At 42.8% G+C, this 72,089-nt stretch overlaps 1 protein-coding gene across 2 annotated transcripts; it reads right to left on the reverse strand.

Annotated features, from left to right (window-relative positions):
• Positions 1–11,858: 11,858 nt before the first annotated feature.
• SUB1 (SUB1 regulator of transcription) lies at positions 11,859–27,832 on the reverse strand. 2 transcript variants are annotated; one of them, XM_030331763.1, is made up of 5 exons: positions 27,745–27,832; positions 25,209–25,281; positions 22,484–22,606; positions 16,808–16,916; positions 11,859–14,877 (listed from the first exon to the last, which is right to left on the reverse strand). In XM_030331763.1, exons 2-5 carry the CDS (start codon positions 25,278–25,280, stop codon positions 14,798–14,800), a joined length of 384 nt encoding a protein of 127 aa, XP_030187623.1. In that variant the 5' UTR covers position 25,281; positions 27,745–27,832; the 3' UTR covers positions 11,859–14,797. The 2 variants fall into 2 exon arrangements, with proteins under 2 accessions (XP_030187623.1, XP_030187632.1); XM_030331772.1 differs by lacking the exon at positions 27,745–27,832 and adding an exon at positions 27,543–27,687.
• Between the last annotated feature and the right edge of the window lie 44,257 nt (positions 27,833–72,089).

The following is a 72,089-nucleotide window of genomic DNA, read 5'->3' on the forward strand; positions in this document are numbered from 1 at the left end:
CTGTCAAAGTTGTCACCAGTAATGGGACAAATAACCATCGTGTACCCCCTGATAAGATGTACTAAAAAGGCTACATCCTTGTCAAAAATGCAGAGCCTGAGTGTAATCAGCAGCACACGTCAGAAAACCCAAATTGAGAGACATCCTACGAAATAACTGGCCAGTATGTTTCCAGAGTATCAAGGTCAAGAAGGATTGAGTAAGTGCTTCAAGTTAGAGGAAACAAAGAAGACATGATGAGAAAATGCAGTTTGTGATCCTGAACTGGAACCAGGACTAAAAGTAAGGACATTGGTGGGACAAGGTGAAATTCCAACGTCCGTAAGACTACGTATTGTGTTGATGTTCACTTCCCAATTGTGACAATCTTACTGTGGTTATGTAAGATAATAACAAGTAACAATGCAAGTGAGTGCTTATAGCAATCCTCTGGGCTGTTTTTGTTACTTTTTGAAGTCTGAAATTATTTCAGAAACAAGTAAGAAAACAAGTTCATTTACCACATTAAAAATTTTTGTACACAGCAAATATTGGTACATGTTTATACCAAATATTTGATATAAAACTCAAATATTGATACATAACTGTATCAAATATTTGGTACAAAATTTAAATACTATGGCATTTGTTCAAAACTGCATTTATGGGGTGCCTGGGTGGCTCAGTCAGTTAAGCATCTGACTTCAGCTCATGATCTCATGGTTCATGAGTTCGAGCCCCACAGTGGGCTCTGTGCTGACAGCTCAGAGCCTGGAGCCTGCTTCAGATTCTGTGTCTCCCTCTCTCTCTGCCCCTCCCACGCTCACACTCTTTCTCAAAAAAAAAAATAAACATTAAAAAAAATACTTTAAAAAAAACTGCGTTTAGGCATTTAACATGGGAAGATAGCTTTTTCACCCTAACATCTTGTTTAGTTTTGTTTACATTTGCAACGAACAATGTGTAGTTTTAATTTTCTACTTTTTGTTCTGATATTTATTAAAATTTTGTTCTTTGTTGAATCTAATAATTAAAAATTGTGACTTTTATTTTGTGGGTATTTTTATACAACTTTTGCGATAATTTTTTGTTGTATTTTACAAAAGTATTGGTCCACAACCAATTGGAAATGACAATCATTTGAGCAGATAATTTGGGCAGCACTCCTGTCCCCCTGACAGTCCCTAAATAGCCACTAGATGGCATCCAAGGATCTTCTCACTGCTTGTGCGACCTCCGGAATGGCAGCTCCAATTGAGAATAGGCACTTTGTATGCTACGAACTTTTCCAGTGTAGTCTGGCAGAATTGTCAGACCTTTCCCACTTGTCAAGCCCACAGAGAAGGCAATTTAGTCTCCTTTGTATGGGACATTTGTAAAAGTTGAGATTGGCTGATACAAATGAAAATATGTATTTTTGTATAAATACATTTTGTTAATTGTTGCTAATAGCTTCCTGCATGAAGTGAAGCATATCTATACACCAAAGCTGTTAGTTAGAACAACTGTCATCAAGAAGATTCCATTTGAGATTTCTTTGTCCAATAGTAACAACGGAAGCCAATTACTTCCAGGTCAAATTACGAAGGAAGTCTATAAAGCCCTTTCACTGTGCACAGCACCCAGAATCAGCAGGGCAGTGGAAGAGCGGGAGAGAATTCTAAAAAATAACTGGCTGAAGTCAGTCCATAGAACAGACTCACGAGGCCAGATGCCTTGCACATAGCTCTTGCAAATGTGAGACCCAGAGCCAACAAAAAGACAACCTCTCCACATTAATAGATGGCCCATGACACCTGCTGTTCCCTCAAGAGCCACTCACAACAGAATATTCCTATATTTAAAAGATGTGCTGGATTCTATTAAAAACACAAATGAAATATGCAAAGCTTTCCATTCACATGTATGGAAATCCAACCCTGATGAGCCCGGCCATAACCCATGACCTACGCCAAAGTTCACCAAAGCAACCCATTTCTCCAGCCACACTGGAAGGGTAATAACAACAACCTGCTTATCACCAACATTTTTTTTTTAAATGTTTATTTCTGAGACAGAGAGAGACAGAGCATGAGTGGGGGAGGGACAGAGAGAGAGAAGATAAAATCCAAAGCAGGCTCCAGGATCTGAGCTGTCAGCACAGAGCCCGATGAGGGGCTCGAACTCAGACCGTGAGATCATGACCTGAGCCGAAGTCTGTCGCTCAACCGACTGAGCCACCCAGGCGCCCCACCAACGCTTTTATAAATTGCCAAGTCCCTTAGCTTTCAATACATTCCTTCCCTGTAAAAAAACTTGAGCCAGTGGGGAAGACAGCAAGGTCACCACACTATAACTGGTAACAATGGAGGGAATTGTTACCATCCACAGCCAAACTGTGAGGGGAAAGAGCAGTTACTGGAACCCAAAAGAAGAAACTCACAGAGAAGTCACCTTGAGAGGGGTGCTTAGGGAGCTCAGTAGGTTGAGCTTCTGGCTCAGGTCATGATCTCACAGTTCATGGGTTCGAGACCCGCATTGAGATCTGTGCTGACAGCTCAGAGCCTCGAGCCTGCTTCGGATTCTGTGTCTCCCTCTCTCTGCCCCTCCCCTGCTCATGTTCTGTCTCTCTCTCTCTGTCTCTCTCTCTCAAAAATAAACAAAAAAAAAAAAAAATGTTTTTAATTTCAAAAAAAAAAGTCACCTTGAGAGGAGCAGTGATGAGAAACACAGCCAGCCTGAAGTGAACCATTCCACCTCCCTCTCCTTTTCATGATGGACTGACAACCAGAAACTAGACAGGATGACCTGTTGTGATCCACACATATAACCTCCCAGGACACAGACCAAGATACAATGGATCTGGAGGAATTGATGGAATATATATATAGTACGTGTGTGTGTGCACATGCACACACACACACAGCACCACTCAAGACTTTTCGCCTTTATCATCCTCTCTGGTCCTTCGTCTGGTGGGAAGATTAAGCCCCCATCACAGGGTAGGCATGAAGTTCTATCAACTACCATGTCATTGCAAGTTGATACTGATTTTCCTCATACTCCCAACTAAACCTAAAACTTTAGCCAATATTGGTGTTATCCCTATTAACTTCTTTCAGAGAAAAGTCTTGAAACTAATATTATACTGTATGCTAACTAACTGGAATTTAAATAAAAGCTTAAAACTAAAAAAGAAAGAAAGAGAGGCGCCTGGGTGGCTCAGTTGGTTAAGCATCCGACTTTGGCTCAGGTCATGATCTTGCCATTCATGAGTTCGAGCCCCTCGTCAGTCTCTGGGCTGACAGCCCAGAGCCTAGAGCCAGCTTCAGATTCTGTCTCCCTCTCTCTCTGACCCTCCCCAGCTTGCACTCTGTCTCTTTCTCTCACTCTCAAAAGTAAATATTTAAAAAAAAATTTTTAAACGAAAAGGGAGACAAGAAACAACTAAATTACCAATGTTTATAGCAGCAACATATCAACAATCACCACACTATGAAGACAGCCCAAATGTCCACTGACTGATGAATAAAGATGTGATGTGTATACACAATGGAATATTATTCAGCCATTAAAAAGAATGAAATCTTGCCATTTGCAACAACGTGGATGGACCTGGTATTATGCTAAACGAACTAAGTCAGAGAAAGACAAATATATGATTTCACTCATGTGGAATTAAGAAACAAAACAGATGAATATAGGAAAGGAAGGAAAATAAGATACAAATACAGAGGGAGGCGAACCATAACAGACTCTTAACTATAGAGAACAAACTGAGGGTTGCTGGAGAGGAGGTGGGAGGGGGTAGGCTACATGAGTGATGGGTACTAAGGAGGGCACTCGTTGGTATGAGCACTGGGTGTTATATGTAAGTGATGAATCACTAAATTCTACTCCTGAAACCAACACTACACTATATATTAACTAACTTGAATTTAAATTTAAAAAAAAAAAAAAAACTAAGTTACATAAAACACTGTTCAATACTGACTTCTGTTGGTCCATTGTACCTACCTCCTCCCACTGTACTCCATGTGCCCCTTAAGCCCTCCCAGCATTGTGGCTGCACCAGGGTTCAAACTCTACATTGCTATAGTGTCTGAGACATTGGCAGTATTTTCTTTATGGGTTGTTGCAGTTTGTCACTCACCAGGACAGCTGGTCAAGGGAGTATAAATGGTTACCACTAACTCTCCTGGTTTCCATAGCTCTCCACAGCCCAGTTTCCAGTGACAGTCCACTGGTTCAATCATGATACGTCCAGGATGGCCAAGGGCAGTCTCCCACCAATTCACTGGAACCATTCTTCCCTTCCACACTAAGTCCCCCAAACCTACATGGTTTTCAGGGAATTAAAAGGGTTGGGGAAGGTATCTTTAAAATAAAAGATCTGACAATTACCTTAACTAACCTAGTGAGTTGAGTGAAGCAACCCAGCCTGATGGGCCTTAGGGTGTGTTGTAATAAGTACAGAACCTCACGTAGGTAGTATTCTTGCAAAAGACATTTCGCCTGAATTAAGCCATGAGGAAGTAACAAGTCCAGAAAGTGGGACATGCTACAAGACTCTTTAAATTTTTTTTTAACGTTTATTTATTTTTGAGAAAGAGGGAAAGCACAAGCAGGGGAGGGGTAGGGACAGAAAGGGAGACACAGAATCCGAAGCAGGGTCCAGGCTCTGAGCTGTCAGCCCAGAGCCCGAAGAGGGGCTCGAACCCACGATCCACGAAATCATGACCTGAGCTGAAGTCAGACGCTTAACCGACTGAGCCATCCAGACACCCCAGGTTGGACTCTTTTTAAAAAGTCAGTGTTATGGAAAACAGAAACAGTATGTAATTATTCTAGATTAAAAGAGACCGATAACCAATTCAAGGGCACGAACCTTGACCAGACACTGTATCAGGGAAAGAAACAAAGAACGTTTTGGGGAACAATTGGAGAAAATTAAATATAAACTGAACATTAGGTAAAACCAGTGAATTTTTCTAAGTTGTGATAATAGAGAAGCTAGGTAGAAGAATGTTTTTATTCTTAGAAGAGACATATTGAAGTTCAATAGCTGTCTCAAGGAAAAGCATAAACACGACCGTTTGGATTATGAACTAAAACCCATGCTTTCGTCCATGGAGCACCATTTTCACTTGCAAGAATGACTGCCGAACAGGATTATTCAGACTTGTGGGTCTGGCAGGCATTTCTCAAATATGAAGAACCTGAGACTCTCACTTCAAGGAAAACAACTGACTGGAGTTGTTGCCAATGGTGCAACTAACCCGTAAGAAACTACCACTTACCATGTTTTGGGATGGTCATCAAAGATTATCTACAGTATCTGAGAAGCTATTAAAATACTCCTCTTTTTTCCAACTACACATTTCTGTGAGGCTAAACTTGCTTCTCATACTTCCGCCCAAACAACATATCACAAATTATCTGCAGAGGCAGGAAGGAGAATCCAGCTATCTTGTCTTAAAGAGAATGGTAACAGGTAAAATAATGGGATTCTTCTCATTTTCTGTTTTGGAAAACATGGCTGTTTTTCTTTTAAAACCATTATTTGTGTTTAGCTTGCCTTTATTCTTAAGAAATGCATACTGAAGTGCTGAAATAATATGATATATACAGTTCACTTCAGGCAGTCCACCCAAAAAGATTTGTATATTATGTATATGTTTGTATCCAAACATATTTACATATGTATCTGCAATTTACTTTCAAAGAGTTCAGCAAAAAAAGAGAGAATGTTACAAAATAATAGGTGAAGGATAAAAGGATGTTCTTTTTACTATTCCTTCAGCTTTACTATAGGTTTGAAAATTCCCAAAATAAAAATATGTTTGCGGGTGGATCAAGTCCGAGGTCACTGGGATGGAACACAAACACTCTTCTAGCAGTTACTGGATGTGAGAGGCAGAGAACCCACTCCCATCTAGGACCCCTTTGGTCTAACATGCTTAGGAGCTCCTCCCACAAATGCTAAGCCCCTTCACTAGATTAGAGAAGTCTTAAAATTCCTTCGTTGGTCTATGGGCTCTCCTCCTGGAGTAGGCCCTGCAGCTCTAACAGGGCCACAACAGGATCTTGCTCTGGTCGTGGAGCTGGGGCAGTAGGGGGTGGGGTGGCTGCTTCTGCAGTAGGTCCAGGGAAATTTGGAGGCTCAAATGCCATCTCCTTTCCCAACCAGGAAGCACCCTGAAGAGATCTAGCAAGACTGAGCATCTAATGGGTGCCACAACCGTGGAGCCCTTACAACCAATCCTGGGCTCATCCCGCAACTGCCCTGTGACCCCAGATGAGGCCCCTCCGCAGCTGCCATGGAGCCTCTGGAGCACTCGAAGCGTCTTTGTTCTACTTTTTCTTTCCCTATGTACCTTCTCGGGACTGTCGTAAGTAAGGGGTCTGCAAGATCTTTATAGTCCCACTTGCCCTAATGATGAAGTGTCACAGCCCTTTGGTCTATGGCAGTCTTGCCCTCCAACGGTATACTGCCCTCCTACTACCACACTGACTCAGCAGTTGTGGCCTCCCCATATACCACGATTTACTCATGTCTCATTGCCGCCACACTGACATTCCCTCTGTCCTCTCCAGATAGATGTGCCTCCTCAACAATTTAGAAGGTATTTCCTGGGGCCATTTCCGGTACCTATTCCTGTAGCACAGGGCCAACAGGAAGCAGGTGGCACACTCATCACATGAGGAGGATTTAAGAGAGACCATTTACAAATATGAGTCAAATATCAGAAAACCACAGGGAGAGTTAACACATTAGGCCCAAAGGAACAAGATAAGGGGTAACTACCGGAAATCAAAAGAATTAGGTAAACGTCCCCTTGAGACATCACCTTTGGTTGAGGGACACCGCCGGCCCACGGTGACCTGGGAGGGAGGAGGGAAGCCGAGGAATAGTTATCTGACCTCTGTTCTCCCTCTCTCCAGTCTCCCAGTGAGGCTCTGTGCTGGCCAAACCCAGCCAGGAGCTGGAGAGCAGGGAACGCTGTTTCTGTGTCCACCCAGGCCAGCCTGTAGGGCCGGAGTACGGAGTGGATCTCGGAGCACCAGAAGACACCCCACCTACAGTGAGCTAGAGAGCCTCCAGGTCCAATTTCTCTAGGCCCACTGAAACACTGGCTGGAGGGAAGAGTAAGGCCAAATCTCATACAATCCCCTTCTTTTCCCCAGTATTGTCGTTACTAAGTGTTTCTTATACTATCGCAAGGCCCAGGGTGCCTGGAAGCAGTAGAGACCAGGCCAAAAGGAAATTGTAGTCCGTATTACTCAAGAATAATTCAACACAGGGCCCCCGGCTGGCTCAGTTGATGGAGCGTGCAACTCTTGATCTCGGGATTGTGAGTTCAAGCCCCACGTTAGGTATAGAGAGGACTTAAAAATAAAATCTTAAGGGGCACCTGGATGGCTCAGTCAGTTGAGCATCCAACTTTGGCTCAGGTCATGATCTCAAGGTTCATGAGTTCGAGACCCTCATCAGGCCTGCAACTGTCAGCCCAGAGCCCACTTCAGATCCTCTGTCCCCCTCTCTCTATCCCTCCCCCACGCGCATGCTCTCTCTCTCTCCCTCTCAAAAATGAACATTTAAAAATAAATCTTAAAAAAAAAAGACTGGGTGGCTCAGTGGGTTAGGTGTCTGACTCTTGACTTTGTAGAATCAGGTCATGATTCTACAATTCATGAGACTGAGCCCTGTGTTGTGCTTTCCGCAAGGGGCCTGCTTGGGATTCTCTTTCCCTCCCTCTCTCTACCTCTACCCCCATCAAAATAAATAAACTGTAAAAAAAAAAAAAAAAAAAAAAAAAAAAAAAAAAAGAATTCCACTTGCTTCTATTTTAGGAGTTCTGGCCAGGGGCAAAACCTAACCAGTGCAAACCAACACAGGCTTTTTTGGGAGTTCAGCCTTGATTAAAGGGTGCAGCAAAGTCGATCTAATCCTAGCATGTGACTATGTGCTGGGGTGCAAGTGTGGACAACTGCCCTTCCTGCTGCTGCTGCTGGGAATGTGATTTTAAGAAAATGAGCAAGATTCACTGGGTCAGACACTAATCCAAGTTTATGATGCTGGTGAAAATCAGGGCGATAGTCACTGTCACAGAGTTCACTGCAAAATCAATGAACGAAGAAAAGAATTCTGCCATTGTCCATGGTCTATACCACAGGAACCTAGGTAAATTGGTCTCAGGAGTTAGCCAGATGTGGATTCAAATTCTGCTTCTGCCACTTACTGTGTCACTTTGACCAAATCAACTATTCTCTGGAAACCTCAACTTCCGCTTGTACAGTAAGGAACAAGAGTACCTTCTCATGGAACAGAGACTATTAAATGCGAAAATAAATAAAATACCCGCCACTAACCACACTTCTCCACCATGGCACTCAATGGGTGGTTGTTGTTACTAATCTTTACATTGGACAGTTTACTGTAAGGGATGTTTTACATAAACTTAGGAGGTAAACTCAGTGTTTCTTTCTTGAAATAAAATATTTCTAAATAGGAGTCTAACCCAAATTCTGTTCAATACTTCAATTCTTCCAGGAAAGAATTGTAAGTACTCCAGTTTCTTTTCTCCCCCTGGAGACTGCAAGGGTCGGAAAGGTTACAAACCCAGACTTCAATGCATTTTTTAAATCTCTTTCAGAGTCCTCAGACACCAGCCTGAGGGAGGCGGCTTTCTAACGGAAGAGGCTCACCGAGGGCACTGCTTCTGACATCTCTTCACAGTGAGTAAGTTTCCTTGCTATTTAAAAATTTAAGAACCACTGTTCCAGGACTCTAATGCATTGAAAATGTTCTCAATTGTTTCTGAAAGCTTTCTCTGCCTACTAGTTAATGACTCTAGAGTGAGCAAGAAGCATTTTCCCCCATATTCAGAAAAAAACAAGTCTTAGATCAAAAACAGATTTATGAGTGCTTGGATACCAAAAGAACTTGGTTTCCAAGCAAAGAATTTTAAGGAAAATAAAGCTTCTGAAATTACTTCCCAATTAATAATATAAAGGGTTGGTCTTCAAACCTGACCACCAGGAAGGATTTTTGACCCTGGATCCAGGCTGAAACCCTCAAATTCCTCAAAATCTTCAGATTTCTACTATAAACCTTCCCACCCTTTCACCATTTTGTAACACTCAAGCACGAAGAAATGAAAATGTACTTTCTCCTTTATTATCTTCCAAGGCCAATGGTGGTGAAGAGAGGAAAGAGAACTCATGCCTCAAAAACAGTAAATGAGGGAGGCCCGTGACAGGCCCATGCACCGAGCATGACCGCAGTGGCCGGCACGCACTGCTGGACAAGTTCATGCTCCAAACTTGAGCAGCTGAGCTGGAGGAGTGAAAAGTGAGAACCAGGGGCGCCTGGGTGGCTCAGTCGGTTAAGTATCCAACTTCGGCTCAGGTCAAGATCTCATGGTCTGAGTTCGAGCCCCATGTCGGGCTCTGTGCTGTCACTTCAGAGCCTAGAGCCTGCATTGGCTGCCTCTCTCTCTGCCCCTCCCCTACTCATGCTCTGTCTCTGTCTCTCAAAAAATAAACGTTTAAAAAAAAAAAAAGAACCAAAACAATCATATTCATAGCAAAATGGAGTAGAGTACATACATATTTTTTTCTTTAAAATTATTGAAAGGATTCATGGTTCAGGAAAGCACTTAGGAAGAAGTCACCAGAACCACAAAGGTCAACTTAAACATGCACTGAACACAGCCATACCTAGATGTCACACTGTTTCAGTCACACACAGCCTTCCCTTGCCCCACACCCTTCCACAGCCACCCTCTCATTTCTCCTTACCCTTCACAGCCAAGCTGCTGAGTCTCCACTCCCCATTCACCCAGCCTCAGTCTTCCCTGCCCTGGTCAACACCATCAACACCACCAGTGACCTACAAATTACATCTGCAGAAATGTCAAGGTTGTAAGTCAAGGAAAACCTGAAAAGCCATGTCAGAATGAAGACTAAAGACACAACTATGAAATGGGTTGGAAGCTTTCTCTATGAAGACCTTATTCCAACAATCAGCAGAATCTGAATGGGCCTCTAGGCGAAGGGCTAAATGGCACACAGAATACACAATGTATGTGCCATTCTTCCAACAACTATGTATTTGGGGAGGGCGGCGAGAGGGAGCTAGAGTAGGAGCTATTAGAAGACTCTGTCTTATTTAGAAGAGGGCCAAACTGGAACTTCACATCGCTTTCCAAGACACATGAGCGACTACATGCACAATTCTAGTGAAATTCTAGCATGGGTGGTAGGAGAAGCACTTTGCACAGTGTTTTTGTTACCCTGGTATAGATATAGCATCCAACTGAGATTCACAACAAGTGTTTTTCCTGGTAGAGTGAAAGAAAGGAAGTGGCCTAAAATTCTTTGCAAGCTAAAAAAAGTCACCCAAAAAGATAAACTATTTAAATTCAATCAAGAGCCCAAGAGTGAAATGAGAAAGAGTTGTGTATCCCTTTACTTAGAAACAATAGGCCATTGTTAATCTAGGGCTGAAATGGCTGTAAAACCAGGTCTGGGACAGTCTGAACTCTGTAAACGACTTAGGTAAAGCGAGTTGGAGAAAGGTCCTGTGTAGCAAGATCTTCTACTAAGATGGGCTGTCTTGGATGAACTGTTACACAGTAAATAATTCCATATGATTTTTTTTAAGAGAGAGCATGTGAGCTGGGGAGAGGGACAGAGGAAGAGAGAATCTCAAGCAGACTCCACACTTAGTGTGGAGCCTGAGGTGGGGCTTGATCCCAGAACCCTGGAATCACAACCTGAGCCAAAATCAAGAGTCAGACGCTCAATCAACTGAGCCATCCAGGTGCCCCTTAAACCCATTTTTTAATCCCTTAACTCCCCTTTGAGCCATGCTACAAAACTGCAGTCAGTGATTAACTGCATAAATTCCAAGTACTATTGATTCCTCCTTGACTGGATGGAGTCAGTAGGTTTTACTAAAGAGCAAATTTACAGTCAATTAGGCAGAGCAAGAAGAGTCATGAGTAGTCTTCCATGATCTTCCTATCACTGTTCAAGTTCCCCTCGACAGAAATCTACACAATGAGACCTCAATACAAAACAAAGCAAAAGCACTAATCAAGAAGGAAAAAAGAGGGGCACCGGGTTAGCTCAGTCAGTTAAGCATCTGACTTTGGCTCAGATCATGATCTTGCCATTCTTGAGTTTGTGCCCCACACTGGGCTCGCTGCTATCAGCGAGGAGCCCACTTCAGATCCTCTGTCTCCCTCTCTCTCCCTGCCCTTCCCCTGCTCTCTCAAAAATAAATATTTAAAAAAAAAGGGGGTGGGGAGATGCTTTCTAAACAAAAGTATAAGTTTAAAGTATTCAAAGGAGTCCAGTAGGCAATACAGTTAAGTATACCAAGGAATAATTAGACTGCAAAACATTCATAAAGTTACAAAAAAGGCGGGGAGGAGCACCTGGGTCCAACCCTTGATTTTGGCTCAGGTCTTGATCTCACAGTTCATGAGATCCCCACATTGGGCTCTGTGTGGACAGCCTGGAGCCTACTTGGGATTTTCTCTCTCCTCTCTCACCCTCCCCACCATTTGTGCACTTTCTCAAAATAAATAAACTTTAAAAGAGAGAGAGAGAGAGAGAAAGAGAGAGAGGGGGGGGGGGGCTGTGTACACCTCAGTATTTGCATTTTCCCATCTGGATCAGAGAGATGGGAAAAACAGGCCCACTCCACCCCAACCTGCCTGGCCCATCCCGTCCCATCCCAGAGGTCCTCAGAAGATTTAACACGCTAAGGCGAATTCACATTCCAGAAGCATTCACACAGAAAGGCATTCTATTTGTTAACAAAATCCATTCAGCAAATAACTAAGCCATTCATCTTTAGGTCTGTGAAACTGGGATGACACGTAGGGCACATTTCTTATTTTTATTTCAACATTTAAAATATTCACAGATGGAGTATTGTATTCATTGACTCTCCATGGAAGATGTACCAAACAAAGCATACAGGTTATTCCACAATTACAAAATTACATATTTGTGACTATGTGAATGTTTACCCCTAGTCTTTATCTGGAAAATACCGCTTAAAAAAAGAAAAAAAAAACTTTCAAGTTTTTCGCTGGATTAATTTCCATAAAAAGTAAATAGCAAAGAATTTCAGGAGACACCAAAATATCAGCCAGTGTTTTTTTAAATTTTCAAACTTTTATAGTGCTCTTCTGACTTTTAAGTGTCAGGAACACCTAAGTAACACCCAATTCTTTCTCTTTTCCCCTCAATAGCCAAGCCAGGATGAACATACTTTTTTTCCTAAGTCTTTTCTCCTATGTAGAAATAGGTACATCACCACAGCAACTTGACTGGCTAATGAGGTAGGAGTATTCTTCAAAAGCATTTAAGAAGCAAAAGAGAATAATCAAATTATTAAGAGTTTTTCTTTTTTAGTGGTTTTCTTTAAAACACCAAGGGCATTGGAAATTGGTCAAATGCCACTCATACTTTAAAAGACAAAGAGGGAAAACCCCATTAGAAACACCCTGCTACAACTACACTCGGATCTGGCATCAATTAAATCCATTCTGGCATCACGAAGTAAGAAACTGCTGTCTCAAAATGCCAAGCTTTCTTCCTGGAAGAAACCTTACCAGGAAGAGAAGTTTAAACAGAAAACATCAGTCCCCTATCTTCTCTTTTCAGTACAGTTAATTGCTCTCTTCTTTTAAACCCAGTTCTCATCGTTTCCTGCACCCAAAAAAAGACAAATAATGTCTGTGTATTGCATATCCAGTAGTAGATATGAATGAATTTAGCAGTCAACCTATCAAATTCTGCCAGGGAAACTCTCCTTACATGAAGGTTTTAATGACCTAATGCTATACAGCTACAAAATGCCTAGGTAGTAGATTTCAGCACCACCTCTGTATCAGCAGATTGGTTCAAAATGCACACGGCACCCTGAATTCATACATACCTAGGAAATCTACCCACTACTCCTTCAACTACACCGAAATCAAAGCTCTGTGTTCTAACTACCCTTTCTTGTATACATATCTAGGAATACTTTACAAATTCACCCAATTAAGTTAATAGAACACATTTATATTCCCAAATAAGGGGAAATTATCAATCAAGCGTGATTTGTCTAAAATACCATTTTGAAGACTTTTGGTACCTATTATTTGGATGCTAAAATACCAGAAGAGAGGATTTACTTCCCCAATTATGCACCTATTAGGGCTACTGCTAAAAACACTAAAAAATCATCTAAAAAATGTAAAAACAGACTTAGAACAGCTGCCAGAAAAAAAATTTAGTAACTGTATGTGCCCTGGCAGCTGGTTTTGAAATCAAGTCCTTGACAATTCTACTATAAAATGTTTTAGATGCAGTAATCAAAGTTGGTATAATAGTGCAACTCTCTGATATGGCAGTAAACCATTTAAGATTAGCTACCAAAAATATGTAATTTGTTAACAAGAATTTTTCATGTCTTTAAACGTTTCTTTTACCATTCCATTTAGAACTGTGTCCTATCAATGTGATCAAAATATCACGTGTTATCATTTAGTGTGAAGAGAATTCCTTCCTCTTCACTGCCACCTTCTTCAATTTCAGTTATAGCTCCTTTACATTCTTTACCTAAGGCACACCATGCCCTATTTATTGCTGCAAAGCCCCTGAAATTTGTGCCTCAATCTGGATCTGCTTCATCACTATGGTTCAGTGAAAATCACTTCAGAGTACCTGCTAAAACTTAACATTAAGTCTAGAATACTACTATCCGAGAGATAAAACTGCAAAAGAACCAAGCCTACTAAGAAAAGGCCAGTAAGAATATGCTCTATCTACTCTTTCCTCCAAAAACTGACCACATTACTACGACAGTAAAGCTCAGTGAGATCTCTGGCTATATATATACTCCATGTTACAAAATAAAATGTTAGGCCAATAAGCTTTCACAATTTTTATTAAATCCTAATCTAATATAACAGTATCTGATTTTATAGACATCATCCCATGGTGAACATGTTTAATAAGTGAAAGCAAATCAGACATCTAAGTCACTATTCTCTGCAGACTAAGCAGTAAGGTAACTACACAGAACGCTACAGGTAACGACATACACTTACTTGTTCAGTTTTCATACAAGCCATGTTTTTTTTATCAAACTATATCTCCTAATATTTAATACAGTAGAATTAGTGATTGTAGCTCTCATATAATATTTTAATTACAAGTACCTTATTGAGATAACTAACATTTTGACAGTTTCACTGACTTTCCAAATTAGAATATATTCAAGAAAAAGAGCAAAAAGTGAAATGAAAACTGAACATGACAAGTTAAGTTACTAAAGGAAAATGAAGTAAAAAAAGGGAAAGTGAAGTATCAACTGGGGTGGAAAAATACAACAAGTCTAGACATTAAGCTGGAAGAAAACAGATCAACTATGGATTTCACAAGTCAGAGTTTATAAATCCAATGCAATACAAATCCTTTTGAATGTAAAAGCCAAGTTGAAATTAACAGGTCTATAAACTGTTACTTTTGGCCTTAAACAGTACCAACTCCTTTGATCAAAAAAGGCCACAACAGTTAAGATTGTATTACTTGATTTTATTTTACACTAGGTGGCGGGCACAAAGCAATCCTCCTTAATAAAGTTGACAATTAGCTTCACTCAGAACATTTTTAATAATGCACATTAAAAAAAAACGTATTCATCTTACAAATTGTTCTGCAATCCAAATATACAATAGCTTGGAAAACAACGTTTAGAAAACAAAAGCCAATGTAAAAAGACAGATTAAAACAACTAGAACAGTACAGGTTTTATATGGCTCTGATTTTACAGTTTTCTTACTGCATCATCAATGTCAGAAATCTGTTCCTTCAGCTGGCTCCATTGCTCAGGATTTAAAGAAATACCTAAAACAAAGTTTTAAAAATTAAAAGTTGAAACTCTATTTATGCTTTCTTGATGATTTTCATACTTACAACTAAAATACTGCTTTATCAACAGCTGTCACTTTGAAAGGCACAATGGAACCATACTGAGAGTCAAATCTCTTAATTTGTTAATTACATATTCATCACAATTACCTGAACCAAGACCAGTCTTATATCTAGTTTTACTTCCAACACTGTATCCTGCACAATACTTACTATACCCCGTGAGAACAAATGATTTGAAGATGCACCTCACAAGCTAATCTGCTAGTTTGTAAACTAGCAGGCTAAGTGGCCAGGTCCAGATTTCATATGTGACACTCCATTTCTATATCCAGTTGGTTCCAACATTTGCTCAAATTTTTACAGGAACTCAAGGTGAATGACTTTGTGCTGAGTTATTCCAGAAACCTTCATTTCACTTTGGAAAAATTCCTGGGACGTGACCCATACAGAACTTCTCAGAATGTATGTACTGATTAAAAATGCATTCTGCAATCATGCTGTCAGGGTTCTATCACTGCCTCCCAATCACTAATGTCACCTTAGAAAACTGTCATTACCTCTGAGCCTTGGTCTCACCAGTAAAATGGTTATTTACACCTCAAAGGGGTGTTGAGAACCAATACATTAGTTAATCTGAATAAAAAGCTAAGTGTATCACATGACACATAAGTAAACACTTAAAATGTTAGTTAATAACATGTCTTTTCTATTTAAGATGTAAGACTATAAACAAAGTATTTTGAACTTGGAACTTCCAATGTTCTAATACTTGACCCATGTAAATAGAGAAATAAACTAGAATTGGAAGAATGAGTGTATTTTTCAGAAAACTGCTGGGAGGCCATGAAATTGTGAGGAAGGCAGAAGAACATAATGCATCAACACCTTGGAAAGACTTTAAGCTGATCAAATTATTTTAGTAAATATTTGCAGAAACAAGAAATGTGGCATTGCCCACAATGAAACAACCTGAATGAGCCAGAAACGACCTGAACAAGAAAATGTTAAAGGGTATGAAAACAAACGTTAGGTTTAGTAAACCCAAAACCCACATGAAGCAAACAAGCAGTACCTTCAAAATCACAAACAGGCAGAGTAGAAGATAAAGAGGCCTTTTATTATTAGCTAAGGATCAACCTAAAGCAGCTAACTACCCAAATATAGGAATTTATGCTAATCCATAAATGTTCTCTAGCTATAAATCTGGTGAAAAAATCCAGTATGCTTCTATGATGCTGATATGCTTGGGATGGGATGCAGCATAAATGGAAAGAGGACAAAGACCCAGTAAAAGGATCCCACCCACCCCCCCCCTGCCCCGTTAAAGAATATCCTTTAGATGAACCAAGAGGAAACACTATAAACCAGAATTTTTCATTCCAATTTTTACAACTTCTCAGATAGTGCCTACTACTTAAGAATTCAGATAAACTTTTTTTTTTTTTTTTTTAAAGTTACACCCAAGCAGGGGCACATGGGCGGCTCAGTTGGTTAAGCATCCAACTTCACAGGTCATGATCTTGCAGTTTGAGAGTTCGAGCCCCGCATCAGGCTCTCTGCTGTCAGCACGGATCCCATTTTGGATCCTCTGTCTCCCTCTCTCTCTGCCCCTCCTCCACTCAAAAATAAACAAACATTAAAAAAAAAAAAATAGCCAAACAAATTAGCAGCCAAATGAAATGATATTAGGGGTATTCTTTCTTCTGGGTTTTATTCCAACAATTATTTAAGACAGGTGACTGAAGGAAGCGTCATGTCCAAAAAGACTACAGAACACTCAACTGAATGAAGATCCTCCCAATGCACTGCCAAACATTATTTCAATTTCAAGTAAGATACGTTACTTAGATAATTTTTAGTTCAGTCCTAATATCAGGACCAAATTCAGGAAATTAAATCTCACCTTTTCTTCCTGGTTTCATTTCACCTTCCGGATCCATCCAATATTCTCTAATATCAATTAGGACTTTGCCTTTAAAGTCTCGAACACTGACATACCTCATTTTCCCAATCTGCCAAAGAAAAAAAAACATAGAAAGGTATTCAAGAGTGATGTCCATATTTATATTTACTACTATTCTGAATATCGAAACTACAACCAAAGGAAATGTCACTCAAAAAATCTTTCTTAAAAAGACGGAATTAAATGAAGCACATCTGACCCTTCCAATCATTTTCACATTAAAGGAATCATTAGTAAAACAGAGGAACACTATGGAAAATGGTATGGAGATGCCTCAAAAAAATTAAAAACAGAACTAATACATGATCTAGCAATGATCTAGGAGCCACACTTCTGGGTATGTACCTAAAAGAAATAAAAGCAAGGTCTTGAGAAGATATTTATTTGTACCCCCATGTTTGCAGCAGCATTACTCACAGCACCCCAAAGATGGAAGCAACCTAAATGTTGACATAAACAAAATGTGTTATATACATACAATGGAGTATTAGCCTTAAAAAAAGGAAATCCTAGGGGCACCTGGGTGGCTCAGTCAGTTAAGTGTCTGACTCTTGATTTCGACTCAGGTCATGATCTCGTGGTTCGTGGGATCAAGCCCTACATCAAGCTCCACGCTGACAGCACGGAGCCTGCTTGGGATTCTCTCTCCCTCTCTCTCTCTCTCTCAAAATAAACAGACAAACATTAAAAAAAAAAAAATTTTCTCTCCCTCTGCCCCTCCCTGCTCACACTCTCATAAATAAATAAGTAAATAAATAAACAGGAAATCACATGCTACAACACGGATGAACCTTGCTGACATACGCTAAGTGAAAGAAACCACTCATAGAAAGATACATACTATATGATTCCACTTTTAAGAAATGCCTAGACTAGTCAGATTCAGAGAGACAAAAAGTAGAATGGTGGTTATCAGGGCCTGGGGAGGGGGTAAAGGGGAGTTGTTATTTAAGTTTTGCAAAATGAAAAGTTCTGGAGATCTGTTTCACAATAATATAAACATACTTAACACTACTGTATGCTTAAAAATGGTTAAAATGGCAAATTCTATGTAAAGTGTTTTTTTATTTTTACCACAATAAAAATCATTAGAAAGCAAAGTTTTGCAGTACAAACTACAACCAGTAGGAATCCATAGACTCCAACAGCAATACACCATTCTAAAAATCCAGAGATCCGGTCAATAGTAACATGAGAAAGCTTTTCCTTTTAGACATTCATTTCAAATAACATCTTTAATACACTTCACCCATAGTCTCAAAGTAAGAACTTAAAACTACCCACAGAAAACTATTTTTCAAAAACCTTACACTGTGCTTAACAAACTACAAAGGAAAACAATTTACTCAACAAAGTGTCTGTAAGCACTTTCCAGGATGTCTTACACTGCTGTAATATACTATCTAGCACTTAAACTAAGAAGTCACACTTTCTGATCAAAACTTTTAACACCTGCCCATCTCTTACTCATTCTGAAACTACTCTTCAGGCTTACTGACTAAAAACCAGCTATGATTTTTGTGCTTACATCAACATCTAAAGATCTGGGGTTCGGTTATGCTCCTTTCCCTTCGAACCAGGGCCCCTTGATTATTAGATAATCCTTTTCACGGGGATACAAGTTATTACTGTAGTAGAATCACAGCTGTGCTGAGCCAGTACATATTAATGGCTTCCATCTTGCCTGTGTCCTTTTAGACTGCTTTTTCTGGTCTCAGCTAGGTCTTGTGCATTTTCCTTTAGTTTTCCATTTTCAAGTTAAGTTTCTTGTCCTGCTGGTATACCCCTAATTCCAGGGTATGCCCCATTCTTTATGGAGAAATGAAGTTCACTGGGTACGGGTTAAGTGCCTTCAAATCTTTCTTCTCTGTACTCACATCATTATCAGTTAACTTTCTTTACTTTTTCTATCCCGTTTCTTTCATACACGTTCTTTCCCATTTCACTGGCTTCATACCTACCATTTCTTAACATGCTCATTCCCCTCTTCTAGAAAACATTTTCCCTAACCTGCATTTTGTAAACTTTCTCCGTGTTTCCCTCTTCCATTTATTGCTAAATTTTGAAAGGAGAGGAATACTGTTTCTACTAATTTTTTTAAAAAAAAATTTTTTTTTCAACGTTTATTTATTTTTTGGGGGACAGAGAGAGACAGAGCATGAACGGGGGAGGGGCAGAGAGAGAGGGAGACACAGAATCGGAAACAGGCTCCAGGCACTAAGCCATCAGCCCAGAGCCTGACGCGGGGCTCGAACTCACGGACCGCGAGATCGTGACCTGGCTGAAGTCGGACGCTCAACCGACTGCACCACCCAGGTGCCCCTGTTTCTACTAATTAAATTCCCACTGCCTACACTAAATTAGTCACCAGTGATCTTATGGTCACTTTTAATGGCTTATTTTTTAATCAGTCTTCTTGAAACCCCCTAGTGCCTATCATACCGGGTTCTTAGTAAACTGTTTTAATGGATAAATTAGATAAGGCCAGAATAATTCTCATAGTGGAACTGTTCATTGGGACTTACAATACTGATTTAATAACTCTAAGAATATCTCCATGGGGGGGAGAAATTAGTTCAACCTCTATCTCACACCATACACAGAAAAACTAAACTAACTCTACATGGATCATAGACCTAAACCTGAAGGTTAAAACTATAAAAATTCTAGGAAAAAAAAAAATTTCAAATAAAATATTAATAAAATTGTCAAACCATTATTATAAGTAAAAATGAAGTTCTCATTTTATATTTATATAACCAATGTACTCTACTGTGTTCTTAAGCCAATTAAAATTCAGTATTATCACCAAAATATTTTTCTATGGCCAAATTACCATTTCAAAGAAAAACCTATAACAGCAACAAAATTAAAGATTATCTTGTAGAATGCCTGTCACTACTAAGGTCTGTGAAAAGTCACTTTGAAAATAAAATATATAGTTCCTCCTAGAGAAACCAAGAGGCGCTTTCAAAAGAGTGAGGAATCTTACAGCTTTATGAGGCTCAGGAAGCTTTCCAAATGAGGTTTTAAAAACTGAACCCAGGGGCGCCTGGGTGGCGCAGTCGGTTAAGCGTCCGACTTCAGCCAGGTCACGATCTCGCGGTCCGTGAGTTCGAGCCCCGCGTCGGGCTCTGGGCTGATGGCTCGGAGCCTGGAGCCTGTTTCCGATTCTGTGTCTCCCTCTCTCTCTGCCCCTCCCCCGTTCATGCTCTGTCTCTCTCTGTCCCAAAAAAAAAAAAACAAAACTGAACCCATTTTTTTTGATGAGATAACCACCCCCTAAAAATAGATGTGGTTTTCCCCAAACTGCTCTAACATAATAAAATCTCTAAATGTGGATCCTGTTTCTTCAATAGACAAGATAAAATCCATTAAAATGCTACAGATGTTTTCATTACACAGACAAAGGCAGGCAAACGGTAAACGAGAACTAATCAGAGAAAGTCCAAGATAGATAGTTGCCCAAATCCTCGAAAGTTTTTACCTCTATTGCAAACATTAAGTTAAAATATTCCAGGGGCGCCTGGGTGGCGCAGTCGGTTAAGCGTCCGACTTCAGCCAGGTCACGATCTCGCGGTCCGGGAGTTCGAGCCCCGCGTCAGGCTCTGGGCTGATGGCTCAGAGCCTGGAGCCTGTTTCCGATTCTGTGTCTCCCTCTCTCTCTGCCCCTCCCCCGTTCATGCTCTGTCTCTCTCTGTCCCAAAAATAAATAAACGTTGAAAAAAAAAAAAATTTTAAAATATTCCAATGCAGCACTTCATTCTCCACAAGAAGAAAGTCCATTCTCTACAAGAAGGTCTATGAAAGGACGAGATGCTTCTCTTGCAGATTCCACATTTCATTCTGACCCTTAAGGAAACTTCCCACAGCACTTAGAATAAAACTCAGAGTGCAAGACCTGGTCCCTCACCCTCGTTACCAACCAGATCATCTACATTCTCAACCAGGTTTCCTAGGCTCCAGCCACAAAATATTTGCACAAGCCTCTCTACTTTAGAAAGGATTCCCTCTCTCGTATATTTCATGACTGGCTCCTCCTTTATGTCTTAAGCTTCAAATGTCACTTCTTTAGAGAGAGATTCCCAGAGCACCTTCTCTCTCATAATAACCTACCCTTTTATTTCTCAGCCCTTAACATAACTTATATATACACATATACATATATATGTATGTTTATTAGTATAATATTTATCCCTATAAATTCCACAAAACCAGAGACCATGTCTACTGGGACCATTACTGCTTACCCAGAACTTAGCAAGGCCTGATGTACAGGAGGCATTCAAAAAAACAAACAAACAAAAAACAGCATTCAAACTTAAAGAAATGAGGGCCCTTTCATAATTCTTCCTTGCATATACTGACTTATGTTCTCTATCAAAGTAGTCTGCTCCCCTAAGCTATAAGCAAGTCAGAAGACTAAAACTTATAACTAATCCATCTGCATTTTGTCTAAATTTTTAATATTTTTTAACAAAAAATGTGTACATTTAAGGTGTACCACATGAAGATGTGATCTATTCATAGTGAAATGATTACTAGTCAAGATAATTAACATATCATTTCAGTTACCATTTTCTGTGTGATCAGTGCACCTGAAATCTCTTTTAGCATATTCCATATTCAATACAGTAGTAAGTATAACCATCATGTGTCTATTTTCATCCACACACATAACTAGGCAAAAAGTGAGTAAAAATATCCAACTTCTATTTTCCTATTCTAACCTTAATCCTGGCACTGTCTTTCAAGGCCATCAGTAGATTCAAAATATATACCTATTTTACCTGTAAAGAACTTATCAAAGTCAACACCCAAACAATAAATAATCCAGTGAAGCAATGGGCAGAAGACATGAATAGACATTTCTCCAAAGAAGATCCAGATGGCTAACAGACACATGCAAAGATGCTCCACATCACTCATCATCAGGGAAATACAAATCAAAACCACAATGAGATACCACCTCACACCGGTCAGAATGGCTAAAATGAACAACTCAAGGATGCCTGGGTGGCTCAGTTGGTTAAGTGTTCGGTTTCAGCTTGGGTCATGACCTCACAGGTTCATGAGATCAAGCCCTGCATTCAAACTGCTTCCTAAATGTGCAGTTCTCAATCTGTTTCTGAACACCTACAACTTTAAAATCTTTTTTTTTTTCAATGTTTATTTTGGGGGGGGGGGGAGACAGAGAGAGAGAGAGAGAGAGAGAGAGAGAGAGAGAGAGAGAGAGAGAGAGAGAGAGAATGAATCTGAAGCAGGCTCCAGGCTCTGAACTGTCAGCACAGATGCGGGGCTCAAACTCATGAACTGTGAGATCATGACCTGAGCTGAAGTCAGACGCTTAACCAACTGAGCCACCCAGGAGCCCCTGGATGTCCATAATTTTAAATTCATTGTTTTACACTTAGCCAAACCACAAGTTTCTAGACTTAAACAATAATCTAGCAGCATATAAATTACTTTCATTTCTACAAACTTGCTCTTACATTTCAACGAATAGAAGATGATTATAAGAAACATTAAAAATTATTATGCAGGATCAGATTATAGTACTTTCAACATTCATCAGATCAAGCCAGATAATAATTCCTCTGGATCTAAGGAAATTACCTGAAACATGTTATCATCTCTGCTGCTGCTACTCTGCTTAGAGGATGACAGGGCTCTTGAAGTCTCACCGGTCTTTTGCTTCTTTACAGGTTTTTCTGGAGTAACCTGCTTTTTCCGCTTTAACTTGAAAGAAAAACAAGAATAATGGTTAAAATCTGCATACATAAGAATAAAACACATTTCAGGTTCAAACACTTCCTGACTCCTTAGGACTTAAAGGATCAGAGGAATCCTAAAAACACACACAGGCAAGTTTCACTTGACAAGAGAACTATGGAATTAACCTAATATCTAACACAGTGTCTTCAAAATGTGTTCCCAAGAGCCCAAAAGTCACTTCAGGCATCAAAGGGGTAATAACCAGAGACACAACTCTTTAATAGACCAGATATGCACATCAGATTTCTCTGGGAAGAAAAAAAATGGGGGGGGCCTGCTGCTTTTGAATAAACTTTTAGAAACCACAAGTCTATTAAAGTTAGTCAGCTACTAATTTTTTTTTACAAAGGAAATATATTAATTCGTAAGAATACAACAAACTTATTCCAATCTAGGATATGTTATTCATGCGCTGCCTATTCCAAAAGGGACTTAAATTGACTTTGAAAATTATGAGTACATGTAGCACCTGGGTAGCTCAGTCAGTTAAAGCATCTGACTCTTGATTTCAGCTCAGGCCATGATCTCACATTTCATGGGATCGAGCCCCGAGACGGGTTCCACGCAGAGCATGGAGCCTGCTCGGGATTCTCTCTCTCCCTCTCTCTGCCCCTCCCCTGCTCATGCACATATGTGCACACTCTCTCTCTCAAAATAAACAAATAAATAAACTTTTAAAAAAAGAAAGAAAAATTTATGAGTACACAAACCTAAGAAAGCTATTTCGTACTGAGCATTAGAAGTCAACAATTCAAGAACTTCCTCATCAGAAAAAAAAAAAAATCACCAAAGGTGGACAGCAATGTGCTTAGACTACTATTCAAAATCAAAACAACGTTTTAAATTAAACAGCATTATTGTAAAAACTTTTTATATAGCCTGGTTCTTAAAATGAGCTAACGCCTATGAAAACTAGTGGAGTTCCCAACCTAAACAGGAGAGGGCAGTCGTGTTCCTTTTGGTGGAAAGTACAAACTGACGTGTTGTCTTACTAAATTAGATGAAACTAGATAAAATATAATGTACGTATGCATATAACTGAAAAAGTGAATGCATTTAATTTTTTTTAAGTTTATTTCTAAGAGAGCATGAGCGGGAAGGAGCAGAGAGAGATGGAGACACAGAATCTGAAGCAGGCTCCAGGCTCTGAGCGGTCAGCACAGAGCACGACCAACGGCTCGAACCCTGCGAGATAACAACCTGAGCTGAAGTCGGACACTCAACCAAGCCACCCAGGTGCCCCAAAAGTGAATGTATTTAATTTAAGTGCTTACAGGATTAAGAATACTATTTGGGACAAATGGCAAAAATCAATTCAGCTCAATAAGCAGAAAGTGATTATTCTTTGTATCAGGGTCTGGATACTCCCCAGGGATTGGCACATGCCCGGCACATAAACGCTCAATAAAAATTTGCTAAATGAACATAATCAAATGCCATACCAAATGCAAATAAGAATTTAAGACATATTTCCTTCTGCAGTACAGCTATGTATGCTCTTTGAGGCTTCATTTCAAGCTTTACATGATATATTCTTTATTTCCCTAAAGATCCATCTTCTCCAAGATTCTCCCATAAGCTCTTTTAACTAACACTGTCAACTAAACTCAGAGACATAATTATGTAAGCTTCTAGGAAATAAAAAGTTCTGCATGGAAGGAAGCTCGGACTACAATGTGAGCTGCTCAGGTAAGCAGAATGCACAGCTTCCAGCACAGGTGTCAACTAATGTAGAAAAAGCCTGTTGTCGGGGCGCCTGGGTGGCGTAGTCGGTTAAGCATCCGACTTCAGCCAGGTCACGATCTTGCGGTCCGTGAGTTCGAGCCCCGCGTCAGGCTCTGGGCTGATGGCTCAGAGCCTGGAGCCTGCTTCTGATTCTGTGTCTCCCTCTCTCTCTGCCCCTCCCCCGTTCATGCTCTGTCTCTCTCTGTCCCAAAAATAAATAAACGTTGAAAAAAAAAAAAAATTTAAAAAAAAAAAAAAAAAGAAAAAGCCTGTTGTCAAAATGGGTTATTTCACGTTAGCTTTGCTGGGTGTTGATTTCACTAAAAGGAGGAGACCAGAATAAATAACATTCTAACTTAACATGTACCAAGCCTACATTTGAAGTAATCCTAGTGGGCTGGATAAACATCAGTGGCCAAGGACACTGCCAAAATTGACACCTGCATTCAGAGTTCAGGTAATTTAGTTCAACTACAACACACAATACCTACAGATTAGGCAGATTTCCAAATAAAGCAAATAGCGGCTTTGGCCTATTTCTAATGCTATTCCCCCTAGGGAATAAGGTGGTAGTTCTGCAGAGTTAGTGTTCCTAGAAGTCCTCAGTGGGAGACTTGTTCAGGTCCAAAGACTTGCTCAAGTCTGATTTAGGGGCCGGGAGTGTGCATGAACAAGTACCCTAGGCACTTTGGTCAAGTGGTCCCAGAACCATTTGCACTTTCAGAAACACCCGTCCAAGCTCTCTTTTTACCATTCTGATATGCTTTGCTGTCCTTTAGAACTGGATGTGGGCAATACTGCTGAATTAAGTATCACAGAAATGACTTGCATTAATAGTCACCTTTTTGTCAACCTCACTGTCAGAATCACTGCCGGAAGAGCTTGAAGAAACAAGTTCCTTTGACTTAGGCATTCTGCAAGACAAATACATTATATAATTAACAAATTATTCGATTACCTCCAGCTTAATCTCTCCCAAGCAAAAATTTAAGAAGTTCCATGGTTCTATCATTTTGTGGTACTGGAATTATGACACGAAGCACAATGCTAGAAGTTATACTCTTAATCTATGCTCTTCTGAGTTGAAAATAACACCCAGAACCCAGCAAGGAGAAAGAAGTAAAATGTCACACACCTCTCATACTCCTACACCTCTTTCTCAAAGCCATTGGGTCTTTTTATACTGCATTTTAGAGAGGTTAGAAGTTTATGGGTAGGAAAAATTGCAAGAAGGCAGGTGACAGCAATCTGCTAAAACCAGGAAGTAGGAATATCCTCAATACTGCTTTGTATTTCTCACTCATGAGATCTAACGGAATTATCCACCCAACATGGAGAAGAGCTGCACTATACAGATGTCAATAGCTAATTCACTCTCCAGTATAATCCTATTTTTTCACATTTTGTGCATGTCCTTCATGCTCTTTGGCTTTTTGACCATGCCATCAAAATAACAAGCACCTATTCAGAGTTCACAAAGTTATACGTAATTTTTACAATTCATTACATTTTACACTGATTTTTTTCTCTGGAATATAACTAAATTCTGAAGAATCTGCTTATGGGAGGGGCAACACCTTTTCTCAAATTCCTACTATGGCCCTAGTTCCCCAGAGGTACATACATAGACCAATCCCTTGCTTTCAAGTGGAGGTTTACTGAGCACAGCCAGACAGAGGGCCTTGTTTCTCTACTTTTGCAGTGATTAAAAAAAAGAAAGAAAAGAAAAAAAAGCTAAAGCCCAAATTTCAAGGAATTCCAAGGCATGCTGTACTTCTTTTCAAGGCACTTTATAAAACCAAGTGGTAAACCACTTATTAAAAAATCTTTTGCTTTCTGTCCAAAAAGGATGGGTCCTATTAATTTTTGTATAACCTAAAGGCCCCAATATATACAACAAAGTCTGTTAAATGTTGAATAAAGGAAAAAAGACCTCATTTTCTCCTCAAAATATCATAATCTAGCTCTCTAGACTAAACCTGTCTCTACACTGACATTGAATGTATTCCACAATAGGAGGTCAAGGTAAAAGAAGTGGGCCATCCATTCCAATTCTAGCCACTAATTTCAAAAAGCTCAAACATACCCAACCAGCCATGTTGATTTTAACTGGTAATTTCCTGATGAGAAGAGTAAACTCAGGTGGAACCAACAATGTTCTGAACCATGTTTTATGTACTAATCCTGTTACTGCCTCCATTTTACATCCTAAACTCCAAAATCAATTTAAGTTTTTTTAATGCTAGCAGCTAATAATGCCAAGAAACATTTTTTTAAAGGTAATTAAATTGAACATAACCTATTTTTTCACTTTGAAATAATCAAGCATAACTATACGGTCTACTAATAAAAGCTGCGGTGGGGGGAGGGGGAGGGCTAAGATCATTTCAAAGAATGACCTCGTAATTAATCCAAATTAGAAGCCCATTCAACAAAAAAACAAGATAATGGTAACTAAGGCCACTTTGAACTTTTGACAAAATTCATTTTTACTTAAAAAAAAGGCAGGCTAGTAATTCAGGCAGGTGGTATTAAAATGCTAGTGTAGAATATATACAAAACGCAACTGAAAAAACGAATCTTCATTCTCTGATGATGGCGTGGAGGACTAGAAAAGACGAGGTGAAAATAAACGTAGACTAAAAGGCACACGAATTCGGTACTACACGAGGGTGATGAGCACCAACATGGGGAAAGGGGGTTGCGCGACACCAGGAAACTGCTGGAACCCTGGGGCTGGCAACGGCTGGGGCGGGGGGGAGACAGGTTGGTCGGAGGGGGCGTGGGAGGCGGCGAAGTGCGGAGGAGACCGTATGGGAAGAGGAGGGACTTGCACCAAGCGCCATTTTCTTCTCTCGAAGCATTACCTACCCCCAACATACCAGTCGTCCTTCCCCCGCAGCCCTCCTCCGACGGGGTCCGCTCTCTCCCTCCCCTAGACAGCCCCCCCACCCTGGGAGTCACGGTGAGAGCCCCAGCAAAGCCTTGAGGAAAAGCAGGCTCCGCACGCGCCCCCGCTGTGGCCCGGGCCGCCGCTGCATTGTCCCGGGGGCGCCTCGGCCCCCTCCCCAAAGCTCCCCGCCCCCCGCCCGGCCGCACCCCGCCGCCCGAGGCCGCAGCTCTCGCCGCGCCCGAGCCATTCCCGGGAGCCAGCTTCTGGCGCGGAATGGCCTACAGCGCATGGGGCGCAGGGTCGGCGAAGGAGGAGGTCCAGGGAGGCCAAGGCGGGGAAAGGGGAGGTCTGGCAGCGCCGCCATTTCCCGCGGCCGTCGCCGGCGAGCGGTGTAGAGGCCGCAAACGGCTCGCGGCCCCGCCGGGAGGGTGGGGATCGGCCGGGCAGGGGCTCGAAGGGTGGGGGCGGGGCCCCCAACACTCACGCTCCGCTCTTCCAGCCGAACAGCTCTCTGCTCGCTCGCTTGCAACTGACAGAGAACCGGAAGTGACGAAAGCGAGGAGCTGCCGGCCCCGCCCCTCTGGGACTGCGCACACGTGATGGGGCGTGGCTTCCTCGCTGAAACCAACAGCGAGACCCTTTCCAGGGCCTTAAAGGGACCGTCCTCGTGCTGAGCCAGTGCCTTGAAAGTGAAATGCAGGGGAGATTGAGCCTGACCTGTGAGTGTGAATGAGGGCACGAATAAAACACGAATGACAACCATCGAACTTTGCCCTTAATTCCATAAGTGTTTCTTGTACTAAAGTGAAGTGTCCATACTGAATAAGCCCATTTTCCCAGAAATGATCATTACCCCACCCCCCCTACCTTCCGCAGTTTTTGGCTGGTAAAATCCAAAGGAAGGAAACCAAAGTGTCACACATTTAATTCTGGAAAGTGCAAGAAATCTTTACAGAAGTCCTTGGCCACCCTTATCCTTAAACTGAAGTCTTGGAGGTAGTTCACGGAAGACAGGAGAAATCCATACTACAAGCAGGAACATGGCCAATAGATTTACAGTTAATAAATGCCTGCTATAGCCAAGAATATATATAGGGGTGCCTGGGTGGCTCAGTTGGTTAAGAGCCTGACTCATGATTCCAGATCAGGTCATGATCTCACAGTTGATGAGTTCCAGCCCCCGTTGGGCTCAGCGCTGACAGTGTGGAGCCTGCTTGGGATTCTGTGTCTCCTCTCTCTCTGCTCCTCCCTTGCTCAAGTGCGCTCTCTCTCTCTCTCTCTCTCTCTATCAAAAGTAAACTTAAAAAAAAAGAATATATATATATAAAGTTTTATTTATCCAACACACATTTATCAAGCACCCACTATGTGTCAGCCACTGCATGAGGCACTTTGCATATATTACTCATCTCAACTTTCCAAAGTAGGAATTATTATTCTCTCAATTTTATAATGAAGAAACCCAGGGTCAACAAGGTTGAATAAGCTGCTAGAGGTTATATAGGGAGTGAGTCATGATTCAAACCCTGCACTGTCTGACTCACATTGCTGCCGACTGAGAGAGTGCAAGAGTTCTTACCCTCTCCTAATCATGCAGTGTCAGGCTAGATGACCACTTTTTAAAAAATGAAACACTTACTGTACAATTCCTTTTACATGATGTTCCAAAAAAGGCAAAAATAATCTATGGGGATCTAGGTCAGTGACCCTTGGGGAATATCACTTGGGAGAAAGTATAAAGGAATCTGCTAGGATGATGAATATATCTTGGTCTGGGTGGTAGTTACACAGGTGTACATAGATGTAAAATTTCACAGTATATAAGATACACTTCAATGAGAAAGTTGAAAAAGTAAGAAATATTTAAATTAATTTGTAAAAAAATGAAAGGTACTCAATAACTACTGTTCCAGCATGGTCTCTTGCTAGCCTAGAGTTTGCACACCTAGAGGAAGTTTGGGGAGCTCCCCCACCAGCACTATGGCCAGCTGGCCAAAGTTTCCCTGTGGCCAACAGTGCCCTAGAGCATTGTCAGGGTATCTGGTTGTACTGAGCTCATATACTGGGGTAACTAGAGGATCACTGGGCTGCCCAGGCCCTGAAAGCCATGGATGTGGCTCTCCCTGGAACTCTGGTGTCAGCTGAGGATGGATAGAGTTCAGGGCACTGTTTGTAGTCATCTGACTCACAACCTCCCCTCCTCCTCCTCCAAGATAAAAAGAGTTACAACTCTCTTTACTCAAAGAGAATTCGCCAGGAATTCGCCAGGAATTCAGGAATAAATAGGATTGATAGGGCCTGTGTAAATACATGAAGCAGACAATAAACAAGCAAAAAATGAAATACAGATGATAATTTTAGATAAGTACTATGAAAACTAGAAGAAAAACAGGATGATGCCATAGAGGATATTGGGTGAGATTAATTTAGATATGATAAGGATGAAATGGGACTATTTGGACAGGAACCTGAAAGAAAAGGGGCAGCTGGGCTAAAATGTTGGTGCTGGGAGTTTCAAACAGAGCAGAGGCTCTAAGGTGAGTCTGAATATTAAAAAGTTCTCAGGTGCCTGGGTGGCTCAGTAGGTTATGCGGGTAGGCATTAGCTCAGGTCATGATTTCACCATCTGCCCGTCATTGGGCTCTGCTGACAGCTTGGAACCTGGAGTCTCTGCCTCTCCCCGCTTGCTCTCTCTCTCTCAAAAATAAATAAACATTTAAAAAAAATTTTTTTAAAGATCAAAAAGTTCTCTCGATGTAGAAACCCATCAGAGAGTAGGGACTACCACATGTGTGGCCCACACAGCAGCTCCCCAGGGGCAGTGCCAGGGCTGCTCGAGTCCTAGAAAGTGCTGGCTCTGCAGAGCTGCAGGGGCCCAGTTCTGGCCTTTCTCCAAGATCCAAGACAGCACCTCTGCCTTCTCCTCCTCACCCACCATTATGGATCAGCACCAAGGAATCCCACAGCTTCCTCCAGCGGTGTCCAGGCCCAGAGAAATGGATCCACATTAGCCAGGGGTTTGTTTTTTGGGGTATCGAGCTACATGAAATAGTGCAAGGCCCTGGGTAATTGTGAAATGGCAGCTACCGCCACAAATACTAGAAAATTCCACAGATAGCTGGACCTCTGGATTAGAATAAACTGGGGATGCTTTGAAGAGAATGACAGCCTCAGACTTGACCTGGGGGGATGAGAGAGACCATGTGGAGGGGGAAGAAAGGAACACTCTGAGCACATTGAGAAGCTATGAGTGTCAATCCTATCGCAGTAGAGTTGGCACAGAGGAAGAGTAGGCAATTCTTCCAGAAAAGTAGGATGAAGCCAGATGGCAAAGGGCCCTAAATGAAGTTGAAGGAGTTTGGATCACCCCATGTGAAAATGAAGACAATGAAATGTGGAAGATTTTTGAGCCATGGCAGTTAAAATGTTTTCAGAACGTCCAGGGTAAAATGAAGATGGGGCTGAAGATAAAAGGAAGAGCTAGAGTCTGGAAAACACTGTAGAGGAGGCTTTTTTGATTGCTAACACAAGAAGTGATAAATTTCCCCAGGGCACCTGGGTGGCTCAGTAGGGTAAGCATCCAACTTCAGCTTAAGTCATGATCTCAGAATTCATGGGTTCAAACCCCACATCAGGCTCCATGTTGACGGTGCAGAGCCTGCTTAGGATTCTCTGTCTCTCCCTCTCTCTCTGCCCCTTCCCCACCTCTCAAGATAAATAAACTTAAAAAAAAAAAGGGACAAATTTCTAGAACATCAAAATCACTATCATATGGACTTGGCCCCAGCTGAGCTCTCTGTGCACACATCTGCATCCAATAGAGAGACCACTAGGAGTAACAAGGAGAAGAAAGATCTTTTCTAAACTTAAACCCACTGGGTCCAAGCAACTCTGCTTTCAGACCATTTGCCTGCATTAAATGCAAAGGGAAGAGAGCTGACCTTCCTTCTTTGCCACTGATTATGGCACCACTGTGGAATTGTGTGGGCTCACGGTGACCACCAAAAATAAATTCCTAGGCCTCAATGTGCAATAAGAGAGGACACAGTATCCAGGAAAGAGAGGAGACTGCGACCCAGCAGAGCAACACCTGTTTAAAAAAAAAAAAAAAAAGACAGTACTCAGCAGAGACCATCAGGCTCTGAGTCAATTCACTTCCTTATAAGTAGGAGAACAGAGACGTGCATTCTCATGGCCGCCATAGCGGAGAACATATGTGGTGCAGATTCCCAAAATATGAGGAACAGTGGGTGGGTAGAAGAATGGTAAGGGAGTTGGCAAAATAAATGCAGAATCCTATAGAAGCTCAGAATTACAGGTCTGAGATGCCACAGAAGGATGAGGGGTACAGGAAATGGGAGTGAGGAAATCAGGGAATGGTTGGGACTGTATGTGGAATGATGAGATCAGTGGTTCCCATCCACCCCATCTCACAGGAGAAGGGAGTTCTGTCTTTTCTGGAGAAATGGGAGGGAGGATGGCATGTGTGAAGGGCTTGAGGAACAAGCAGAATTCAGAAGACTGCTTCTAAGTCTATTCATGTGAAACATCCTTCCCCTGACCCTTTCCCTTCTAGGACTATTTGACTTTTAAAAGATTAAATGCAGGGGCACCTGGGTGGCTCAGTAGGTTAAGCCTCCTCAGACCTTTGACTTCAGCTCAGGTCATGATCTCATGGTTAGGTTCCTGAGTTCCAGCCCCACATGGGGGTGGGGGGAGCCTACTTGGTATTCTCTGTCTCCTCTCTTTCTGCCTCTCCCCCACTCATTCGTTTCTTCTCTCTCTGTCTCTCTGTCTCTCTCTCTCTCTCTCTCTCTCAAAAATAAATAAACTTAAAAAAAAAAAAAAAGACTGGTAAAGACCAGACCAAACCATTCTGAAAATAAACAAATAAATAATTAAATGCAGAAAACAAATACATGTTAATTCCTTAAAAATACATATTTCGTGGAACTCTAAATCATGATGAAATAAAAGTAGCCATGCAGATAAACACAGACACAGCCCACTGGTTCGGGCCCCCTGCTCACTTGTTCCCTGTCACACATACCTACCTAATGAAACTGAAGCAGAGGCAAGAATTTACCTTCCCCCTCTTAGGGTCTTCCCTGAGGCTGAGCATTAAGTTGACATAAGACAGATAAAGAGGATGAAAGCATACAGATTTATTTAACGTAAGTTTTGTGTGGCACAGCAGCCCTCATAAGGAAATGAAGATTCCCAGAAATTGCAAAACCTACACGCCTTTATATTAGGTTGAACTAGAGGGGTTACAGATAAGTAACTCAGTTATGTGGGGAGTCTAAAGAAAGATAGGAATTATTTGAACGTGGTCTATGTGTATAGAATTCCCTCAGTCTCAACTTTCGGTCTTCACGATAAGAAACATTACTTTCCTTCTGGTTTGGGAAAGACGTCTTCCATATGGGGGTTCCATCTGGGGGTTTTATCTCCTGTTTTTATGAAGAAAAGGGGGATATTCAGAGTGTCTTTCTTGCACCCACTGTGTTTTTAAGTGTCCTTAGTTCAAAATAATTTCGACGTCAATTTCGAGGCACCTCTTGGGATGACATATTTTGGTCTCCTTCAAAATCTTGTTTACTATTCTAGGTAAACCAAGCACCAATAAGTAAACACAGCGTCCTCTCATCTCCATCCTTTCCCCCTTTAACAAAAGTTTTCATTCAGTTTCTGTGTTGCAGAGGGAACTGGGCGGTCTGCCTGCAATGGGTTTGGGTTTCCATTCTCTGAGCTTTGAGAGGAGAACTGTTAAGGAAGTATGAATTTTTAGAAGCAGGGAAAGGTGAAGCTTTGCATACAAATGTTGTTGGCTCGTTTTCTTGGGTTTGTGATACTTGGTGAAACTGTTAGCAAATCCTTGAAAATAAGTGATCTCCACTTTTTTTTTTAAGTAAATATAATTCAAAAAATTAACAAAAATAAATGACTACATTTAAGTGAAAGAGGACGTTGTGGTTTGTTTTTGTTTTTGTTTTTTTTAATTTACAGCAAAATAGGAATGCTGTTGCTTTCAAATAATAGGAGGTGGGCGAATTCACATACCTTTGTACAGGATGGGGTCAGGGATTACTCCTTTCATAGGGAAATCTAGGGAAATCCCTAGAAGGAATCTTTGGACACGAATGGACCCCATCCCCTACTCCAGGCCTTGCTCCAGAAGAAGATGATAAAAAAATGAGCTGAATTTGGAGTATCTATAGGTAGACCAGAAAGAGAGGTGGTCTGGGGAGCAGAGATGAAAAGAGAAAGCGTGCGGGAAACAGTTCAGTTGCTCGGGAAGACCAGAGCTTGAGGAAGAGATAGTTAGGGAGAAATTCCTAGTACCCTTGAGGGGTGGGGGTGCGGAGGATTCTTCAAGGGTTCCCTGCCGCGTACTGCACTGTGAATACCTCCATTACTCATTTCTTCCAAAACTTGAGAAAAAGTTGTTCAGGCCACAGAGTATCATTTTAAAATGTTACCCAGGGCAGCTCCGGTTCCCAGCACTTCCCACTCTCTGCCGCTTATCCTTTCCCCGACTTCCCACTTTCCAGGCCACAGCCTTCCAAAGGAGAAGGATGTCAGAGCAGAGCACAGGGCTCCGATTCTTGGCTTTTGACTTAAAATCTTAGGATTCCGAAGGGGCCTGGATGGCTCAGATGGTTAAGCGCCCGACTCTGGGTTTCTGCCAGGTCATGATCCGAACCACATAGAGCTCTGCACTGACAGCATGGAGATTACTTGGGATCCACTGTCTCTCCTCTCTCTCTGCTCCTCCACTGCTCGCTCGCTCTCGCTCTCTCTAAATAAATAAACTTTAAAAAAAAAAGATAAAATAAAATCTTAGGATTCCAGGCATAAATTATAGATTTAAAACAATATGTAATTAATTAAATCCTGTTATTTCTGTCCCTACCCAAAGGCCCTGGAGATGTTGTCCAGACTACGGAAAGGGAGAGTAAGAAAGAAATGAGATAAAAGTTCTCTTCAGTGTCTTTGAGAAGGTAGCTCGGTCCCCTGTCCCCAAGACCAGCCCTGGGGGATGATCCCCAGAGAGTTTGAGAAGCAAAGCAAACCTAGTGACTTGTTAGCCAGTTGGGCTCCTGGAGGTCCTCTGCACCCCACAAGGTATAGGCAGAGACGTCTGCATGCCGAGGATGGCAGGCTTAGGGCAGCCTCACTGCACTCCAGGCCTCTCCAAGTTGCTACAGCACATAGCAGAATGTCTTCCTCTCTTGTCCAGAGTAGCACAGATGTGGTGCTGACAACCCACAGATCTGAGGGGCCTTGCAGTCAGGGCAAGGAGATCTCACCAGCCATGATCTGAACAGAGTGGACAGAACAAAGGACATCTCAACAAATGCCTGGGTGACAAAGCACCAAAGACAAGAATCAGACAAGATCAGCTCTTAACTGAAGATCTGCGTGAGTAGGTAGAGGGAAACAGGCTGGACTCTGCCACCACCCTTGAGGCTCTGACACCATAGAAGCCCACCCCACCCTTGCCCACAATTGAGAAGGGAAGAAATCATGAGTTTAACCTGAAATTGGCTAAGATAAAGTGTTTGCCACTAGATGGAATGAATGGTGATCAGTAAATGCAATCATAGAAAAATCCAGAAAGTCACATTTCTCCTGAGCCTGAGTTTGTAGCACAAGAGCTGTACCTGTAACATACAAAGAAGAGGGAACAAGAAATAAAGGAAGAGGAGCTGTGCTATGTGCCAGGGATGGGGTGGGCACAGAGGGAGGTCAGAAGCCTCTGGTCAAGAGCATTGAGGCTAAAACAGGGAAGCAGACCACACCACAGAATGATTAGAACACAGTTCCCTCCAGAAGATTTTTGGACACTTAGGGAGCCTACTGGAGATCCTGCAGCAAATGCAATGGTAGCAACAAACATTCCATTTGACTATTAAAGTACTGGTAGCTTTGGACGTCTCGAGGTCTTGGGAACACCTAGGATGGGGCCATCTGGATCATATGTGCAGGTGAGAAAACAAGTGAAAGCAAGCCCTGGGCACCCTTCAGTGCAGTGATGCTGGAGAGGTGGGAAGGGTGAGGGTGTAATGTGAGCCGGTGGCACACCCTCTCCGTGAGAGGAGACATAGGAAGTGTGTCTGTCTTCACAGGGTGAGAGCTACATCCCTCAGATGCAGTGAAATGAGAGAATGCTAAGGCAAAGGAGTCATGCTTCAAAAGCTTTGAGGAAGATGGCAAAATGAGTTTCCTTTCTCCCTTTCCTACCCCACTGAGAGTCTGGAAAGTTAAGTCTGGAGACAGAGAAGGAAGGAACCAGCAAGAATATTCACCTAGCGTTATATGGGCCTGGCTTCAGTGACGCATAAACCAGATAAAATAGCCAACGGCAATCAAAAGCAAGAGCAAAATTCCTCTGTGGACAGCTGGAGGCCAAAGTGGACAAACTGACTTGCATGCGGGGAGAAAGGAAGGACTATGTTTGCTCCTGAAAGCACAGGGTTAAAATTTTCTAGCAAACAAGCTGCTACAAGCTTTTTTTCCTATTTATCTGCTGAAATTAACTTTCATAGTAGAACATTAAAAAGTTAATAATTTATAGTTCCTAAAGTTTAATACTTCTTCTCACTCAAGTAATTATAAATAAATATGAATTATATGTAAGGTCATATGCAATGAGTAACAGGAATATATATAAGGAGGCTATTTAAATACAAACTGCTAAGCATTTTTCCCCTAGGGTGACTTTTCTGAACTTGGTAGCAGAGCTATTCTTAGGTCAAACTTTCATTAGAAATGCCATGTCACCTTTTATAAAAGAATGCATTTTGTAATACCAAAGAATACAAACCATCTTTACTAGGTGAATGGCATAACTCCTCTTATTCTCTATACCTGACTTATTTAATGTTCTATAAAATAGTGTAATTAGTTCCTAGTAAATATGCCATAACTTACAACCAAATGAATGTTTTCCCCTTCAGAAGTAGTCTTCTAAGGAGCTATATAATTACCACAATGACTCTGACATTGGTCAAAGTTAACTTTCAGAACTCCGTTTTGAGAGTAGCTGTCTGGTCTTTTGTATGTCCCTGGTAACAGGAAATATTTAGCTTTTGAGATCAATATCTGTTTGGAAAGAGCAAAAAAATTATCAGAGCCATGTTTATATGAGTCACAAATACATTCATAAAATGATATATGGATCACTAAATGGCTCTGGTGACAATTCAAAACAAAGAAGGATGTCGACTGTAAATGTGGTAGCACTGTTTGAACAAGTACATAGCCCCCCAAACAGACCATGGAGGATACTCCATTTAGGTATTGTATTGCTTAACTTTTGTTGTTAAACTTTTGTATTGTTAAACTTTTTTGGAGTGCTCCATATTAAACAAGCATCCTATGTTGCTGTGCCTGTGATAGTCAATGAAACCAATATGAAAATCCAATCCAAGCCTTCTCCTCTTTATCTGAGGCCCAATGCTAAGGGTTACCTGGCTGATTGACCATCACACCCCTGGGGAGACTGTCCATAAACACAGCATGAGCTATATCAGCCAACAGGTTAGGCATAGTGATTGAGCAGACAATCAAATACTGGGATGGTCTCTGCTGAGATGGGAACTCCCGTCTGCCAACCTTACAAAGCCACTTAACCAGAGACCACAGGGCTGAGTGACACCTACATTGAGAAACTCAATAATCCAATGTGGTAATATCTCAGAATACTGGCGTTCAGGGTAGCTACGTAGGATGTTTGACTCTGGACTATCCCAGAAACCCACAGACCAGGGTCAACATGACAATGCCACTTTATCTCATTCAGAACTGTGGTCTTTTCACATCACTGTATCTTTAATAAATGCGTGTTGTTTAAAAGCGATCAGCTTCTTACTTTGAGCTTCAAAAATTTAACTACATTTAAGGAACAAAGACAGGTGTATAGATTCTGGTATCTCTGTTTTTTAAAACATCTACTTTTTAGTAACACCTTATGTGGACATCCTTGTCCCTCAATGACTTCTGCTAGGTTGTCAGACCTAGACTACAAGCATTAAATAGTTTTGTCCTTTCACAGTAGCACCTAGGATATTGTTGTCTTCATATCCCTTAATATGACAATGCTGAATTTGGAAATCCATGTAGAAGAACATATAACTATATCAGATTGGGACATAGAACCAAGTAAAGAAAACAGGGACCTATACACAGAAGGACATAGCAAGGTAAAGAAATCAGCACCATCATCCTTAATTATTTTTAATGAAAAACATGAATGAATAATTGAAATGATTTAAAATTCAAATGATTAAAAGTCATTGGTAAGTGATTTCTCCCCAAATATTTTTTATAATGTTTCTTTATTTTTGAGAGAGGGAGTGGGGGGTGGGGGTGGGGAAGGGGCAGAGAGGGAGGGAGACACAGAATCTGAAGCCTGATGACAGTCTCTGAGCTGTCATCACAGAGACAGATAGGGGTCCTGAACTCACGAATCACAAGATCATGACCTGAGCCAAAGTAGAATGTTTAACCAACTGAGCCAACCAGGTGCCTTTATTTTATTTTAATTTTTGAGAGAGACAGAGAGACAGAGTGTGGGCAGGGGAGGGGCAGAGGGAGAGGGAGACAGAATCTGAAGCAGGGTCCAGGTTCTGAGCTGTCAGCACAGAGCTGGATGCAGTGTTCAAACCCATGAACTGCGAGATCATGACCTGAACCAAAGTCAGACACTCAACTGGCTGAGCCACCCAGGCACCCCCCAAAATTTACCTTTAAAGAAATTTCTGGAGGGGCACCAAGTGGTTTAGTCGGTTAAGCATCGGACTTCAGCTCAGGTCATGATCTTATGGTTCGTGGGTTCAAGCCACACGTTGGGCTCTGTGCTGACAGCTCAGAGCCTGGAGCCTGCTTTTGATTCTGCGTCTCCCTCTCTCTCTGCCCTTTCCCTACTCACACTGTGTCTCTCAAAAATAAATAAACATTGAAAAAAAATTTTTTTAAGAAATTTCTGGAGACCCCTTACCACATTAGATTCTGCTAAAGTATATTCTCAGATTACTAATGTCTCTGCTCTGAAAATCCAGATCTTTTTTAAAAATAAGATATGTCTTCTATGAATTTGAACCGTTCTTCTCCAGGACAGTTTTTAATAAAACTTGTCTGTTTCAAACACTCTACATGAATTTACATTTAGGTCATTTATGCAATTTTTGTTAATTCTCTATAATTCTGACCCAAGGCTGGTTTACTGGCTTATTCCCAGTACCTTTGAGTGTGCCCTCATTGGGAAATAGGGTCTTTGCACATGTAATCAAATTAAGATGCAATCATGTCTGGGCGGCTCAGTTGGTTAAGTGTCCAACTCTTGATTTTGGCTCAAGTCATGATCTCACAGTTGTGAGATGGAGCCCCGAGTGGTGTGGTCGGGCTCCACGCTGAGCATGGAGATTGCTTGGGATTCTTTCTCTTTCTCTCTCTCTGCCCCTCCCCCACTCACACTCTCTCTCTTTCAAAAAAAAAAAAAAAGATGAGATCATGCTAAATTAGCAAAGGCTGTACATTCAATAACTGCTGGGTTTTTTTTTTTTATGTTTTTTATTTATTTTTGAGAGAAAGCAGGAAGGGGTGGAGAGAGAGGGAGACACAGAATCTGAAGCAAGCTCCAGGCTCCATGCTGTCAGTACAGAGCCCTACATGGGGCTTGAACCTTAAGATCATGACCTGAGCCGAAGTTGGACGCTTAACTGACCGAGCCATGCAGGCAACCCAATAACTGCTGTCTTTATAAGAGAAAAGAGAAAGAGATTTGGATACAGCGATATGGAGAAGAAAGCCTTGTGATGACCTTGGCAGAGACTAGAATGAAAAGTCTACAAGCCAACAGACACCAGTGATTGCTGGAAGTCACAGAAGCTAGGAAAAGTCAAGGAGATATCGTTCCCCGAAACCAACAGAAGTAGCAAGTTTCCACTGACACCTTCATTTTGGACTTCTAGCCTCCAGAACTGTGAGAGAATAAATTTCTGTTGTTTTAAGCCAGCCAGTTTTAGTTATTTGTTAAGACAATCTTAGGACACAAAAGCACCAACATCATGCAGCTGGTGAGTAAAGGGGCTGGATTTGACCTCAATTGCCTGCATCCCAGATATCAAGCATAACCCATACTCCATGCTATCAAGGGTGGTTTTTGTTGCCACCTGATATCCTAAACCTACTCAGGAATGCTCCAGACTCCATAAGCTAATTAGAAGTGTTGATCTGGCTGAATTCACGGTGAGAGTTACAGATGCCCAAACTCCCTGTTTTTGTCAATCAGAGAATTGATACTTGGAGGGTTGTATAGAGCAACAGAAAGAATGCTAAGGAGCCAGGTCCAGAGACCAGTAGTGATATCGACCAGAATAGGGCTAGAGCAAGTCATGTCACCTCTCTGGCTCTCAGGGTCCTGCTCTGTCAGCAGTCAAACTAAATATTCCATGTGATTCCAGACAACTATGGAACAAGCTGGCTGGGCCCACCAGGGGCTGTTTTTATTTTCACTTTTGTTGCTTTGTTTGGTCTACAAGTTTTATTTGAATCATTCAATTTTTAAATGTTTTGCCACTGGATTGGTCACATTTCACATTTAAAGGTTTCTTTCTCACATCTATCTGTTCACTCCCAGGCATCAGAAATTAAAATAATGGGCCTATTTTGATTGCAGTGCAGTGGCACAGTACTTCTTGCTCCTTCTGAGTTGAAGCACCTTCTACTTTTAAGGAAGGACCCAAGCCGGAACAATGCCCTTGTAGCCACAGCAGGTGCAAAGGAGAACTGGCCTGTTTCGAAACAAGAGCAACGAACCGTCTCCAAAATAAATATAGTCCAGTGATTAACCATTGAAACCATCAACCATGCAGAGTAACATAAATACTAAAGTGGGTCGTTTTCCAGGATGACCTTTCTTCAAGAATGTAAAGCAGGCAAAACTGCATCTGCCTCTACAGCTGCAACTCTGAACAGAATCAGGCAAACTGCCCCAGTGACGCATCCTGTCCAATCTGACAGGTGTGGAAAGTGGGCATTCTTAGCTGCGAAGAAGAACTAGGCTATTTTCACTTTGACTTGCCCTTCCTTGTGTGTGCCCCAAATGGTGCTATTTATAGAATGCTCTGAAACAAAAGATTAAATACAATTGAGCTTTCAAGGCACCCTCCTAAACACTGATTCCATTTCTTCCCTTGAGGCTCCAGGAGCTGCAGTGACTGCCACAAGTAAGAAGGTCATTGCGAGTGAGAAAAATGTGGAGACTCACTCTTCCTTCCAGTCTCCTTCATGAATTCTCTCCCAGACGTGGAGGTAGAGATTCTCACAGCCCCACGACAGCTTCTTATGTCTTTCTAAACATACAGCCAGGACTGTTACCAACGTTATTATTGTTGTTGTTTTTGTCTTTTTTTGTTATTCTGGTGTGGGATACTCTGATTTACACTAAGCGCCAGTGTAGGATGTCTGTGATTATATACACTTAACACACACATGCACGTGCACATTAAATTAGGTTACCAGTTGTTAAATAAACAAGAAATGTTTCTTTAACTCTACAGACCATGCCAATAAAATAAACAAATACAGAGTGAGTCCTATAAGCAAGTGCTATCAGCAAGGTATTCTCAACAAAGATTATTCTTTCAAAAGATAATTGATTCCAGGGGCTCCTCACTAGCTCAGTCAGTGGAGCATGTGACTCTTGATCTTGGGGTTGTGGGTTCAAGTCCCATGCTGGATGTAGAGATTACTTAAAATTTTTTTTAAATATATTTAAAGAAAAAGGATAAAAAAATAAAATTAAATTAAAAAAATAAAGAAAAAGGATAATTGATTCCAGTTATAAAATGAATGGAGTCACGGGGATAAAAGTCACAGCATAGGGAATATAGTCGATGGTATTGTAATAGCATTGTATGGTGACAGATGGTAGCTACACTTGTGATGAGCAGAGCAGAACGTGAAGACATGTGGAGTCACGGTTGTACACCTGAAACTAACGTAGCATTGTGTGTCCACAATATTTCCATTAAAATAAATAAGTAAGTGAATACATACATAAATAAATAAATAAATAAATAAATAGGGGGTCCTGGGTGGCTCAGTCGGTTAAGCGTCTGACTTTTACTCAGGTCATGATCTCGAGGTTCACTAGTCTGAGCCCCACGTCGGGCTCTGTCCTGACAGCTCAGAGCGTGGAGCCTGCCTCGGATTCTGTGTCTCCCTCTCTCTCTGCCCCTCCTCTGTTTGCACTCTGTCTCTGTCTCTCTCTGTCTCTCAAAAATTAATAAACATTTTTTAAAAATTTAAGTAAATAAATCAATAAATAATAAAATAATATTAAAGAGAAAAGATCATTGATTCCAGGGCTACAGTGGTAGTTAAAAGATAATTAAAGTGACTGCTAATTGGTTATGAGGGTTCTTTTTGGGGTGGTGAAAATAAAAACACCGAACTGTACACTTTAAAGGGGTGAATTCTCTGGTATGTGAATTGTATCTCAAAATTTTTTTCAGATAATTCAAGAGTGGTTAGTATGTTCCAGAGATCCTTAGGTAACCACTACATAAAAAAGTAGCTATCCCTTTGAGCCACCTACAGTGTGTCGGACCCTTTACTAAGTTATCTGCTTTCACCCTCTTATTTAATCTTTATAACCTCCCTAGAGGGAAAAAGTGTTGGTACCGCATTTTACAGCTGAGGAAATGGATTTAGAGAGTCCCTTGCTTAAAATCATACATGTAAAATTAGGCAAAATCATATGAAACTGCCATTTTGTAGGCTATTTTTTGTTCAAATGTTGTCAGTTTCTTCCAGCTCAATCTAATGAGTAGCTATATCTGTCCAAGTGCTTAACTGTGCACGTAGGAAAACCACTCCAGGGAGATAGGCAGTAGAGAACTATGAGATGGTAAGAGCCTAGTTCACTGAACGACAATGCGCACCAGAAAGGGCTTCATGTGAACAAGAGATAAGCTCCTATTGCATGAAACCACAAAGAATTTGAGTTTTGTCTGTTTTACCAGGGGCACCACTTATTCTAACAAATATACCAGGTCTATGGAACTCCAGAGCCCGTGTTCCTACCCGCTTGTCATTTGCTTTCTTTAGGAAGTTTAGAGCCTGGTTATAGATGCATGTACAATGGACTAGAATACTAGAATCAAAGAAAGAAATGGCTAAGTTGCACAGAGTGGAATAAATAACAAATCATAGGGTTAATGTAACAGAGGGCATAAAAAAAACCAGTGGCTTATAGGGAGCCTGGGTGACTCAGTCGGTTAAGTGTCTACTTCTTGATTTCAGCTCGGGTCGTGATCTCACAGTTCATGAGTTTGAGCCCTGCATTGGGCTCTGTGCAGACAATGCTGAGCCTGCTTGGGGTTCTCTCCCTCTCTTTGTGTTCCTCTCCCACTTGTGCACTCTCTCACTCTCTCTCTCTCTTAAAATCAATACATAAACTTAAAAAAAAAAAAAGGAAAAGAAAATAAAAACAAGTGGCTTGGCCTTTCAGCCAGATCCGCCATCTTCCAGTAACGCACCAAGATGACCAACAAGAAGGAAAGAGGGAGGACTCCGGCTATGTGTTCTCTAGGCCTTTTGGAAAACATAGATTTGTTCCTTTGGCCATATATATGCAAGTCTACGAGAAAGGTGATATTGGGGACATCAAGGGAATGGGCGCTGTTCAGAAAGAAACGCCCCACAAATCGTGGCAAAACTGGAAGGCTACAGTGGTACCCAGCATGCAGTTGGCACTGTTATAAGCAAACAAAGGCAGGATTTTTGCCAAGAGAATTCATGTACGTAGTGAGTATATTAAGCACTCTGTGAGCAGAGATAGCTTGTTGAAGCGTGTGAAGGAAAATGACCAGGAAAAGAAGGAAGCCAAAGAGAAAGATACTGGGGTTCAACCGAAGCGCCAGCCTGCCCCACCCAAGAAGCACACTTTGTGAGAACTAACAGAAGGCAGCTGCTGGAACCCAGTCCCTGTGAATTCATGGCATGATAAGTGTGAAAAAAGGACCTCTAGACTGTAACCATGTTTCTCTTAAATGAGAAGTGTGGCGCCCCCTCCCCCAAAGAAGTATTTAAAACAAAAGCAAACAAACAAAACACAGTGGCTTACCCAAATAAAGGGCTTATTCTTCCCGCAAAGTTAGAAGCCTGGAAGTGTGCAGACCAGACCGGGGCTGGAACGCTGTCTCCGTGACTCCATTAAAACCCCAGATATTCATACCTTTCCACTCCACCATCCTCAACGTGTGGCCTTCTGGGAAAAAAGGGTAAGTCCAAGGATGAAGGTACATGCCAGTCAAAATCACTCCCCTTTTAAAGAGCTTCCTCTGAAGCCCCTCCAGGAAATGATCACTTGGCAAGAACTGTCAGTGGCTACTCTCGCTTCAAAGGAGACTGTGAAATGTGATTACTTTTAAGATGGTCACATTTACCCCCCTATATAAAATCAGAGCTCTGTTAGTAATGGCAAGTGGAAAATGAACATTAGGTCACATCGTCTGCCTCATGCAGCAAGGATGTTCAAAAGCCTGAGTGGGCAAAACATTGGCAGATGCCCACTACAAGGGTCAGCCAGAATTTGAACCCAGGTTTGATTGCCCCAGAGTCATTACTCTTAATCCCAAACCATGCTGACTCCTTCATGGATATATAGTCTAGGAAAGTATGTGTGCTATTTACCAGAACACAAGGACAGCTTACTCATTTCCTACTGCTGCTATAACAAATAACAACAGATTAGGCAACTTAACATCACAGTTGTTCTCTTACACTTCTGGAGGCCACAAGTCTGAAATCACTCTCTGAGCTTAAGTCCAAGGTGTTGGCAGGGCTCTTTCCTTTTGGAGGTTCTGAAGGAGAGTATGTTTCCTGACCATCCTTGCCTCCAGCTTCGAAAGGCCACCCATAGTCTTTAGCCGGTGGCCCTCTCCTCGAGTCCCTGAGATATCACATCTCCTGCGATAGTCAAATCTCCCTCTGCCTCTGTCTTGTAAGGACCCCTGCGATCACATTTGCAGCCCATCCAGATAATCGGAAATCCTTCTCATCGCAAGATCCCTAACCCAATCATAATACCAAGTGCTTCTTGCCTTGTGATGTACATTCACAGGTTCTGGGAATTAGGTCATGGATATCTTTAGTGGCCATTATTCAGCCTGCCACAAATAGTAAGTTATAAATTAATAAGTGCAAGGGAAAAAAAGGATGACAGCATTTGCAAATGCCTTAAATAAAGAGCAAAATTAGGGGCACCTAGGTGTCTCACTCGGTCAAGTGTCCGACTCTAGGTTTCAGCCAGTTTATGATCTCACGGTTTCATGAGTTCGAGTCCACATGGGGCTCTACACTGACAGTGCTGAGTCTGCTTGGGATTGTATGTCTCCCTCGCTCTCTGCCCCTCCCCCACTTGTGCTGTCTTTGTCTCTCTCAAAATAAATAAATAAGCTTGAAAAAAGCAAAATTAATATGTGGACTCTAGAAAAAAAAAACAAATGCAAAAACAAAAAAGCAAACAGACTCTTCAATATAGAGAACAAAGTAATGTTGCCGCAGGAAGGGTGGGTAGGTAAAATAAAGGGGATTAAGAGGTACAAGCTTCTAGTAATAAAATAAATAAGTCATGGAGATGAAAATGCATCATAGGGAATATTGTCAATAATATTGTGATAACGTATGGTGACAGAGGGTGATGGCACATAATCATGGTGAACACAATTAATGGAGAGAATTGTTGAATCACCACATTATACACCCAAAACTAATATAACATTATACGTCAACTATACTTCAACAACAATTATTTTTTAGCTTAAAAAAAAATTTAAGAGAGCACACTGAGAGGGGTGCCTGGGTCACTCAGTCAGTTGGGTGTCCAACTCTTGATTTCGGCTCAGATTATGATCCCAGTGTTGTGGGATCGAGCCCCACATCAGGCTCCATGCTGAGCGTGGAGCCTGCTTGAGATTCTCTCTCTCTTTCTCCCTCTGCCCCCCTCCCCTCTGCTCATGCTTCCTCTCTCTCTAAAATAAAATAAAAAGAGAGCACACTGAGAAAGTCAACAGAGAGATACTGCTTGGACAGTCAGAAAGAGGAGCATAAGTGATTTGGAAATGAGAAGACAACACAGACATTTTAGGGAACCAAGTAAAATAATCTGGACCAAGAATAGACTGGGTCAGAGCTGGAAGGGAGAGTTTGAGACCAAGACACCTTGTTAGGGCTTATCTCCAAGGCCGGACAAAAGAAGATTCAAGATCACTCAGGCCCCTGAGGATGTCTGTTCACAAGCACTTTGGATCCTGCCGCACCCTTTCCACTGGCATGGGCAGCTCTGGCCCCTCTGAAGGTGGGGGGATCTCAGGCCAGGACGAGGGTGAGGTAAGAGCAGGAGCCGGGCCCCACTCAGGCTGGTGCTGTGCTGCCCCCGCACTCACAGGACCCCAAAAGGGAGCGCCTCTGTGGAGTCTGTGCCCTCTGCACCTCGCTTCCTCCCACCCTAATCCCGGGCCTGGGGAGCTTCTAGATAAGCAAGGCTTGCTTAGGCCTTGAGGGGTGCACCCGAACAATGTCAAGAAAGACATTTTAAGCTGTATACTTCATGAACCTTCCCCCTGTCATGGCCCCTTGCAGACATCTAATTTCTGAGTCTAGACAATTGTGCTGAAGCAAGGCATTCCTTCACCCAGGGGAGCCCTCAAACAAAAGCTGAGTGTCTCCTGACATTTGCTTTAGGTTAACTTTCCTCAAAGTTCAAGTCCCTTAAAAATGTAAAAGGATGGGGCACCTGGGTGGCTCAGTCAAGCATCTGACTTTGGTTCAGGTCACTTTGGCCATGAGGGCATAATCTCATGGTTTGTGAGTTCGGGCCCTGCATCGGGCTCTCAGCTGTCAGTGCAGAGCCTGCTTCGGATGCTCTGTCCCCCTCTCTTTCTGCCCCTCCCCCACCCATCCCCACTCATGCACATTCTCTCTCTCTCTCTCTCTCAAAAATAAAATAAACATTTTTTTAAATGTAAAAGGAGGCCACAGCTTGCTGGATCCCTTCCTGCCCTGGGCCTGCCGGCCTCGAGCAAGTCTGCCTAGAGACCAAGGGAGGTATGCAGTGGGCCAGGCTCTAACACCACTGTGTGGCAGTTCTCTTGCTGACTGCCCCTGCACACCTCATGTGTTGGGTTGGTGGTACAACAAAGAAAGCTGAAGAAGAAATAAGGGTTGAAGGTATCCAAGTCTAAATGGGAGTATTTCCTCTCATTGCTTTAAAAAAAAACATGTAGCTTCTCCTGAGGAGGCTGTCCCACATCAAGGAGAAAGGGGTCCAGAAAGACAGAAGCCAGGGATGTTGATAATGACACTTTGGTTTCCTGTTGCCCACAAAGATTGGGAAGGGGGCCAATCGGAAGGATTGCTGACTTGTTCTTGGGCAGAGACTCAACTCTGACACTATCGCACATGGGGTTGAATAATTCTTCCTTGCAGGGCTCTACGGTGCGTTGTAAAATGGTTAGCAGCATCCCTGGCCTCTACTAGATGCCAATGGCGCCCCTCCCAGTCATGACAACCAAAAAACATCTCCAAACATTGCCAAATATCCCCCAGGGGGCAAAGTGGTCCCCATTTGAGAATTGTGGCTTATGAGAACTGTCGGTGTCTCAGTTGACTTCATCAAAGTGACTTTCCCATCTAGGACATTCCTGTGAATTCTGAGTAAGAGGAAAGATGATGTGTTACAGAACAGTCACTCATAATTCTAGTCGTCCCAAAATGATAACCCAAAGTTGGGGTGCCTGGGTGGCTCAGTCGGTTAAGCGTCTGACTTCGGCTCAGGTCATGATCTCACCCCTGGTGAGTTTGAGCCTTGCATCAGGCTCTGTGCTGACAGCTCAGAGCCTGGAGCCTGCTTCGGATTCTGCATCTCTGGCTCTCTCTCTCTCTGTCATGCTCTCTCTCTCTCTCTCTCTCAAAAATAAATAAATAAACATTAAAAAAACTTTTAATGATGCCCAAAAGTATATTACAACTATATAATTTACATATTATACAGGAACCCTGACTTAGTGTAGGAGGAGGAAGTAAGGGGCCCTGCACTACCCCTCACAGAGACTTCTAAACACCACACACATGTCCGTCCACAAAAACTCACCTGCAAACATTCCCTCATCCTATCCTTTTTGTCTGAAAATGATGCCAACAGCTACAACTCATAACCTTTTTAAATTTATAATGCAGGGCATTTATATATATAATTGTATCTATAGATAAGCAAATAGACAATATATGTCTTATTCCATTTGGCATAGCAACTCGGCTACAGGAGTTATCTTTCTCTTAGTACCACAGGTAGGAGTAAAATGGGTGGTGTGGGTATAGCTTCAACTCTTGGGACACAGTAAAGTGATGGGTGTCATTTCTTGTATGTCTGGCATCCATGATGGTCACGGGAATAAGAGGTCCTTAGCTACCTCTGTCACCGGAGAGGATGTGCAGGGCGCCTGGAGAGAAATTGCCAGTGGGGACCATCCCCTCCCTGCAGCTCCTGCGCTCTGTCTCGTGGCTCTCAAGGTAAGGATATTGCTGAAAGGAGGCCAGGCTTGCCAGGCTCTCCTTCTCTTCCCCTTCAGGCCCATCCCCTCCCCTCCCGTTCTGCCTGCGGCTGCCTCTGTAGCTCTCTCCTCCCAGAACTTCCATTTCAATCACTTCAAGCCGGCCTCTGAACATCTGTAATGTGCCTCCCTTGCTGTCTCCTGTACAGCTGGCTGGGCGATGAGCTCTGCTATAGGACAGAGATGGACCATTTCTGCCTTGGCTGTCCCCCACCACGAATAAGCCTGGGGACGAGGGCCGCTATCTTGTAGATTCCCCACAAGAGTGGGAAAACAAACAGCATCAGAAAGATGATTAGACAAAAAGCTATAATGGGGGGGAAAAGAACAAGATTTTTTAAAAAGATTATTTCAAAGCAAGCTGCTGTAAGGATTCTGTATACTGTAAGGCTACTGCATAAACTGTGCTGTCAGTATGCATTGTATTTCCTTCCATGCCTCCTGTTGGCTTTTCCCGTAGCCTTGTCCCCAGTGAGACGGGGCCTGAGAGCTGAGCCACCCCCACCAGCTGCAAATTCCACCCTAACACCAAATTATATGGAGCACAAAGGCCATATATCTTTGGACATTAGGTTAGCTGTATTAGTCAGGGTTCTCCAAAGGAAACACAACAAATAGGATGTGTGTGTGTGTGTGTGTGTGTGTGTGTGTGTGTGTAGAGAAAGACAGAGATTTTAAGCAACTGGCTCACATGATTGTGGGGGCTGGAAAGTCTGAAATCTGCCAGGTGGGCTGGACACCCAGGTAAGAGCTGATGTTGCAGTCTCAAATGCAAAGGCAGATGGCAGGCAGAACTCCCTCTGCCCTGGGGAACTTCTGGCTTTGCTCTTAAGGCTTTCAACTGATTGCAGGAGCCCCACCCACATTATGGAGGGTAATCTGCTTTACTCAAAGTCTATTTATTTAAATATTAATCACATCTGAAAATGCCTTCACAGCAACATCTAGACTGGTGTTTAACATAGCCATAGCCTAGCCAGGTTAACACATAAAACTGACCATCACTGTAGTCCTAAAACCCTACCTAGTGGAAAAGAACTGGATTCAGTAGGACTTGAATCAGAGCTGAGGTACAGGAACTGCCTCTAGGGAGCCCCCTGCAACGGTCCAGATTGAAGAACCCACGGATAAATGGTATGTGCTGCCTTCCACGTGCCTTCCCCACTCTCATCTTTTTCAAGCCTGCTCTAAAGCTATAACTGCTGGTGGAGCTCCCAATTTCCTTTGCCTCTATGAGGGCTTGCTGGCCTTTGTCACTAGCTCGAAGTTGGGAGGGTTCGCTAGACTCTTCAGGCAGGTCTAGACCAAAAATTCCTTCAGTGGCCATGTGGAGAACCTGGAGTGAGAGAGAGAGAGAAAGAGAGAGAGAGAGAGAGATTCAGTGGAGATATAGATGGCTATCCATTTATATAGATAGAGATAAAGATATAGAGATAGAGATACATAGGTAAAGATATAGATATTCAGTGAAGACATTAAACAACAATATGATCCCAGAATGAACAAGAATCAGACTTGTCACTAGGTCAGCATTCAGGTCCTGGTCTCCCACCCCTCCCTGCATCTATCTATATGACATTGGTTAAGGTAGAGACCTGGCGGCCCTTTTCCTTTCTCTGTAAAAATAGCAATGGAGAGGATAGAGGGCATCTCTAGGTGGATTCTCTATCCCTTCCATTTACAAACAAATTACGTTCTAGTTCTAGACAATGGGGTAAAAGTGTATTACAGCAGATGACTAACATTTCCAATGTGAGCCTAGCACCACCTGTCCTTACCTCTGTAGGCCATACCAGTTTCTCCAGCCCTGCAAGACTGGGCTAACAAGATCAGGTTAAGCTCATTCTCTGGTTTGTACAGAGAGCACAGGCTTCAGAGTGGCAGGTGGCTCATCTAGCCTTTCAACTCTGACCTGGAGACAAATGGCAAATCACTGGGACATGCCAAGTTCACACCCTCCAAGATGGCGGCAGTCCTACCTTCCTCACAGGGCTGCTGAAAGGACTGAATTAGAGAAACACTAAGCACAGTGTCTGGAACATAGTAATTGCTTTGAAAATGCTGACTTTAAAATTATGATCTCACCTCCCTAAATGAATTTTAAGACTGAAACAAGGGTTATGTCTGTGATCTTGCTTATATTTTTCCCTCTTCCCACCCACCTAGCATGAAGAATGAATGAATGCTACCTCACACCCCTGCAGATGGCTACTGTCAAAAAAATAATAATAACAGAAAATAACAAGTGTTGGAGACATGTAGGAGAAATTAGAACCTTTGTAGACTGTTGGCAGGAATGTAAAATAGTGCAGCCGCTATAGAAAACAGTATGGTGATTCCTCAGTAAATTAAAAATAGAACTACCATATGATCTAGCAATTCCATTTCTGAGTATTTACCCCAAAGAATTGAAAGCAGGGATCCATGTTCATAACAACATTACCCACAATAGCCAAAAAGATGGAAGCAACCCAAGTGTCCATCAACTCAGAAGAATTATAAACAAAATGTGATTGATTGGTATATTACACACATACACACACTCACACACAGAAATACTATTCAGTCTTTAAAGAGAAGGAAATCCAGGGTGCCTAGGTGGGTCAGTCAGTTAAGCATCGGACTTTTGATTTTGGCTCAGGTCATGATCTCACAGTTTGTGAGTTCGAGCCTCACATTGGGCTATGTGCTGACAGTGTGGAGACTGCTTGGGATTCTCTCTCTCCCTCTTTCTGTCCCTCCTTGCCTCTCTCTCTCTTTCTCAAAATAAATAAATAAACTTTAAAAAATAATTTAAATAAAAGGAAGGAAATTCTAGGGATGTCTGGGTGGCTCAGTCAGTTGAGCGTCCGACTCTTGATTTTGGCTCAGGTCATGATCCCAGGGTCATGGGTTCAAGTCTTGCATCAGGCTCCATGCTGAGTGTGCAGCCTGCTTGAAATTCTCTCCCTGCCCCCCACCCACCCCTGCTTTCTCTCTAAAATTCAAAAAAAAATTAGGGGCACCTGGGTGGCTCAGTCAGTTAAGCATCTGTCTCTTGGTTTGGGCTCAGGTCATGATCTCACAGTTCGTGAGATTGAGCCTGAAATCAGGTTCTGCACTGAGAGCATGGAGCCTACTTGGGATTCTCCCTCCCTCTCTCTCTCTCTCTCTCTCTCCCTCCCCTGCTCATCATACTCTCTCTGTGTCTCTCGAATTAATAAACATTAAAAAAAACCTCTTCCTATGTCAAACTGAAATATAGTTCCTTCAACCTGAATTCACTAGTCCTGCTTCTTGAAACAAAAGTGACTTTTATGATATGTAAGTTATATCTCAATAAAGCTGTTGTTTAAAAAAATGCACGAACAAATGAGATTCTAATTATATCCAGATCATTGGGATTATTTTAATTCAGTGTCAATTCCAGGAGAAGGGAGGTTTGTCATTAATAATTTGGGTCAGAAATACAGGTAGTAAGAGGTTCAGATGGGTCTTATTGGCAAACCTCAGTCCTTTGATATTTTTTGGCTAATGGCCTGAGGGTTGCTAGAAGCCCTAAGTTTTGGCAATTGACCACAGGGCCCTCATCTCTCTGAAGCCACTGGTTAGTCTAACTACGGAGTCTCTTTAGAGCACTGGGACTAGAAAGAGTACATCTATTCTTCCAGAAACGCCCTACTGAGAATTCCATTTATACTTGCCATTATAATGATGTAATTGCATGCTACTCATTGATAATGTGCAAAACAGTCACTAGAGAACATAAACCAACAGCTGGTGAGCAACCTCCTTGCAAAATGCTAAAGGCAAACTTCAAAAGATTTTTTTTGTCAATTGGTTTTGCGAACCTGACACAGTAATCCCAGATGTGCAGAAGAGCGTATGTAGCGGCTCGGAAGCAACAGTGACACATTCTGTAAAATGGCACATTGTCAGAACCAGTCAAGGAAGAAAACCCAAAGGCAGTGATGCGCCAGAAAGTGGAATTACGATTCACTGGCAGGCCTTCACTCCCATCAATGATCCAAACTTTTCATGCTTAAAAACACCTTCTGTCCCCCTAAGGCATTTCCATAGAGCATGTAAATTCCAAACTGTTTCTCCTGAAAATACTTTCCTCAACCACCCAACAGGAGCCTTTGAGACTTGATCAAGGAGATTTACTCGACCAAGGCCCGTGTACCTGTTGTCTAAGGGCTTACATGAAGAGTTACACCAAGACCTGTCACTGAATTTCTGACAATCCGAATGGGCTTCTGGAACTGGGTCTTTGAAAAATAGCAAACTGAAGTAAGTATTTGAAAATTGACAAATTGGGGTGCCTGGGTGGTTTAGTTACTTAAGTGTCTGACTGTTGATTTCAGTTCAGGTCATGATCTCATGGTTTGTGAGATTGAGCCCCGTGTGGGGCTCAATGCTGACAGTGCAGAGCCTGCTTGGGATTCTCTCTCTCCCTCTCTCTCTGTCCCTCCCCCCATGCACTCCCTCCCTCCCTCTCTCTCCCAAAATAAATAAACATTAAAAAAAGAAAATTAATAAACCATTCCTATGACTTGAGTATAAATGTGTATAAAAAAAATCAACGTAGGACTAGAAAAGATAATTATTATAATAGGCATAGTTTTGTTAATCACCAGTCCCTCTTGTCTGAGATACTGATAAACTTATCAAACCCAGCAAAGAAAGGCAATCTTGGGCCTGACCAGGTTTGTCATCTGAACCCTGGGTCCCCTTCTGCAGCGTCTTATGGGTTCCAGCTAAGGCACAATAGGGTCTGGGCATTTTCTTAGTTCTTAGACACACAACACAGGGCTGGCTTTATCATCTGTGGTTGCTTCTTTCTTAAAAAAATTTTTAGATTGCGGGGCACCTGGGTGGCTCAGTTGGTTAAGCATCCGACTTCAGCTCAGGTCATAATCTCACGGTTCATGAGTTTGAGCCCCACGTCAGGCTCTGTGCGACAGCTCAGAGGCTGGAGCCTGCTTCAGAATCTGTGTCTCCCTCTCTCTCTGCCCCTCCCCCACTCATGCTCTGTCTCTCTCTGTCTCTCAAAAATAAATGAACATTGAAAAAATTTTAAAAAATGTTTAGATTGAGATATAATTTACATATCATAAAATTCACCTTTTTAAAGTATGCAACTCAGTGGGTTTCAGTATATTCACAAGATTGTGTAGCCACTGCCACTATCTGGTTTCAGAACATTGTTATCACCCCAAAAGAAACCCCTTGCCAATCAGCAATCACCCCTACTCCCTCCACCAGTCCCTGGCCATCACTAATCTAGTTTCTGTTTCTATCAATTTTCTTATTCTAAACATGTAAATGGAACCCTACAATATGTGGTCTTCTGCGACCTTTCACTCTCTATTGATTTCAAGCTTATCATGCTGTTGCACATTAGCAGTGTTTCATTACTTTGTGTGTGTGTGTGTGTGTGTGTGTGTGTGTGTGTTTCATTCCTTTTTATGGCTGAATAATATTCCACTGTATGGATATATCCAATTTTGTTTATCCATTCATCACTTGATAGACATTTGGGTTGTTTCCACTTTTTGGCTGTCATGGATAATGCTACGGTGAACCGTGGTTACATGTCTTTGGGTGGACATGTGTCTTCTTCTCTTGTGGATATACAACTAGGAGGGGACCTGATGGGTCATAGGGTGATACTCGGTTTAACTTGTTTGAGGCACTCCCAGACTGTTGCCCAGAGCAGCTGTACCATTCTTCGTCTGTGGCTGCTCCTTGTTACAGTCGGGGTGGGGCCTTTCCTCGGCCTCTGCACTTTGTGCTCCTTATAACCTGCCTGATCCACAGGTCCCTCTGGCAGCACACTTCCAGATGTTTCCTCCTCCTCTTGCTCAGGTTGCCTGCCCCTTGAGCAAAGAGAAGAGAAAGAGAAAGAAAATGCAGCCAGGGCCAGCTGCACACCAAGCACCATACACCATGCTTTGTGTTTGGAACTTTTGTAACTCACAGTAAAACTGTAATGTGTCCCCACCTAACGGATCTGGAAACTGAACGCCGGTTCTAGTTTTATTGCTCCAAACTGTTTCCCAGGCTTCCAAGGCAGAGGTTCTCAAACTATATATCACAGCATCTGATGGTGCTTCAGGGCTTCAGCAAAAACCAGTACTTTCTGCCAAACAATGAATATTTAAAATTCCTGAAAAATCCACTCCTCATTTTTATCTGTTCCATATTTTGAAGCGCTATAAATATATCACCAGTCTCATTCACCTCTGCTTGCCCAGGGCTTAGAATAATAAATGACATATAACAGTTGTTCAATAAGTATCTAATGAATGAATATTTCTGCTAAAAAGTTGGCAAATCATGTACTAAGGTATTGGTTTCTAAACCTGGCTGTATGTATAAAATTGCCTAAAGAGTGTTTTTAAAAATATAGTTGGAGGCCTTGCTGAATCAGCCTCTCTGGGGTTAGCATTGAAATCATTGTTATTAAATTTCCCTAAGTGGCATGATGGAGTTTTCCACAGACCCTTGCCTGGGTGCCGCTGCCATGAGAAATTGTCTTTGGCCACAGGGCCAATGACTTCCATGGTTACCCTCCCAGGCCTAGGGGATCTCACTCTGGGCCAGAGCATATTGTCAGGAGTCTCTTTCTGGATCCATTGGCATTACAATCCACTGACCATTGCTGGCTTCACTCCAACCTTAGACCTTTCCATGTGATCAACAATTCTCCATGCCTGGAGAGCATCACAGGTCAGTCTTTCCCTGTAGCTCTACCTTAGGCCAACTCTCTTATTAAGTAACAGAGATTAAAGCCGTGCTAGTTTGAACATCAAAAGTTCTCCATGGCTGCAGAAAAGAATCTCACCACTTCTTATATTCTATAACTCTTCCCTCCACTCCCCACGACTTGAGGGATAGCACATGCCATGCAAGAGAGTTTAGGGTTCCTCTTTATCCTCAGCCCATCAGAAAGGGCAGCAGTTCCCACAGACTCAGAATCAGTTCTTCTTTCAAAGTCAAGGCTAGTGTCAGCAGTTATAATGTCTTTCCCACTGAGGAGGGACTTAAGGAGAAAAGAGAACTCCTTACTCACCTTTATTTGCCTGCTCAAATTTTACTTCCCCTTTTCTCACAGAAAGGGCTTTGTTGGGGCACCTGGGTGGCTCAGTGGGTTGAGCATTCGACTCTTGATTTAAGCTCAGGTCATGATCCCAAAGTTGTGAGATCAAACCCCAAGTTGGGCTCCTCACTGATGGTGGAGCTTGCTTAAGATTGCCTCTCTTTGGAGGGCACCTTTTGGGATGAGCACTGGGTGTTGTATGGAAACCAATTTGACAATAAATTTCATATATTGAAAAAAAATAATAAAATTCTTTAGCATAAAAAAAAAGATTGTCTCTCTTTTTCTCTCTCTCTGCTCCTCTCCCTCACTCACTCTCTCTCTCTCTCAAATGAAATAAAAATAAAAATAAAAAATAAATTAAATTTAAAAAAAAGAAAGGGCTTTGTCATATTAGCAAACTTAAAGATTCTCTAGAGATGTTCAGTTACTTACCTACAGTCAGAGGAGGCCCACAGAGTGAGGAAGACCGGCCGGAAGGGCAGGTGGGTGTGGGGGGGGTGTGGGCCGGGGGTGGGAAGGGGAGGGTGGAGTGGGGAAGGGTAGAGTCAGTAAGGGGAGGGAAGAGGGGAACAATGAGGCAGAGTGAGTCTAGATGACCGCTAGTCACAAACTCACAGGCCTGCAACGGATGACAACATAGACTCTCCAGACGCTGCCCCTCAAAATATTGTCCTCCAACCAGCAACAGCCTCTGTTAGAAACATAGAATCTCAGGGGCACCTGGGTGACTCAGTGGGTTAAACGCCCGACTTCAGTAAAGGTCATGACCTTTCAGTTTGTGGGTTTGAGCCCCGTGTCCGGCTCTGTGTTGACAGCTCAGAGCTTGGAGTCTGCCTCAGATTCTGTGTCTCCCTCTCTCTCTGCCCCTCCCTTGCTCGCACTCTGTCTCTCTCTCTCTCTCAAAAATAAATAAACATTAAAATAAAATTTAATTTAATTTAATTTTTTTTTTAATTTTTTTTTTCAACGTTTATTTATTTTTGGGACAGAGAGAGACAGAGCATGAACGGGGGAGGGGCAGAGAGAGAGGGAGACACAGAATCGGAAACAGGCTCCAGGCTCTGAGCCATCAGCCCAGAGCCCGACGCGGGGCTCGAACTCACGGACCGCGAGATCGTGACCTGGCTGAAGTCGGACGCTTAACCGACTGCGCCACCCAGGCGCCCCTAATTTAATTTTTAAAAAAGGAAATGTAGAATCTCAGGTCCCACCAGGCAACTTAACAAGATCCCTACATGATTTGAACACACACACAGGAAAGTATTCAGAACTGGCTTGGAAACAGGTACAACTCAATGTTGAACTCCATAGATGATTGGATTGAGGCTGGGACTAGGTCACTCTCAAGCCTTAGTGCACACAAGAATTGCCTGGAAGGCTTCCGATCAGCAGACTTTGCATGGGGCACAGGATTCTATAGTTTTAGCGAGCACACAGGTGGTTCTGGTTCCAGATGTACACACTGGTTTAGTTCCAGGCGGATGATATGAGGTTCCAAACTATGTGTGTACAGAATAATATTTTGAAGCCTTAACTAATCTTTTCCATATATTTTTCTCTTTTGCTCATTTCCAGCAGATAGCCTATTTCATGCCCATTGCCATTTGGAAGGACAAAAGCAAAAGAGAATGAGAAAGACAGGCAGACAGACTTCTTCTTGACTGTGTCTTCCAGAAGTCTAAAGCTTACAGTGATACTGAGAGAAGTCAAGCAGAGCGAGATGTTTGGAAGTGAGATTGGAGGGGGGTACTTTTCCGCTCCAGAAAATTTGCTTTGTGCTGGGTGAAGAGGGATGGACAGATGGACAGATGTCACTTAATTGCTGCAGAGAAGTTCATGTCTCAGAGGGACTCTGTTGCCCTCAAGACTAAGTGTGGAAGGAGCGTCTAGGTGGGTCAGTCAGCTAAGCACCGAACTTTGACCCAGGTCATGACCTCGTGGTTCTTGGGTTCGAGACCTACATTGGGATCTGTGCTGAAGGCTCAGAGCCTGGAGCATGTTTCAGATTCTGTGTTTCCCTCTCTCTCTCTCTCTCTCACCCTCCCCCACTTGCACTCTATCTCTCTCAAAAATAAACATTAAAAACAACAACAAAGACTAAGCGTGGAATAGCATAGAAAAGTCCCTGGTACTTGAAGGAACCAAGTGGGTTCCTTCAAGGAGTAGCGTAGGTGCAAACCGCATGAATTGGGGAGTTGGAGGGGCAGAATCGGCAGACACCTATGTGCACAGATGACCGGAAGATCAAATGGCCTCCACCGCCCCCATCGCCACACTCTGGCGTCCGTAAGCCCTGCAGATGCAGGTTTAAACAAATGCTCCACAACAACAAAGAAGCAGCCTTCTCCTTTGGACCCACTTTCCCTAGGGCAGGGAGCAGCCAACTTTTCAAAACGTTGCTTCACCTTCTCTCCTGGGGGAAGGGAGCATGAACCCAGTGAATGCCTGTTCAGGTGAGGCCAGCCTCAGGCCTAGGGCGGCCTGGGGCCCTCCTGAAGCCGCAGACAGCCGGGCACTGTTTCCCTATGTAAACAAAATGAGCCTTCTCATCTACTACCCGAATATTCTTACTGACGTTTTTAATTTGAAGTCAAGATGAAAAATATGTTAGCTTTTGGGGAAAATGCCACCTTAATCACAGCTAAGATAGGGGCCCCATCCCCACCCCCTCCCTTCCCCAGTGATGAAGTTCAGCTTTCCTAAAGATTCAGGGTCTCTGCGACCTGAAGTGTCTACCCCGGAAAGACTAATTCATACTTCGAGCATTTGCCCTGTAATTGTTTATGGAAGTGGAACACTGTTGAAGGGGTTCCAGGACTAACGGTGGCCTGCCAGGGGCAATAGCACCCCAACTTCCCCTTCCTGAAGTGAGACCAGGATGGAGGTAGAAACACACTGAGCACAAGAAGAAAATCCCACACACATCCTTCAGCTTTGTTATTTCTGGGCAGGAACTTTTCCTACTTAATCCAAAACACAACAGGGTCTGGCCCTGTGCCAGCCCCACATCTCCGCACCTGCGGTGAGCCTCTGCATGGCAGACTGCTTCAGCCCTCCCTGGGGAGAGCAGTGGGCGGCTCCCCCCTCCTCCAAACCCAGCAAGATTTTTATTCACTCTTTTCCAGGCTCAAAGAAGTGGAACAAGCTGTCTAAAAGTGGTACAGACAGCTAACATAAGTGACTCAAATTACAAACACCTCCTCTCCCTGCTCCCCCTTTCCTCACTCTTTTTGTCATCTTCCATCTCCGAGAGGTACCTATGGAGGCCTCCTGCACTCACAACCTTCCTACGTGGCTGTAGCATCCGTGTAAGGTGTGACCACAGTGACAGCCAACTGCGGAGGAGTCCATCGGTTGTAGGGTGTTCAACTCCAGTCATGAGAGCAGAGAGGAGAAAGAGAGACGGTGTGGAGGGAAGAAATTGTGAAATGGGAAAGTGAGAGGCCATCAGCCAGTTCTGGCTCCTGCTAGTTCATTTCTTGCTCCCATAAAACTTGACAGCCACTGAGTTTCAGAAAGCGTCACCGTGTTTCACCGCAGCATCGCATGACTCCCTCAGAGCAACACTGTGTCCTCAGTAGATCATCTCTTCCATGATTATCTGGGATCTCTTTGACGCCAGAGACCCTCTTTATTCATATTCGTAACTTCAGCCCTTGATGGAGAAGTTTGGCCCAGAAAAGGTGATTCAGATATCAGTTAAACGAATGAAAGACAGCTTCATTATCACACATTATCCTTAAAGAGCGTATGTTTCATGACCGTAGTTGTTAAACATTATGTTTGATGCTTTACACACACACACACACACACACACACCTTAAACATCGTTGCTTCCATCAGTGGGTTGACAGTTTATCTGTCATGATTATCTTCTCGTCACGTGTGCCTTTAAGGCTGCCTGGTGCTCATATCTGTGGAATCAACAGCAAGACTTTCGAGAGTGAGGTGCTGCCTCTCTAGCAGCTGTTCTCCCCCTTGGCAGCAGTACCCACGCCATGCTGCAGAGACCAGCACATTCCCAGCCTTGTTTGCTGCTGGAGCACAGGCAGGCGACCCAGTCCTGACTCCTGGGACTTGCCGTGGCTTCTTTGGGAAAGCAGGTCCTCCTTGATAACCAAAGAGGCATGCTGGGAACACTCCTCCCTTCTTGCCATAGACAAGGCCTCATGAGGATGTGATGCTTGGAGCCCCAAAGGGATTTTATCTTTTTATCTTATTATTATTATTATTTTTAAGTAAGTTCCACACCCAGCGTGGAGCTCAACACAGGGCTTAAACTCACAACTCTGAGATCAAGACCTAAGCTGATATGAAGAGTCAGCCGCTCAACCGACTGAGCCACCCAGGCACTCCACAATGTGATTTTGAAACCACGAAGGGAGAGTTGAATCACTGTATTGTACACCTGAAACTAATATAACATTGTATGTCAATTATACTGGAATTTTATAATGGATTAATTAATTTATTGATGATTAATTAAAATTCCTGAAGGGAGATGTCACCAAAAACATTGAGAACAGCAGGGCAGGGAAACAGAAAGAGCCTCTGTGCTTAACAACTGTGGTAGGCCAAATAACAACCTTGAAGATATCTATGTTCTAATCGCTGGAACCTGCCGATCTTACTTTATATAACAAAAGGGACTTTGCGGGTGTGATTAAGTGAAGGATCCTCAAATCTCAGATTATCCTGAGTTCTCTGGGTGGGCCCTGTCACCACAAGGGGGTGGCAGGGGGAGGCAGAGGGAGGTTTGGCTGCAGGAGATGTGATGTTGTAGCATCTCAAGGAAGGGCCATGGGCCAAGCAATGTGGGCGGCCTTCAGAAGCTAAGGAAGGCAAGGAAATAGATTCTTCCCTAGAGCTTCCAGAAAATATCAGCTCTGCCAACTGACACTAGTCCAGTGAAACTGATTTCAGACTCCTGGCCTCCAGAACTGTAAGGGAATAAGTCTGTGTTGTTTTGTTTTTGGCCGTCAATTTTGTGATAATTTGTCATAGCAGCAATTTGTCATCGACAACAACCTAATGATGAACCAGCCCTGGGATCTCCTTACCTCTGGATTTCTTCTCAAGTGACGTCGTTTTTTAATGCCTATGTTTTAAAGCTGTTATGAGTAAAGCTTGTTGTTAACTTGTACCCCAAAGTGTCCTAAATAACAATTTTAGCATGACCAATGGCAGTTTTGGTGGGGGTATTACAGAATGTTGATTTAGCTGTTAATACAGAAAGCATTCTTGTTTCGTTTTAATGTTTATTTATTTTTGAGAAAGATAGCCCAGCAGGGCAGGGGCAGAGAGAGAGAGGGGGAGACAGAGGATCCAAAGAGAGCTCTGCACTGACAGCAGAGAGCCCAACGTGGGTCTCAAACTCACAAACTGTGAGATCATGACCTGAACCCAAGTGGGATGCTTCACCAACTGAACCACCCACACAAGAATTCTTTTAAAATAATAGGGGGTTGGTAAGGCAGTTCAGGTTCAAGAGCTTCATTCAGAACCAGGTTTCAGGTATCTAGCAGCTTGAACACTTCCTACCTTATTTGTTTTCGGTACTTATAAAATAAGTAGCAATATTCTTGAATTATCAAAAAAGTGTACCTTACTGCTGTACCATTCCTGTGTGCCATCATCTTCCAGCCCGCAGGGTTTGTCACACTACAACCAGCCGAAGGGAAAACGAGAAGGCCCAAGGAGAGGGCACAATCAGGGAAGCCACACTTGTACTCAGTGGCATCAGCAGTGTCACAGTCCCGTGCCTCCGTGTCAGGGAAGCCGCAAGTCTATATTCCAAGGTACCCAGTTGGAAACCTAGGAAAAGGAGGGGAAAGCACATATTAAGGGAAAACAGATGGTCTGTTTGAGTTCTGTGTTGCCTGTTACATGAGCATTCAAGTTAAAATCAAGGAAGCCTCATCATGTCAGTATGATGGCCTAAAAAACAATTCTACTAATGACACTTAACTCAGTCCAGATCTCTCCCGGTCTACTGCCATGGCTTACTGTCATCGTTGTCGTCATCATCGTTGTTGTTTTGGTAGCAGCAGAACCTGATATATATATGAAAGATAGCCTTGGTGGTGCCCCTCCCCCTGACCTTCCGCTTACCACCCAAGGTACTTCATTGGAACATCAGTGTTCAGGGAAAACACTTTGAAACAATGCATTACTCTACGAGGAAGTAAAACCATACTGCTAGACATAGTAATTCTCGGGGATTCCCAAGTCTGTGGAGTTTATTTCTCTTGTTGGAACACACACCACTCCCCAACTGAACCCAACCTTTGGTAAAGAAGCTAAACTAGTCAGTGCTTAGGATATTTTAGAGTCACTCACTACAGGGGAAACAGAGGCTGGAACACTCTTGCTCAGCAAGTGAGAAGCCATTTTTTATTATACTCGGAAGCTTGCGGTGCTATCTGGGGCCAAAGTGAATACTGGTTGCCATGGCACTGCTTTGAATTATGTCTGTGCTGACACTGTCACATGCTGCTCCCATACGCTGGGGCCACATCTCTCTTCCTACTGTTTGTTGATTGATGCCTGCGCTCTGCACCAGGAATAGAGATACATCAGCAGGAAAGCAAACCCATGTGTTTGCCACACCTTCTGTCTAGCTAATATATAAGCTACCAAGGATTAGAAATACTTGAACTAAGAAACAAGAGAGCCAGGGTTAGCTCACAGTTCTCCACTGTGTGGCTCTGGCAAACCCTTTAATTTTTCTGTGCCATGGAATCTTCACCTGCACAAGGAAAGAGATTGAGTCGAATGTCTCCAGGGTCTCCTGATCTCCTGATGTAACCATCTCTGATTCCTGCGTGCTGTTTTGAAGCCGCAGAGAAGAGCAGTGGTCTGCAGAGGATGAACATCAGAGTGTGAGTGAGGCAATTCCTGTAAACTGTTGCACCTTCCTCCCGGTGCTGACTGTTTCTGAAACCCCCCTCCAACACCTCTGGGCTGCCACAGATTTGTTTTGAGTCAATTCCCTGGCAAGATGCCACTTGCCTAAAGGTCCCTTCTGATGTACAAAGGGGACTGTTTTCAGCTTGGGTTGAGTCATTATTGGCCTTGAAATGATTTCTTTTTGGAATAGTCCCTGGTTTGATGCTCAGGACTTTGGTCCCAGAGATTGTTCTCCCCACACCACCCCAAATAAGGTAAATTCTAAAACTAGAGAAAGATACCTGTGCAAGGCTGGCCTCCAGACTTGATGCGGAAGAGCATCTCATGGGATGGAGAGAACAATGAAGAAGCATCTTTGATACTTGTCTGACCAGTAGGCCCCTGACTTCACCAGCCAGAATACAAATGAGGTCCTCCTTAATATTTCTGCTTATTTTGTCCTGACCCCTTGGCCTCACTTGCTGACTGCAGGGATGGGGTTCTCACCCTCAAAGTCTCCTCCCTACACTGCTTCAATTATTTCTGGGGATTGCCAGGAGACATCTCATGTATACCCACAAAACAAAAACATGGCCTGGGAAGCAAGGGATACAGCAGGAATAGGGCATCTTGGCATAAGCCAGGGCTTTGCAGGAAACAAATCTAGGGTCTTGAAAACAATCACTGTCTCAATAACAAGGATGAATACTTCAGTTTGCCTGACCAGGGGTGAGAGAAAATGCTAGGAAGACTTCATAGAGAAGGCAAGACACTGACTGACTCCTGAAGAAGATGTGAAATCAAATGCTGATGACTTTTGTGGAAGACGTGATAAAGCAGATAGCTGCTGTCTAGCTCCCTAACATATGGAGCCCTACCCCTTTCAACTGGAAAGTTTCAGTTTGTTCGTTCATTCTGGGTTGTTTTTTTTTAATTGTCCAATACTTAGAATTAAGGCAAAAAGATAATTACATGTCCTTTTGATGTCATGCTGGAGCTTTGCTCAGCAGACCTACCCAAGCATTATTCCTCTAAAGAATGTAAATTTGTTTGACTTATTAATTATTACCATTAGGGTCCAGATTCTGTGAAGTTACCTGTTCATTTGTAGGGTTGTCCATTAGAAATGCAAATGATTCATCATCAAGAAAATACAAATCAAAGCCACAATGAGATACCACCTCACACCTGTCAGAATGGCTAACATTAACAACTCAGGCAACAACAGATATTGGCAAGGATGCAGAGAAAGAGGATCTCTTCTGCACTGCTGGTGGGAATGCAAGCTTGTGAGCCACTCTGGAAAATAGGGTGGAGTTTCCTCAAAATATTAAAAATAGAACTACTCTACGACCCAGCAATTGCACTACTAAGCATTTATCCAAAGGATACAAGTATGCTGTTTCAAAAGGACACGTGCACCCCAATGTTTATAGCAGCACTATCTACAATAGCCAAAGTATGGAAAGAGCCCAAACGTTCACTGACAGATGAATGGATAGATGTGGCATTTTTATACAGTGAAGTATTACTCAGCAATCAAAAAGAATGAAGTCTTGCTATTTGCAACTACATGGATGGAACTAGAAGGTATTATGCTAAGCAAAATTAGTTAGTCAGAGAAAGACAAATATCCTATGACTTCACTCATATGAGGACTTTAAGATACAAAACATATGAACATAAGGGAAGGGAAGCAAAAATAATATAAAAACAGGGAGGGGGACAAAACATAAGAGACTCTTAAATATAGAGAACAGAGGGTTGCTGGAGGGGTTGTGGGAGGGGGGAATGGGCTAACTGTGTAAGGGGCATCAAGGGATCTACTCCTGAAATCATTGTTGCACTATAAGCTAACTAACTTGGATGCAAATTAAAAAATAAATAACTTTAAAAAAAGAAATGCAAATGATTCAGGAGAAAAGACAACCCCAAAGATTACAGTTTATTGCCCTTTAGGACATTAACCAGATGTGCCTCTAACCAAACTAACTTATCTCAACATGCCTCCTGACTCTGTTCCCAGAATTCTCCCTAGACCAGCTTTATTATCTTGCTGGTTCTGTCATTAAATGGGTGAAGTAAATACTTGACACATGCCCACTATATGTTTGGTGAATATCATATTTTCAACCCTTGGAAAATTATCCTTTGGCATCCACTTAACAAATACTTGTTGAACAACTATTGCAGGCGAAGCACTGTGTTTAGGGCAGGCAATAGAACAGAGAACAAGATAGACACGGTCTCTGCTTTCATGGAGCAAACATTCTGGAGGTGCAAAACTCTGTAAATAAATCAATACTTTACAGATTGTGATGATGGCAATGAAGAAAAATACAAAAGGTGGTCTGACAGATTGATGGGAGAGGTGGTCAAGAAAGGTCTCTCCTTGACCTTGAAGGACATTAAGCTGAAACATGACATTAGGCTTGAGATTTGAAGGAGAGAAGCCAGCTTTGCAAAGAAGCAGGGGAAAGAACTGAGAAATACAATAAATCACAAGCACAAGGACCCTGCAATGGAGGCTGGTGTCCCCGGAACTAGAAGGTCCAGGCCAGAGTGAAATGGATCAAAGGAAAGGTGGCATGAGATAAGATCAGAGAAGTAGTGTAGAACTTAGAATTTTATGTCAGGATTCGTCATTTACTAAGAACTAACGAAGGAAGAAGGAGTGTTCTCCAATCAAAAGCTGAGTGACCCCCACACCTTAGTTATTTTCATGTGTCAAATTACATATAGGTATTCTTTCAGCTTTCTTAATGTTAACATCTTACATACCATGGCACTTCCTCAAAAAAATAAGAAATTAACATTGGTGCAGTGTAATTGATTGCAGTTTATTTGGATTTCTCCAGTTTTACCACTCAATTATTTTTTCTGTCCCAGGACCTAATCCAAGATCCAATATCCATCACTTGTCATGTCTCCTTAGTCTCCTCCAGTCTGTGACAGTTCCTTGGTCTTCCCTTATTTCTCTTGACCTTGACACTCCTGAAGAGTGCCGGGTATTTTGTAGAATGTTTCTGAGTCTGGGTTTGTCTGATGTTTTCTCAGTATTAGACTGAAGTTTTAGATTTGGGGAAAGAAAACAACAGAAATGGTGTGACAGGTTTCTTTTAACATGGGTACACTGAAGAACCTGGCTGAGAAATGTCCTGTGACACTCAGGGGAGGAGAGATTTCATGACATTCAGGGAAAGAAGGGGAAGGTTCATGAAACTGGTGGAGAAGGATGTCATGCTATTCCACAGAGGAGGGGAAAATATGATTGTAAGTTAGGAAATTCAAAAGCTGGCTACAGTAAAAGATGATGGAAAGCATTACCTATCTGATGGAACACAGTGTCTGTTAAAAACTTAAAGATCGGGACTTTCATAAGGTTTCAACTTTCCTCCAGTTGGCAGTTTAGGTAACATGAAGCTTCCTTATGGGGTTGGTTTTTCTTCATCAATAGGCAAGGATGTGGTCATGCATAATCATGTTTGAATTTTATTCCAAGACTAAATGGAAGTTGACCAAGGGTTTTAGGCTGGAGACCAGTATTCCAAGCTGAGAGAAGACTGGTAAAAGCATGAGGGGTGAGGGAGCACTTGGCACATTCAAGTAAGTGGATTGCCTCAAGGGGAAGGTAAACAGAGGGGAATGGTGAGAAATAAGGTTGAAAAGTAACCAGTGGTCACAGCAGGAAGGGCCTCTTACCCCATGTTAAGGCATTTTGGATCTGATAAATCATCCAGAAGTCAAACAGTTGACTTCATTGTGGACTTTCGTCCAAAACCCAACTCTATCCAATTATCTTGTAGGGTCAAGTCACTAATTTTAAGGAATCACCAGGCAAATGAGCAGGTAGAATTCTGCAAGTTCATCCACTGCTCAAATATCACATCTTATCACTGGGTCAAGAGTGTTAGCTGATGTACTGTGAAGAATAACACATCACTAGGCCAGCCATCACCAAAATTCAATTTGTTTGCACTATTGAAAGGAGTGGTTTTATGGCTCAGACATCCTCTCTCATCTCCCTATGTTAGGGGTATGGTTACCATGTTCTCTTTTCCTTTATTTTTTTTCTTCAAGGATTTTATTTTTAAGTAATCTCTCACTCAATGTGGAGCTTGAACCCACAACGCCAAGATCAAGAGTCACATTTTCTACCAACTGAGCCAGTCAGGTGCCCCTCTCTCCCTTTAGCACTTTCTACCTGCTCCTTTGCAGTTGGCTTTGTTACCTTCTGCTAACCATAAATGTTGGTTCTTTCTCAAGCCTTTTCTCCCCCATGCTCTTCTTCTCTGCAGGATTTTATCTAGCTTTGTGTCCCCTGCTCGCCATGTCCTGAAAACTCCAAAATCCATACCATCTGAATTGTCACCTGAGCTCCAGACTGTATTTCCAACTGTTTCCTGGGCCTTCCTGGGGCACATATACCTCACATATACCTGGGGCACATATACCTCAAACTCAATCCAAAACAAAACTCTTTGATCTTCCTCTCCCCCATCAAATTCTGCTCCTCCTTTTGTGTTCCTCATTCAGGTGTTGGGACTGTCATCCACCTAATCCCTTAAATTAGAAAGCTTAGAGTCCCTGGGGTATCTAGGTGGCTCAGTTAGTTAAGCGTCTGACTTCAGCTCAGGTCATGGTCTCATGGTTACTGAGTTCAGGCCCCGTGTCAGGTTCTGTGCTAACAGCTCAGAGCCTGGAGCCTGTTTCAGATTCTGTGTCTGCCTCTCTCTCTCTGCCCTTCCCCTGCTCATGCGCTCGCTCTCTCTCTCTCTCTCTCTCTCTGTGTCTCTCAAAAATAAATAAACAATAAAAAATAAAAATTTAAAAAAAAGAAAGCAATTTTCTCCATTTGGCTGAAATACCTTATTTCTTATCTTCATCGTCTCTCACCTGAACTATTATTATCCCTTTATAACACTTATTATTCCTTGAAGTTATTTATTAGGGTAACTTCTATGTTGAACAACAGGAACCATATAGCTTATGAGGCTGATTCTTGCTAATTGTTTGTCCAGGATGAAACCCAGGCAAACCCCATTTTTTATCACTTACTGTGAAAAAAGAAAAACATTTTCTGATTGCTTTTGGCTACAAGAAATATCTAATTTTAGAAATGAATGTCTTGTTGGATGTAATAATCAGAACCCCTAGCTTTATGTAAACTTGAAGCATCTTTCTTCCCTCAGCTTAAAGAAAGAGTGTCCTGATGCGTCCTTGTCTTTTCCCTCTGCCAGCCCCTCCCCACCCTCCACCCTCCACCCCCCACTCCGGCTTTCTGTGACTTCTGACCACTCCAGGCTGGCAGTTTCTCTGAACATATTAAGTGTTCCAGATGATGCTTCTCTCCCGGTTACTTCTAGTGGACTGCTCTGGAAGTTCTCTGACTGCCCTTCCTCACTATCCTACCCACCACCCCCTCCTACCCCCCACCCCACCCGCCTTAGATATTAGGGAGTAGATTCTTTCCGCTGGGTCCCATCATACCCTCAGGCAGCCCTCTCAGTCAGAAGGGATGTTCCCATAATCTTGTGAATATGCTGAAACCACTGAATTGTACATTTGAAAAAGGTGAATTTTATATGTGCATTATATCTCAATAAAGCTGTTATTTAAGGATCAAAAGGAATTAGCCACCCTCCCCAGGCAGTGAGTCTAAGGTGCAGATTTCCCGGGACCAGGGGTGAAACCTGATTTACAGATGCCTGACCTTTCTGAATTGTTTTAAGGAGTATTACTTTACATCATTTCAAAAGCGATTTTCATTGTTAAGAAGGAGAAAAGGCAAACTCTCCTGCCCACCCTGGCATGTGACCGCACCCCTATTCAGCCCAAACTAAAACTGTATCCCATCATCCTTGTTTAAGCGGCTTCAAATCCATTCTCAGATACATCATCAGGACTTTTTAAAGTAAATAAGCAATGGGTTACAGATGTGTGTAACCTATCTGGGTTACTGGTCCCCTCCTTGTGGCAGTTGGCTGGGGCCAGGTGAATGGAGCCCCTGAGCTGGTCACACCAGCTGTAAGCAATCTCATGTGTTTAACCCAGCATGCCATACAAATGATCATTTTCTATGATTTCCTGTCTCATTTCACACCCTGCTCGGTTCAGCAGGCCAGGTTGTATTTAGATTTTGGTTAACTGGCATTGTAAAATCACGTAGGGTGGAAACAAATTCCCCTTCTGAGGGAGGGACTGCCTCCTTAAGGCTCAGGAAGTACAGAGCTGCCTGAGGCAGGAAGGGGTTGGGTTTCAGAAGCCTTTGAGGGTTGGGATAGGTTTGGGGTTGTTGTTTCAGTTTGGTTTGGTTGACTTAATTGATGCTTAACTTGATTTTTGCTTTCTAATTTAATCTAATTCAATGCTCTCCAGTTCTTTTCATATCATGGCACAGTCCAACCCACACTGCCTATAGGTCACCATATCAGAGTGGGCGTTCTTTTTTTTTTTAATTTTTTTTTTAACGTTTATTTATTTTTGAGACAGAGAGAGACAGAGCATGAACAGGGGAGAAGCAGAGAGAGAGGGAGACACAGAATCTGAAACAGGCTCCAGGCTCTGAGCTGTCAGCAGAGAGCCTGACACGGGGCTCGAACTCACAGACCGTGAGATCATGACCTGAGCCAAAGTCGGACGATTAACCGACCAAGCCACCCAGGCGCCCCCAGAGTACGCACTCTTACCCAGAGACACCAAGCTCTGTCGTGTCTTTGGACTAGTGCCTGAGCCATTTCCTTTAGATGGTGTGTTCTCGAGATCAGTTAAGCCCTAGAAACACACGGGTACATCCTATACACTAGGCTCTGGCACTACACTTCCCCTCCACCCGACACCAGCTGTAGGTGGCCTGGCCCAAATGTCCCCTCCTACGCAAGTTGTTCCTTGACTTTACCACAGGTAGATTTAATGCTTTCCTCATTCTCTGTTCCCATAAAGTTTTTTTTTTTATACAAAATAAACCCTTAGCATTCATAAATTTAACCCTCCTCATTTAGCCAGTTCAAAAGTTACTCTACAAAATAGTGAGTCTATAAAGTGTCATCATTTGTCATTTTGCCAAAGCACAAATGGGAAACATTCTTCCTGAAGAGCTGGGAAACAAGAGTGAGTCACCTCCTCTTGGAAGCCTCTCCTGATACTCCATCCCACCCAGTCTCAGATCAGTGGCCCTCAGAATCGGTTGGGATATTTCCAGCTCTAAATGAAAATGGGAATAACAGCATTTAATTATTTCACCCAGCAGAGTCTGAAGGTGGGTGGCTCCAGAGTGTGCTCAGCTCCTTATCAATGTCAGGGCTCTGGGTTAGCATTTTTCCAAGTCTCCTGGCCACATCCACAAAGTCAGAACATGCCAACAGAAGCTCCAAACAATATGTCCTCCATAACTCCACTCAAAGTTGGATGAAAGGACAGGCCTCTTTTCAACTCCCTTTTTCCCTAGAAGTGAGCATTCTTCCTGGAGGTCCTCCACAGGCTTTGCCTTTCGCTTCATTGGCCAGAGTTGGTCATGCGTCCAACCCTAACCCAAACACCAGGATGGTAGAACCAGTGGACCATTCTTGATTTAGATTAGCAGAACTCAGGCCAGCTGCAGCAGCATCACCTGGAATTTGTTAGAAATACAAGTTCTTGGGCCTCACCTTGATCTACTGAATCAGAAGCTCAGGGGAGGCTTGGGATTCTGGGTTTTAAAAGCCCTCCGAGGGTGATTCAGATGCATACTAAAATTTGAGAATCACTGGCTTAGGTCTATCATGGTTCATCCTGAGCCTGGGGAGGGTTGAACATCTTGCCTCTTGGGATAAAATCAGGATTCTATGAACTAAGGAAGAATGGATGGACGATGTTGGATGGGCATCACTTTCTATTATTTCCATTTGAGGTATCGCTAATTACATTTATCCATCAATTTTCTTGCCTGATTCCCTGACCTACCTGCATGCTTCCCGAGAGCATGAACTTTGTCTTTTATTAGTGTTTCTGTCCCTAGCACAATACAAGTCACTCAATCAATGTTCGCTAGACAAACAAGTAAATATCAAAGTGGCCTCTCCTTTCCAATCTTCCATACCCTTAACAGCTTCTGCCTTCCATTCAAGGAACATTTTCACATCAGCTCCTGTCAGTGAGCCAAGAGCTGTCTCTTGCAGGGGGTCTGAGAACCATTTTTTTTTTTTCTCACACGGGTGAGAGTGGAACAGCAGATTTCTGAACTCCTGTCAGACCTTTATGTGCATTCGTTTTTGTTGCTGGGTGTCCTTGGAGAGCCCTGGGTACACTAGCACAGAACTGAATATGTGGGCTGTTTAGCTGAGGCCTGGCTACAACTCCTGGCTGGCAATCTTTCTCAGAGGCAGCTGTGTATGTACTCCGAGTCAAACATGACCTGGAAAGAAGCCTGCGAGCTTCATCCACTGCAAGAGCAGCATCAGAGGCAAAGGCATAGCAGCGCCCGCTCTGTTGGGCCCAGCACAGTAACTCTAACAAACCTGCTGGGCTTTCTGGACCCAGTTGTACCAGGTGGGACCCTTTCGGTTGCAAGTGACAGAAACTCAAATGCAAAATGACGAAAATAAAAGGGAGGAGGGAAGACTTACGGGCACAAATAGCTAACAGTTCTGGGGCGTTATCAGTTTCAGCTGCAGCTGGATGCAAACACTCAGATAAGGTTTTGGGGAACCTTCTCTCTTCGTCGCACAACTGGATGCCTTGCACTGGGCTTTGTTCTCCAGCAAGTTTTCACAAAAAAAGGCCAGGAGCCACTCCAGACTTATATTCCATCCATTTAGCACCCAGAGCAGAAGGCAAGCCCCACTGTCACAATGTGACAGCAAAATCCTGGGGCTGATTCTCATCACCCCAGCTTAAGTCACATGGACACCCCAGTGCGTTCACCGGGACAAATTGCTTAGGTCGATGTAAAGTGCCAGCTGGAATAGGGGCGCTGGGGTGGGTGGGGTTTGGTCTCACTGATTACATAAACTGGAGAGTGAGGAAGACACGGTGTCCCCCCACAAAACCGTAGGGCTGTCACCAGAGGAGGGGGAATGGCTGCAGAAGAACCAAAACCCACACATGCCCAGTCTATCACTGTTCCTTATTTTGAGTCTCCGAGTAACACTTCACAAAAAAGGAACCCACGTGCATGCAGAGGTGGGTATCATTTTCCAAAACAAGGAATGAAATCAAGTGCTTCCTAAAGATACGTAGTGCAGGCTCTCTCATTCCCACAGGCTGGAAATAGCTCCCAGCCCTACTGAGCAGGGCTGGGGGATGGATGGCACCCACAGCCTCACTCTCTGTAATTCAATCCTCCAGAGCATCTGTCCTGAACAGTCAGTTCAGCAAGCCCCCTCCCCCCAACAGTTTCTTGGCCTGCTTTACTGTCTTTGTAATCATCAGTTAACATCTGCAATATTTTATATGTGGCAGGAAAGGGTTTTTTTTTTTCCTCCTGCACCCTTCTTCTCCTGGGTTGAATACAAAATAGATTAGAATAACAAAGGAGGCAGCCATGCTTCCTAACCTACTAACCTAAAGATTTGTTAAACTGGAAGGTGTCAAAGGTTTGGATACCTCCCTCTGCCATTCCCCAAAGGCAGTCCCTCCCAGAGGCCTCTCTTGCCCTCTTTTCCAGCACCTTCCTGGCCCAAAGCCCTGGATCCATCCAGAAAAGAACCAGATGAAGCAGAAGGAATGAAGGCAAACTGAGGAAGAGGACAAAAGGGGTAAGAAAGGAAGAGCCACAGGGGAGGGGCAGAAGAAATAAGAAATCCAAGGAGGTAGAAAATGAAGGCAAGGCCTCTCTGTGCCTTGAGGGGCCTCTGTATTTTCCATCTGCAAGGAGAAATGCAGCTAGAGGTGGAGATACAGTCTTTACATTGATGACAAAATCGAGGACCTGGCCCTCCCTCCCCCCACCTAGCTTTCACCAGAAAGAAGAGAACTAAAAGGGGGACAGCAAAGGAGAAAGAGGCAATCTGGCTCACACAGTTCTGAGCTGAGATTTTCCACCCCAGTGAGGAAAACCAGGCAGGAAGCTGATGAAATAGGACAGAGGCCACCCCCTGGATCTCCAGCACCCCCCACCCTGGCCTGGTGAACCCTCTAATGGACATCCTTCCAGACTTGGGGTCTGGGCTTCATCAGCATATCAGTTTGTGGCGTGGACCAGACAGCTACTTCCTTTCCAACACAGGGGTAACCAATAGGATCTCATGT

The sequence above is a fragment of the Lynx canadensis genome, chromosome A1, assembly GCF_007474595.2.
Source record: "Lynx canadensis isolate LIC74 chromosome A1, mLynCan4.pri.v2, whole genome shotgun sequence".
Taxonomy (NCBI): Eukaryota; Metazoa; Chordata; class Mammalia; order Carnivora; family Felidae; genus Lynx; species Lynx canadensis.

Bases quoted from the DNA above. Each gene is read 5' to 3' on its own strand.
- SUB1 (XM_030331763.1), bottom strand. From the start codon at position 25,280: ATGCCTAAGTCAAAGGAACTTGTTTCTTCAAGCTCTTCCGGCAGTGAT. The intron at 22,607-25,208 runs GTGACTATTAAT...TTTTCTTTCAAG, and splicing joins ACAGTGAGGTTGACAAAAAG to TTAAAGCGGAAAAAGCAGGT. The intron at 14,878-16,807 runs GTGAGATTTAAT...ACTTTGTTTTAG, and splicing joins AATGAAACCAGGAAGAAAAG to GTATTTCTTTAAATCCTGAG.